The sequence below is a fragment of the Polypterus senegalus genome, chromosome 9 (genome assembly GCF_016835505.1).
Source record: "Polypterus senegalus isolate Bchr_013 chromosome 9, ASM1683550v1, whole genome shotgun sequence".
NCBI lineage: Eukaryota > Metazoa > Chordata > Cladistia > Polypteriformes > Polypteridae > Polypterus > Polypterus senegalus.
The window spans coordinates 14,080,823-14,152,911 of NC_053162.1; the positions used below are offsets into that span (position 1 = coordinate 14,080,823).

General features: G+C 40.5%; 1 protein-coding gene and 1 long non-coding RNA gene across 3 annotated transcripts; both read left to right on the forward strand.

Moving 5' to 3' along the window:
* Window positions 1–2,771: 2,771 nt before the first annotated feature.
* On the forward strand, window positions 2,772–28,443 carry edf1 (endothelial differentiation-related factor 1). The gene is made up of 5 exons (XM_039762716.1): window positions 2,772–3,000; window positions 17,258–17,309; window positions 22,855–23,015; window positions 26,795–26,888; window positions 28,235–28,443. Exons 1-5 carry the CDS (start codon window positions 2,923–2,925, stop codon window positions 28,294–28,296), a joined length of 447 nt encoding a protein of 148 aa, XP_039618650.1. The 5' UTR covers window positions 2,772–2,922; the 3' UTR covers window positions 28,297–28,443.
* Window positions 28,444–28,547: 104 nt separating this feature from the next.
* Window positions 28,548–55,465, forward strand: LOC120535119. 2 transcript variants are annotated; one of them, XR_005634855.1, is made up of 3 exons: window positions 28,548–28,998; window positions 39,193–39,285; window positions 55,377–55,465. It is a non-coding gene; the product is annotated as an uncharacterized LOC120535119 (long non-coding RNA). The 2 variants fall into 2 exon arrangements; XR_005634854.1 differs by having other exon boundaries at window positions 39,196–39,285.
* The last annotated feature ends 16,624 nt before the right edge of the window (window positions 55,466–72,089 follow it).

Below are 72,089 nucleotides of genomic sequence, written 5' to 3' on the forward strand. Positions count from 1 at the left end.
CAGTATATTTTAATGTAATATTGTGTTTTTATAAGTCACTACACAAATTACTGAAATACACTCAATGATAGTTTTGGTTGCCTCACACTTCAGTCCTTTACAAATACAGTAGTTTACAAACATCATATTTTCATTTCTCTTTCAGAAGCATGAAAGATAATTGTGGTGAATCTCAATTTACGATTACATTTTTGCTAGGTATGTACCTTTTTTTTTTAATCAGATGGTCACTTTATTTTTAACAAGCAATTTTAACACAGTGAGACACACAAACACACTCACTATGCATACATACTACAGGTGCCGTCATTGAATTCCCCTGTGGATTGGACTGTTGAATTTACACAGGCTGTGCATGCTGGGGTCTTTGGCACTTGTTGTCCCGGTAGTATGTGAGGTGTCACCAATGGTTTACCCTGCTCCTCAAAATGGCTCTGTCTCCTTCTCCCTGTTCCAGTCTCGGTTCAAGATTTTCAATATGTTGAAAAAATTGCCTGTGGCCAGCATTCAGCATAATGTTTTGTCTAAATTCTTCACTCCTCTTTTTGTAGCATTATTATCCATTATCATTTCTAGCCATGGAATCTCCTATCCCTGTGCAGGTCACATTGTGCACCAAGGATGTGTCATTTGTTTAGACAAACTTTCATTGTTTCACTGGCCTATTCTGTGTGGCCAGCAGTTGAGATGGGAGCTCTGGCTTATTTTTCCTTACTGTGCTAAGCATTGTTACCTTCCACTTGAAGAGCTACCGTCCCAGTTTGTGTAAAAGTTATTGCATATGGTGTTGTGGCCATGCCGCTTATGTCATGTCCAGGACAACCCTCATGCCCTTAATTTCTCACAGGGGTTCCTCCATCTGACTTTCTTTTGTTAATGAAATGACATCCTCTGCTCTTCTGTATCTCTACGCTTCCCCTTGAGCATGTTATTCATAGCTTTGGACTGGGTTATCATTTTTATGCAGATAATGCTTAGATCTATTTCAGCATTAAAAGTGACACTTCATCACAGCTTTCTCGGTTCACTTGCCTCAGTGAAATTAAATTAAAATTAAAACCTGAACAGAGCAAAACTTTTTAAAATTAAATTGCAACATAACTGAACGCCTGCAAAGTGGCACTAAAGTTAAAATAATAAAGTTATCTTAATTTTATAATAATATAATTGTATAGCACAGCTCCAGCTGATTGAAAACTCAACTGCAACAGTCCTGCCACAAACCAACAACAGTGAGCACATCACAGCCATCCTGCTGCACCTGCCCTGCTCCCTGTGTCTTACAGGATTGAATATCAAATTTTGTTATTAACCTGCCCACTAAGGTCCTCTCATTCTGTGCCCCTCACTAACCTGCACTCTGTGGGTGACAGCAGGGCCCTCAGCTGTATAGCGCCCAGACTTTGGAATGACCTCTCAAAATTAATGAGATCAGCTCACTCCAGTCATTTTTGGTTTATGTTATTTGTTCAAGATTTTTTTGTAGTATTATATGTTGTATTTTAGTCTGCATTGTCTTTTACTCTATTTGAACGTTTTGTATATCCTGTATTTATCTTTATTTAGTGAAGATATTAATTGTAGCCAATGTTATATAGGTTCTGTTGTTCTTTCTGAATTGTGGGCATAGGAAGGGTGCTATATAAATAAATTGTGCTCTTATTAGTATTTTTTTTCTTTTGATGGCCCATCGTTTATAATAATAAGTGACAAAAACTAGAGCAGTTCTATACAAGGCAATTAATATATAGCATAGTTCAGTGTAGAATAGGCATTTCCGTTTATTTCAAATACATGTTTAAAAATATTAAGACTGGTTTAAATGTTTATTCTAAATTGGTTTAGAACAATATTGCACTGTACAGTTTAAAAAATGTAATAACTTTTATTATTAACGTTTTACTAAACTCTAACGTGGTGTAAACATTGTAATTATATTGTATATTTCGTTTCATAAATGTAAACGAAAAACTGTTTTCAATTAACACATATCTTTATGATTTTAATTTTGTCGACATGCTAAATGCCTCCCACAGACCCGAACACAACGTAAATGTTAATAGTGTATTTCACTGAAACGATCCGCATTGTTTAGTTTGATGTATGACACGACATGATGGCAGAAACCCTCTAAGCTTCACAATGATGCGTATTATTTGGTTTGATGTACTGTTTTTCCCTTCTCATTTTTATCGCCTAATTTCTGAACGGGTCCTTGATCCGACGTTACTTTCCGGGCTGTGCCGAGACCTGCCGAAACCTTCCAAAAGTAATTTTACGAAGTCAGTCCTGAAACGAAGGTGACGCCTCTTCCGGGTGTGTAACTGCGGGTCTACGACTGCGGTGATGTATGGTGGCTCTGCAACTGGATACTACCATTGGGATACATTACTACTGTTTCTTGCACTCGTATCCGACGCACACACCTTTGCGCAGGCGCATGCAGATGTGCCACGGGATTCCCAAGTCAAGTAAAGCGTATACACCCCCTCTACGGAACGATTCACCAATCAAAAAACAGGACTAGTTTAGAGCGCATCCTCTCAACTTTGACGAGCGAAAGTAGCAGATTTCATTTCAGGGCTCAGTCAATCAAAATAAATAAGCAACTAGGTATACATATGTAGTTATTTATTGTCATGTTTCACAGTGTTTATGTGTGTATACCTGAAATATTCCTCCTTTGATGATGGCGCTGTTTCTTTAAGAGTGGGAGCCTCGAGACGCGCGCCCGTTTCTGGTAAATTCTGCGAGTCCGCTGTGCACGCGCACGTTGTCGCGGTGGTTGCGTCAGACACAAGTCTGTTTGGAAGAAGTCGACAGTAGACGTGTTGTTGTGGACAAGTTTTAAAGGGTTGGAATTGACGAGTTGAAGGGCTACGACCTTGATTGTCAGAAGTGACCTCAAAAATAAAGTTAATAATGGCAGAAAGCGATTGGGATACCGTAACCGTGCTAAGGAAGAAGGGCCCGACCTCGGCGCAGGCCAAATCGAGACAGGTAACATGAAAATAGTGAAAGAAACGGGAGAAGGTGGTGCTCTCTGCTTCTAGGCCAGGGGCTTCAGCAGCTGGACTCGCGCCTATGGAGGCCGGCAAGTCCACGTTGTGAACGAGTTTTCCGTCGTAGGTTACCGTCGTATTTTCTTTCAGATGGAACGACGGCGCGAGCTGTGGTTTAGTAAGACAAACGGGAAAGAGGCGACTTTTGTGGGGCGCGTGGAGAAGGCAAGCACGGCGTCTGGCCAAAGATCGGATTACAGAGCCGAGCGGTCCGCTTTCGGTTTGGTCGGGAGAGCAGTGCACGCTAACATTGCCCTTCCTGTTTCCATCGTAAGAAGGTGAATAGCGTTGAATGTTAATCCGCGTTTAAAAGTGGTTTGTTAGAAGCACAGTGCATGGGTAAAGGTTCTTCAGTGTTTTAACGTTCATCATTTAGCATGGCTCTAAAACGCACCCTTTTCCTGTTCAGATGGTGCTAAGAACGGTGACTTTTCGCCTTGCTGGAATCTAGTTTACGAGTTTGTGCAGGTATTAAAACTTTTTTCTTCTTCTTACTGTTAGCTTTTTTTATTTCTGCAGTTGAGTTGTCGGTAACGCTGCTTAACCTCGGAGGCGAAACGGGTGTAAACTCGTTGTCGTTAATTATATGCAGTGCGACTCAAGATGCCGGATCGATTAGGATATTCCAAGACGACGTATCTTGGGGGGGGGCGGTTAGAAACCAGCCCCAAAAATTACAATCCAAAACACGCGAAGTGCGTTTTATAAGTATTTAACGCCACCCGAGGCACATTTTTAAAAGTCTAGGGCCGGAATGGCCCCTCGGAATACGTAGAAAGCAACTGGATAACCACCCATCGAAGGAAACGCGTCCAGGCTGGTGAAATTGAGAGCCGCCAGTCGGAGTTTAGCCTTACATGAGCTCCACGTGTTCACAGAGAGGAGAAAGTCAATCCAGAGAGAATCGACCCAGTCTCATGGTCCTTGGCCTCACGAGATTTTATTTTTCTTTTGAGTATTGAGCAGGGGTTCTTAAACGTTTTAATCCGAGCACGTGTAAAAGAAAATCGTTAGCATACAGTCACCCATGAAGAGGATATTCCCTTAATGAGCGGAGCTCAGACAGCTATATATATATATATATATATATATATATATATATATATATATATATATATATATATATATTTACTGTCTAGAGAAAGAGGTGGATGGTTGTATAAACAGCTAACTTTTTTTTTTTTTTACATTCCAGTATGTTCTGACATGGATACTCATAAAAGAAGAAAGTGGAACACATTACAAAAAATGCAATGCATGTGTTTTGAAACAGGGAAAATTACTGATACACACTCACTGAGCAAATTAACAAAACCTGTTTGTCTGCTTATCCATATAGTTGCTTATTTGGCTAAGCAAGTGGCAAAAGCACAATGCATACAATTCTGCAGATGTAGGTCAGGACCTTCCGTTAATTGTCACATGATCTCCAGAATGGAGAAAGAATTGTGATTGCTGTATATTTGACTGTGTCATGATTATTGGTCCCAGTCAGACTTGTTTGGGTATTTCTCTTAACTGCTGATCTGCTGGGATTTTCACACATAACAGAACAGACGTTTACTCAATGTCCTGAAAGACAAAAAAAAAAACCATTGGTTGCAGACAGAAACGCCGGGTTAATGAGATGAGGCTGCTTTGGGCATAGGCTTGCTAAACTTGGACAGTTGAAGATTGGAAACCTGTATTCTGATCTGATGAATCTCGGTAGCACACAAAATGATAGGCTCAGACTTCGGTGTTAGCAGCCTGAAACTATGCCTCCAGCCTGCCCTGTGTCAGCGGTCCAGAGTAGTGGTGTGAATGGGTGGGAGGCAATGTTTTCTTGGCACACTTTGGGCCTTTTAATAGCAATCAATCAGCCGCAGCCTATCTCCGTAATGTTTCTAACCATGTACATCCCTTAATGGCCACAATGTACACTTCTTCTAGTGGCAACTTCTGTCATTATAATGCATCATGTCACAAAGCAAAATTGGTCTCAAACTGATTTCATGATGTTAAGTGTTCTTCAGTGGCCTTCCAGTAACCAGGGGCCTCATTTATAAAACTGTGTGGATTCGACTGTGAAAATATGCTCGTGCCAAATGTGTACAGAAAAAAAAAATCGGATCAATAAAACCTGGTGTATGCACATTTTTATGCAGTTTACCCTTTGTAAATCACAATTACACTGTAGAAATGTGCCACTGAAACCTCCATATATGGAGTATGCTAATCCACCACTTGTGTATGCAGTCACTATTCTGCAGCACTTCATTGGCTGTTAGAGCAGCTCCTTTCTGACACATCAAGACCCTGCATTTAGGAGTGTCTGGCTGTGCTCCCCATCTTGACATTGTATTACCTCTCCTGAAGTTTGTGGGTAGGGGAAGGTATAAGGTGCAAAAGTCTGAGTGGGTAGCTGCTAATACCTGGCACATGTAATGACGTGATTGCTGTTACAATGAATAGTACAGGCTGTTTAAATTACTGAGGGTTCAGCCAGTTACCTTACCTACAAAGTCAGCCACCATGTACAGCACCATTAAGTCTATCAAAGCTACTTTGCTTCAAGATAAATTTGACCCCAGCCACAGAGACGCAGCATTTCTCAGTCTCATCTTGGCATCACAGGTGATTCAAGCATTATTGGAATGTAACTTTTTTACAGTTAATAAAAGCAGCTTCAATCTTGCTAGGTTCCCCTATTGCAGTATGCATGTAGCATTACATTTGGGGAGCCAGGCACTGCTGAAAATCTGTCTTGTATTGTTAGCAAAAACACATTCTGTTTTACGTATGTGTACCCACACCATACCAAAACTGGATGCAGTGCCTTCCCAGTCAGTTAATGGCATCTAGAACAGTAGGCATGATGGAGCTTAAGGCTGCCCGAGATATTCCGTATGTGCTGGCCAGTTCCCTGAGAACTGACAACAAGTAGCTGATTTAGGTAAAAAATAAGTTCTTCAATGCAAATATGCAGAAAAGACCCCCTTTAAAAGGCATTTAAAATACAGTTTGTGCATCATATTTATCAATTCTGAGATGTTATATGTTTGTCATGTCAGCATACATAAAAATAGTGGTTTGGTCATATCAATTATGCATTTGAGATGGCATTTACCTGATCGGCTCCATTTCCCTTCTTGTTCATGGGTGTCACACTTTCTAGTTTCTTCAAAATGTTGCATACACATGGATCAGAATTGCTGTAAATAGCCGCATGTTTCCCAGTCAAGCTTTCTTTCATAAATTCATAAATTATAATGTTTACCTTGAAAGTTACATGAGCACATTTTGAGCCTCATTTTGCACATACACAAGTTTTATAAATGGGGACCCCCTAGGTATGAATTCAGTAGAACACCATTTGAAATTGGTAAAACGGGTGATACACGGCATGAATGTGCATCTTACAAATGAGTCAGTCGCACCAACATGGACCCTGATCTCAAAGGAATGTTTACAACATCGTATAATTTGCTTAGTGAGTGCATATCACTGCCAATGTAAAATCTTAATGACAGGCTGAGAAAAGTAATTTTATTCTTTATAACGAATGCGGTGTAAGGGAATGATGATTTTTGAAAGGCCCCAAGATAAGAAATGAAGTAGTCAAAAGAAAAAAAACGGTCGCCATAGTTTTATTTGCCTTGTCTTAAGTAATTATTTTCAAATGAACTCCACCATTAGCATTACATTATCCTAAATGTGTTCACCTATTGTTCAGCATATTCCACTTTTCATTTCTCAATTCCATGAACCGAGTAAAACAAGTTGTGTCATAGTTAAGATATTCCTTTAAAAATATATGCACTCTTTGTGTTTTAAATGGGTGAAAGTATAAAACGTGAAGAATTTGAGTAGTCAGTATGAAATATTTAATTGCACTATGTACTGAAAAAAGAAGGCTTTGCTGTACAGCTGGCCTTACCCTTTATGATAGTTTGTGGTGTCCTTGTGGTTCTCAATGGTTGAACAAAGGCTTGTTTCACACTTCCAGAGGATTTAAAAGTAGTTTGCTAAATTTGAAGTAGTGTGAAGAGAAGAAATGATTTAACCCTGATGTACTGTAGGAGTGTGCATTCTTGGCAAAAAGTTATCTCAACATTTTTTGGTACTTTGACGATAATTAGACAATATTTCGTATTCTTTAGAAATTTGTTTAGAATTGATATAGCTATCTTGTTAAAAAGATATTACTTGTAGCTTACTAATGAGATCAATGTAAACAACAAGTTAAGTAAAATGGGTCCTAGAAACATTCAAATCATCAGTCAAAGTATTACGGAGATCAAACAGTGCAAGTATGAGTAAACTATTTCAGAGTGACCTACAAGGTTTACACAAAAGAACAACAAAACTACTATAATGAGAACATTTTACAAGATATGAATCCAAAGGGAATAAAATACTAATTATAATTGACCTACAGGGCATGGACACTACAGTCTGGATAAACATAAACTGCTCTTCTGTAAGGTGAATTGTGCAGCATGCAAGGAATAATAAAAATCTAACATGCTGTACTATAGTGTAAAAATCCAAAGTTCTGTCAAATACTACACAGAAAAAAGTAAACTATAGCATTTGCAAAGTTCTGTCATGTATTGCACAAATATACAAAAAACCCAAACCTATAACGTTTTTAAACATACTACTAATTTCAAGTTCTGTCTAATATTGCACAAAGTAATAAAAAAAAATAGTAAAATTCTACTGAGGAAACGCCAAGTTGTACACTGTCTGTCTACAGTGTGTGTGTGTTTTAGCATCATGATATTCCCAAACCTGCATGCCTTTGGAAGGAAACCCACCAGGAAAACATGCAGAATGCAGGCCGGGAACACCAGGGAGGGGACTCCCTGCAGCGAGGCGACAGCGCTACTACTCCGCCACCATGCTGCCCCTCGTTTAATTATAAACCGTATCATTTAAATAAACTTAACAATTTATCTTTAAAATGTAACATACATACTTTAATGCATTTCATCATGAAAGTGATATCCAGTATAAATCTAAAGGTTCTAATTGTGTAGAGAGCTGGAATATCATAAATGTAATGTGTTTGTGTGGCAATTGCTGCTTGCCGCTGCTGTCTGTTCAGGGGGAGAGCACGTAGCGATTAAGGGCTCGTTTATACTTTACGCTCAGAACACATACGCGCGCGCATCATGGCTGCCATGTGTTCCTAGCGTTCATTTAATGTGTCTTCTGAGCAGGTCCTCAGAAATTAACGCAATGCGTGTGCGAGTTGCAGTCCCAGCAGAAAGTCAGGAGGGGGGGCAGTGTGATAAAATTTGGAATGTATCGTCAGAATCTCTGTTTACTATGTACATTTGACAGAAAGCTGCTTTGAGGATCCTACGGGATTAATGTGCCTGCTTCAATGTTTGAATGGTTTGATGTAGCGAAGCAAAATGCCGACATACAAATGCATTCATGGAGCTTTTATATACAGTGGGTATAGAAAAGAATCACTTCATTTGAAATATTCCCATTTGCTTTACAGCCTTAAATGAAAACACACACACACAAAATGTCTTCCCTGCTTTACTTACTCAGTGCAACCTATAATATCCAAGTGAAAGATATCACAGCTATAAGTTCAGAAAAATGATAAAAAATCAAAAACAAGAATAATAATAGATTAATAAAGGATCACCAGCCATTGTCAATATTTTGTTGAACTATCTTTTGCTTAAATGACAGCCTTGAGTCTGTTGGGATACGTCTCTCTCAGCTTTGCACATCTAGATTGAGCAATATTTGACCACTCTTCTTTACAGAACTGTTCAAGTTTGGTCAAATTGGATGGTGAGTGTTGGTGGTCTGCTGTCTTCAAATCTTTCCACAGATTTTCAATGGGATTTAAGTCTGGGCTCTGACTGGGCCACACAAGGACATTCACTTTTTTTCTCCTTCAGCCACTTTGTGGTCAATTTTACTGTGTGCTTCGGGTCGTTGTCGTGTTGAAAGGTGAACATTCTGCCCATCTTCAACTTTCTGGCAGAGGGTAGCAGGTTTTCCTCAATAATTTGACAGTATTTTGCCCCATCCATTTTTCCTTCTACCCTAACAAGAGCCCTAGGCCCTGCGGCAGAGAAACGCCTGCACAACAGGATGCTGCCTCCTCCATGCTTTACTGTAGGTGTGGTCCTGTTGTGGATGGTGAGATGCATTGGTTTTTCACCAGGTGTACCATTTTGTATTGAGGACAAATAATTGGATTTTGGTCTTATCTGACCATAAGACCTTTTTCCAGTTGGCATCAGAATCTTCAAGGTGCATTCTGGCAAAGCTCAAATGAGCCTTAATGTGGCCTTTCTTGAGAAGTGGCTTTTTCCTTGTAACCCTCCCGACCAAGTCATAATTGTGGAGTGCTTATGAAATTGTCACATGGCACACAGTGACCACTCTTTGCCGTAAAATCCTGTAACTCCTTCAAAGTGATCATTGGCCTCTTGTTAGCCTCTCTTACCAGTTTCCTCCTTGCTCTTCCATCCAGTTTGGAGGGACGGCCGGATCCAGGTAGGGTCCTGGTAGTACCAAACACTTGCCACTTCTTTATTATGACTTTACTGTGCTCTTTGGGATTGATAAAGCCTTTAAGATTTTTTTTTTTTTGTATCCAGCTCATTCCTTATGTCTGTCCACAACTCTATACCTGAGATCTTTTGAAAGTGGCTTGCCACCCATAGTCAGTTGTTTGTTGTCAGTTGCACTACAAAGCAAGGCAATGAATGCTCCAGGAACAGCTGGTTTTATGCTTCACTAATCACACTGATTACAGTTGATCACAGGTGGAAGGAAGCCAGTAGATATGGTCTGAAATGGAAATGGTGGTTACTTACACCTGATTGAGTTTAGGAGGGGGGTGATCCTTTATTAATCTCGGTATGTCTTTTTTTTTTTATAATTCTTTGGGACTGTAGCTGTGATATCTTTCACTTGGATGTTATAGATTGAATTGAGTAAGTAAAGCTGGAAAAATATTGGTTTGTGTGTTCTCAAGGCTGTAAAGCAACAAAAAATGGGAATGTTTCGAAGGGTGTGATTCTTTTCTATACCCATATTCCCCCATTGTAATGACACAATACATTTTAAAAGTCTCACGTACCATCTTCTGTGCTGTCTTATTTTTTATTTTTTTGCACCTTCACAATTGCAACAGAATGTACAGTGCTGTGTTTGTGAAAATGTATATTTTGTGATTAAAGTGGAAATTTTGGCTTTTTTTTTTAAAATGTATTGATTTTCTTGTAATCATTCCATACAAATAGATCAAGATTTACAAAAAATAGGATTTAAAACAAATCAACCCCCACCCCTGAGAAAGAGAGCATGGCCAGCTGAATAAAACATAAAGCTAGTAAAAATAAAAAAATTGATGAGATTAATAGGCGACAAAAGATAAATGAATATTAGAATAAGTAATGGTAAGAGAATCTACTTCCTCAGTGCTTTAAGAGCTTATTCTAAAATATTATTGATTAGATCCTGCCAGGTTTTGAAAAAGTTCTGCACAGATCATCTAACTGAGAATTTGATTTTTTCCAATTTCAAATAATATAAAATATCAGTTACCCGAGCTCGAGTGAATTTTCTACATTGCTACCTTCCACTCCTTTTCTGATATGTTGAATGAGAGATCCTTTTCCCATTGTCCTTGGATATTTGAAAGGGAGGGACTGTAAAATAATTTTATACATTGCAGAAATGGTGTCTAAGTTTGAGAAACTGAGCAATATTTTTTCCAGCATTGAGGAAGGTGCGAGATGAGGAAAATTTGGCAGGTTCTGTTTAACAAAGTTTGTAATTTGAAGATAGTGAAAAAAATGTATTGCTGGAAAATTAAATTTGGAATGTAATTGTTCATAGGGTGCAAAGATGTTGCCTATATAAAGATCCCTAAGTAATTTAAGTCCAAATGTTTTCCAGATATTAAAGACTGCATATGTTTGTGAGTGTTGAAAAAGATGGTTCTCATGCAGAGGTGCAACAGATAAAAGCTTCTCCATCTTAAAATGCTTTCTACATTGGTTCCATATTCTGAGTGAGTGGAGCACAATTGGTTTATTAGTATATTGGCGATAACTTGCATTTATTGGGGCACAAAGCAGGGAATATAAAGAAGTACTGCAGGATTTTATTTCTGTTGCGGACCAAGACTGTGTATGTTCATCTATTTGTGTCCAGGTTTTTATAGCTTGTACAGTATGTTTGCTGCCCAGTAATAAAACTGAAAGTTAGGTTGAGCCATGCCACCTTCTGCCTTAGGTCCTTATCGAGTCGCTCTTTGGGTACGTGGATGGTTTAAATTCCAAATAAATGAGGTTATGGTTGAATCTAATTGCTTAAAGAATGATTTATTCATGTATATTGGAATGTTTTGAAATAAAGAGAAGCTTAGGAAGGATATTCATCTTAACAGAGTTAATTCTTCCAGCTAGAGTGAGTTGAAGGGTTGACCATCTATGCAAGTCTCGCTTAATTTTTTCCATACAGACGGCAAAATTTTGTTCATAAAGAGTTTTATGTTTACTTGTGATATTTACCTCTAGGTATTTAAACTGATCTGCAGTAATAAAAGGGAAGGTTTCCAATCTAATATTGTATGCTTGAGAATTCACTGGAAAGAACACCCTTTTATTCAAATTAATTCTGAGACCAGAGATCTTTTGAAATTCTATAAGTGCTGTTAAGACTGCAGGCACAGAATTTTGTGGGTCTGATATATACCAAACCATATCATCTGCATATAGAGAAATTTTCTGTTGAAGTCCTTCTCTGATAAGTGGTTCAATGGCGATTGCAAATAGCAGTGGTGACAAGGGACATCCGTCTGGATACCATGATTTAGTTTAAAGTAGTCTGAACAATTGTTGTTAATACAAACTGAAGCTTCTGGATTGATATACAGTAGTTTGATCCATGCACAAATGTTTGGGCCGAACCCAAATTTCTCTAATGTAGTGAAAAGGTATTTCCATTCAATCGTGTCCAATGTTTTTTCTGCATCCAGCGATAATATCTCCAGGGTGTTGACTTTGCAGGTGAATATACTGTATTACATTAAACGGGCGTCGGAGATTGGAAGCTAAGTGTTGGCCTTTAATAAATCCAGTTTGACCTTGTGATATTACTGAAGGCAGCACTTTCTCCATCCTTCTAGCTAGTACCTTGGAGAGTATCTTAATATCATTATTCACAAGTGAAATTGGTCTGTATGATGCACATTGTAATAAGTCCTTACTTTGTTTACAAAAGATGGTGATTAATGCTTGGCAAAAAGTTTGAGGTAGAATTTGATTATCTCTAGCTTCTGTAAATGTTGCTAATACTGTAAGAGGAGAGCTAGCTGAGTGGAGAATTTCTCATAAAATTCAAGAGTAGCCATCAGGGCCTGCTGCTTTCCCGCTCTGAAGTGACTTTATAGCATCTAGTGATTCTGATAGCGCCAGAGGTTTATCCCATTCCTCTGCAATAAAAGTATCTATTTGTATCCAGTAATGTGCAGTATCTGTAATGTAAAGTACTTTACATGTAAAGTATCTGTAATGTATCCAGAAATGCATTTGATTGTATGTTGTCTTCTTTGAACTCAGTAGAATATAAGGATTTATAGTAGTCTCTAAATGTGTGCATTTTTATGGTCAATGATTTGATCTGCATTCGTGTTGGTGAGTGGTGGGATTGCATTGTGAACTTCTTGCTTGTGGATTTGTTGGGCTAAGAGCTTATTAGCTTTCTCTCCGTGTTCATAATAATGATGTTTTGATTTAAAAATGAGTAGTTCAGTTTCTTTGGTTGTTAAGAGGGTGAGCTCTGAATGCAGAGCCTGTCTCTTCCTATGAAGAGCCTCACTTGGACACCTGGCATGTTCTTCATCTATTCTAGTAATTTCGCTGGTTAGCTCTGATACCTTCTTGGTTTCTAATTTATTTCTGTGGGAAAGATATGGAATAATCTGACCTCTTAAGAAGGCCTTTAGAGTTTCCCAGAGTATTCCTGCAGAGACCTGTAAGGATGTATTTGTCTCTAGGAAGAAACTGATTTTTTTGGGTATAAATTCTGTACGATTCTCGTCTGCTAATAGAAGTGGGTTAAGACGCCATCTGTGAGATGAGTATGTGGGGCATAATGATTTTAGCTCCAAGATCAGAGTGGCATGGTTGGAAATAACAATAGTGTTATACTTGCAAAATTTAATCGTAGGCAAGAAATTATCTATAAAGAAATAATCAGTTCTTAAGTAGCAATGATGTACTGGTGAGTAGAAGGAATATGTTCTTGAATTTGGGTTTAGAAACCTCCTAGGGTCTGATAAGTTGTGATCAGTTAAAAACTTTGTAATTGTCTTTGCAGTGTTAGATGTCATCCCCCGTGACAGGAGACCTATCTAAATCACTTTACTGTTAAATAAGTTGCCAATGACAATAACATCTCCCTTCAGGATCAGATACTACATCTGATGCTACAAATGAGACTGTTCTATGTATAAGAATTCCCACACCTCTAGTTTTCTTTATAAAGCTGGAATGGAACATTTGGCCAGTCCAGTCTTTTTGCAGCTGTAACTGATCCTTGCTTAGTGGGTCTCTTGTAAAAATACTATGTGTATTTTAACGCTTGGGCCTGTTAGGTGAGAGAATACTTTCTTTCTCTTTAGTTCATGATTCAGGCCTTTAGCATTCCAGCTCACAAAGTTAACTGTCCCATCATGGAGACATTGATTCTGAATTTTTAATGTTTTGTAGTCTTAACTGGAAGTGAGACAGCTTTAACCTTAATTTCCAATTTTCCCACGAGTTATTGCCATGCAGCCTATTGTTACATTGGAAGTTATAATTAAAAGGATAAATTAGCTATAGCTTGCTCTCTTTCTCCCCTATCCCCACACCCCCCCCTATTTTGCCTCCCAACGTGAGACTGGACCCCACTTCACAAAGTCCCAGTCCTCTGATATACCTAGCGACAGAGCATGTCCAAAACAAAACAAGCCCCCCAGCAGTGGCATTTGAGGATTAAAAAGTAAGAGATATCTATTGCAGATAAAGTGTAAATACTATAAGCATAAAATATAATCTTCAACAGTCTTGAAATATTAAGACAGTAAACCCAGGGAATGGTGTTAAAAAGTGGCCCAGAATAAGCATAGTAAACCCTAATGCAATAATAACAATAAACCAAGGGTATGATGTTAAACAGTCTCCTTTAGAATAATTTAAAGTAGATTTTTTTTTTTAATTTCTACCACACATACATGTGTAATTGCAATTAAAACATAAGCAAAAAGTGGCAGAGAAGAGAAAAGGATGTATAATTATGGTACCCGTATCGCTGCAAGCGGATCAGACAGCAGATAATATCTTCTTTCTTGCCATGACTGGATGCGACTCACTATCATATTTCAAAAAAAGTGTCGGGATCAGCTTTTTTAATTCGTTTACTTCTTCCTCCGTGGATGAGAAGATGTAATATTTGTCTTGAATATCCACTTTCAGTTTGATCAGGATACAAGAGGCTGTATCTGATATCGGCTTTCTGTAACCACCGTTTAATGTTGTAAAAAGCTGAACGTTTAGCAGCTGTTGAGGGTGAGAAAGCAGGGAAAATACAAATGTGGTTATTTTCAAATATAATCTCTTGTTTCTGTCTGAGAAGTGCCATTACATAAGCTTAAATTGTAATCTATCGAAGCAGACAATTAAAAGACCTAGGTTTAGAGGTATTTGATCCACGTATGTGATAACCTGCCGCTATCTCGATATCTGATTTATAGTTCAGCTACGAGTTTCACTGGATTTGGACTTTCACGATTCTCAGATAGACCTTCGATTCTAATATTCCTTTTGCTTCCAGAGCCACAAGTCTGTCTCCGAGTTTTTTGCATTCGGAATCCACAGCTGTAGCTTTTCCATCGGCAGTAGATGCCAGATGTGGCTCAGATACGCTGCCATACATTCTGATGCTGCTGTGATGGTGCAAAAAAAAAATTGATGGCACAGAAGATGGTATATGAGACCTTTAAAATGTATCACGTCATTATTATGGGAAACATACGACACTTGAATATAAAAGCACCACAAATGCATTTGTATTGTCCACATTTTGCTTCATTACATCAAACATGGAAGCAGGATCTGCAAAGTGGCTTTCTGTCACATGTTGATAGTAAACAGACACCAAGGTCATCTTCCATCTTGAACACACTGCACCACCCAATTTTTTGCTAGCACTGCAGCTTGTGCATGCGTCATGCTCAGAGGACACGTCAAATGAATGCTGCGAACGTGTGGCAGCCATGGTGAATGTGCATATGCATTCTGAGTGGGAAGTTTAAACTGCCCCTGTTATTCTGTTTTATCCTATGTTCACCACATGAGCTGTACTAGTGCGCTCTGGCTTTGAATCCTGATAACTTCTACATTGTGACTCGCGTGCCGCCTCGTGTGAACTGCAACAAAGGGGTAATGAAACCACACTGAACTCCTTTATCTTTTAAACCGTAACGGTGCACTGCACGATAACGTGCAGTGAATCCACTTGACTTGAGCATTCATAGTTTTGATACTCTTACTCTTTACGTTTAGCATTCGTTTGCTCAGAGGTTGATGCGCTTGCTGCTTGCTGCTTCTTGAACAGCTCTTCTTTTCTCCACCCTAGCAGCCCGCTTCTTCTCTTCTTTCGTTGGCATCTTTTCACGTTAAAACCAATTAAGTCAGTGTTTGTGTTGCAATTACTTAGTACGTTTTACTTAATTTTTCACTTAAGCTGGCACTTAATTCTTCAATCTACCTCAAAAATGATTTAAGATATGAAGAGGAAGGGGAAGTGACGGCGAAGGTGGTAGGGAATGAGAACGGCGCCCTTACACATGCGCCGCACAGCCGCCCTGCTGGCCGCTGCTGAGAGTTGATTCTACAAAAAAATAAAAAGAGGAATAATCTTGGAGGTCAATCATCCTTTAAGTGTACAGTAGACATCACGTAGTACATGTGTACCAAATTTCAGGTCAATAGGTCAAACAGTTTGCGAGCTACAGGGGATTTAAAATCCTGGACAGACAAACGGACAGCCATGATAGCGTATTATATAAGAAGATGTTTAATATTAACAGGCTGAAACAGAAAACATTTGAGTGCTCAAACTCTGCAAGTACAATTCCTCTTCTCACAGTGAACACTGGGAGAAGCTCACACTGATGATGTAACATGACACAAATGGCTTGTTCTTGATTGTTTTTTTTTTTGCAAAGTGACTGACATACTCAATTTCAGCTCGCACATTCTTAAAACAATTAAGATATTACCGTAGATGATGCATATCGTACACTCCTACCCTAGGTATGTTACGGGTTTAGAGTCCATACACCCCATAATGGCTAGCATGCAATTAAAACCTATGGGGGTATCTAGGACTGAGTTTGAGAACAACTACTCTTGAGTTAACAGTTGAATGTATTATCCTAGAATAGCATTTATTTATTTATTTATTTATTTATTTCACCCTTGCAGTAAATAGTATTGTGTTGGGCAGAAGGAACTCCTTGATAATGTTGTGCTGTAGGTAGCAGTGCCAATAGTGGCAGCAGGTCAGACCAGGCTTCTCTTTTTAGAGCACTAGTTTTTGATCTTCCAAGGGAATAATAACTCATCTGTTCCACTTCCTCTAGCCACAAACAGATCTATCCATTATACCCCCAGCCAGTTTGAGAAAATAGAAGCCAGTTATTGGAGGCTTATTTAATTTGGGAACAGCCCTGGGTACATTCAAATGTGGCTTTGGTAATCACGTTTGTCTGCTTGATTTAAATAAATCTAATTGAGGTTATGCAATGATTGTCCTGATGCTGCCAAAGGTGGATTCGAAAATTGAAAAGCCCTGCATGAGTGTTGTAGCAAATCTTCTTTTTATCTGTTTGTACCTTGCCGTGATGCACCTTTATAGAATGTGCCTTTGCGCGGTCAGCACACTGTAACCTTGTTGTTTATATACTCCTACTGGCAGCATAAGTGACTTTCTCAGGGAGGCACAATGAATCAGAGGTGGAGACTAAAGCAGCAGTCTTTGTGATTTTAAAGTTCAATGTCGTATTAACCTATCTAGAAAGGATTAAGAAATTATCATTAAACCAGGTGTTTATAATGGGCAGTATTCATGAATGGTTAATCATTGTTTTTTTTTTTTGCTTTGTTGTTTGCCAGGCAGTTGCAGCAGCCCAGAGAAGAGGGGAGGAGGTTGAAACAACAAAGAAATGTAAGCTTCTTGCATTGACAGAGGAACCACCAAGAAAAGTAATAATTTTATGAAATGCAGAGTCTGCTGCTGTCTATTGAGATTAATATAGTTGTTCACCATTTTTGACTTCCCCCCAATAAAGTAGTTTGAAAATTTTAAATATGACAAGGGGAGTCAAACGCTGGTCCTGCAGGGCCTTGATCTCTATTGGATTTTATTAATCCAAGACTAATTCTTATTATAAACATTTTGCTTAATCATTTTGCTTGCACACTATTTCAAAGTTATGTTTAGTGTAGCTGCTGGTAGGTAAGGCAGGATGAAGCACAGGCCAAATGAAAAATCTCTCAGTCCAAAGGTTCCTTTTAAAAGGTTTAGTGAAAATTCAAAGCAAACTGTCCACACAAGAATAAAGGTTGTTACACACGTAGAATAAAAAGCAAAACAAAATGTCTCTTCTCTAAACTTAGCCTTTTTTTGTTAAACTTTAGTTATTTTCTATGGTAAAGGATGCTTTACTTCGCCTTCTGTATGTTCTATATGAATGCCGCTGCACATACATTATAGCACATTGCATTACATCAGGGGTGTCCATACTTTTTTCATTGGGGCCCACATTCAGAGAAATATACAAAGGGCTGGCCCACCCACTAGAGGTGAGGTATATTGCCTCACTCCTGTGTATTAAGCTAGCAGAATAAATCAAATATTGGTAATTATTTTCATTTATTGTATTACAAGGTGCTCTCATCACATTCAATCGAGTAAAAATCAAAAGCACAAGCTTTTATCTGACACTTGTTGTTTCGAGTTAGCTGACAAATCTTCAATTCGCTGCACAACTGCATTTCTGGACAAGCGAATGTTGTTGAATTCCTTCATTTTCTCCAGGCACATTATTCCTGCAACTTTAGTGAGGCACTGTTCTATGAAGTCACTGAGTATCTGAGTAAGGTTTCCCGTGATGGGCAGTGAGTTGCGCTACCTCGTAACTGGCTAATGTGGCATTTTTTTGTGTTTTTGTTAGCACGGAAAAAAATCCTGTTGTTGAGCTAGCAGACTAGCTGCCATCTGCTTAACTTTCTGTTCTCGCTCGGCAGGATGTGTAGGTCGGATGTTTGGTTTTGTAGTGTTGACACTAGGGAATCCAATCCCGGGCTCCCGGGGATGACACAGTGCACGGGCATCTCACATGTGAACGGTTTTAGAATGACCGACACTTATTTTTAATAAAACTACTGCAATATGTTGACACCAATAAAAGACTAACCTTATCTACAAGCAGTTCATGCTGTCATATAAGTACATGTATCTAGTTCAGGGGTGCCCAAACTTTTTCGGCTTGCGAGCTACTTTTAAAATGAACAGGTCGAAATGATCTACCTACATTAAAAATGCTGTATATATATTGCATAGTTTTACTGTCAAATAATGCAAAGAGTACGCGACACCTGTTTTGCCCTTTAAGTTGCGCCACGGTGTGTGGTTCGTTTATTTGGCAGCATGTTGATCGGGGTAATTACATTCATGGCATTCGTAGTCTGAATCGCAATCTGATTGTATGGGTGGTTACCTACCAGGTAACGCTTGTGTCGGCAAACATCCGCCACGGTGCCCTCTTCAGTTGCAAGAAGCAGATCATAGAATGTTGCAAAGTCGTGTTTCGCCCTGATTCTGGGCTCATCAGGCGTACACACTCACTGCACATCAGCGTCAGAGGCGAAGCCACGGCGTGTGGTTCGTTTATTTGACAGCATGTAGATCGGTGTAATTACATTCATGGCATTCGTAGTCTGAATCACAATCTGATTGTATGGGTGCATATGGTATGACCAGTGTGTTATTAGAAAAGAGATCTCAGACTGGCCGCCCTGTATGTCAATCAAGTGGCAAATGCCTTAGGGAGGATATATGATAGACTAACGTTTAAAAAAAAAAATATATATATATTTTTGAATGCAACGCGATCTACCTGATCAAATACTGATACACTTGTTCTAAAAAATGCCTGCGCTTGCCGTTGCTCTGAAACACTGCCATTTCAGCTTTTACTGATGCATCCAGTTTTTTGTCATCATTCTGTGATGACAAGTTTCTTGGCACAGATAATGCGGATGCAACAGACTGACGCATTGCAATTTCAAGTTGCTGTTCAAAGCTGTTGTCTGACAGACGTCAATGAAGTCTGCCCTGTTCTGGCATTCGTGAGTTGCTGAGTGCAGACTCCTCCCAGTCCACTGTACTCGGTCTTAGTCGGAGCTGGGAGACTGACGACTTCTACTGGTTGACTAAATTAATCTGTAAAACACTACACCGTGGGCCAAAAAACTGTGCCACTTGTAGTCATTATTTTCAACTATAACTCTTGTTATTTCTTGATTGATTTTTACACCTTTACACACTATATATGTGAGCTTGGCCGTTCCCGGTTTCCCAGGAATTACAGCAGTTTCATTCCCGGGAATGAAAAATGTCCGGGAATCCGCCTGGGAATATATTCCCTAGTCGACACACACATTATACTCTTTCACCACTGCAATAGTATTAATTTTCCCAACGTGTTTGAAATTTTCTGCATTCACTTGCTGTTGTGTGTTTATTTGGTTCTGCCATTTTTGGTCACCCGTAGCAAAACTGTTCGTTGGTTGCACTTATTTGTGAAGATGCTGCCTTGATCAAGACAGTAGCCCCGCCTTGTGTTAAACCTAAGAAGTACAATACAGTTAAGAATTAGTTTTGGGTGTGGGCCACATTTCATTGTATTTTTAGAAATTGCTGTGGGCCAATTATAAATGGACCATGGGCAGTAGTTTGGACACCCCACGTGTCACATACTATTGGGCACGTTAAGACACGGTTTGAAACCGCGTGGCCTCCATGCCATACCCACAGCAAGGCAGGTCACTAACTGAGACTAATCTGCCTGTGAAATAGTTAGAATGTACCAGTTCAGTTCAGCTTGTCGGGGTTATAAGAACCTCCCATAGACTGCACTAATGTATAGGCAAACATTTAATATAACTTAAATAACTAGCAAATGACTCTTACATTAACCAACAATATCCTTTTTGTTTATGGCACCCATTTTAATTACAGATCTATTGTAATAAAAATATCAGCCTCATAATTCCTCATTTACTCTCTATAGGATAAACTGAATTATTTTAAAATTCTGCTTTTTTTTTTTTTTAATGAACAAAAGTATGTAAATGGTAGGTTCACACCTAAATATTAGAAAGTGCATGCCATGTGATTACGTTTTTATGTGCCAATATTAGAAGTCCAGATGCTAGAAGAAGAAATAAGCCATCATTTGGTGTTATAATATTTTTTTTCTCAAATAGGATCTGTTCTGCATCAGATGCTAATTTTGGGAAAAACCTGTAGCTTTCTAGATTCTGTGTTTTATTCAGCTGCCCCATGATATTGATAGATACACAAAGTAATGTTCCATGTCCCATAAATTATGTGGTGTGATTTAACAGTACATTTCTTTAACAAAGAATGACTAAACTGAAAGATGGTGTTAACGCATGTTTTATTGGAATGCCTTTTGGTGGACAAATTAAAAAAAAAAAAAAAGATTGAGTATATGAAAAATATTTCTTCAGCAACTTGTCCTGAGGTGAATTTGTGCTGAAATATGTCATAAGTGTCTTGTTCTTAAAGTCTGTTGATGTTGTTCTGTTTTAATTTAACTTATCAATGTAATTTACAAACACTGCTAAGATGTCTGCACTGCATCATTTCTTATTTTTCTCATTTTGTTTGCATTTAAGTCAGAATGTCTTAGATTCTGGTACAGATGCATGACAAGCCTAACCCGGTATTAGTTTGTTTCTTTTTCTTTTTGGCTTCATGTTGTTTTTCTACAAATTGCACCCAAGTGTATGTATAAACTGGTGACTTGCAGTAAATGAGCACAGGCTGAATCTAGATGAGATGGCAATGAACTTTCATCAAAGTGTACATATAGGCACATTTTAAAAATCGCTACTAAAGACCTTGCATGAAATAGCAGCTCTTTTAAATTTGGTGTGTTTGTAGAAGTCATTTTCTGTAACTTTGAAGCTCTTAGGTATGTAAGCTGCTCCTTCCTCTCATTTTCCTGTTAGGCCTCACGTCCTCTTATTGCTGCTCCTCATGCGTTTCTGCCTGTTGCTAAGTGCAGGCCTATATATCTTCCCTGAAGCAGTCCATCCATCTTTTCTTTGGTTTTTTTGATCCTCTGTCTTTCTCTTGTTCTGGCTGTTTTACTAAACTGCCCTGCTTATACCACCTAAGGCTTGATGACTGAATTTTGTCTCTAATGCTCTCTACTTTTACCTCCTGTTTGATTTCTGTCTTGAATAGGTTAGCACCCCAGCTCTGCACTGCAATCTTTATGCTCTTGTGCTGTTTATGTACATAAACCTTTTTCTGATCTGTTAACACTTTTGCAACTCTTGGTTCTGTACCGTACTTTACAGCGAGTCTTAACCATTGTTTTGTAAAGGTGTGTTTTTTTTACATTTCTTCTTATTCTTGATGCTGCAGTATAATTTCCTAATCTGACTACAATTGTACTTTTTTGTGGTAATTGTTAGGTTAATAGAATTGAGGAAGCATTGTTTATGTAAAAAAAAAAAAACTTTAGGCAATGTCTTCAGTTTATACATATAATTGCTAAGTTCCTTAAGTACTAGCAAAGGTGTTATCTGAATCCTGGCCATTTAGTCAGTTTTGATCTTTACTCATAGTAGTACTAGGGAGGTGCTTTTGATGAGCTATGAGAGTTTATCAGTTATGTGAAAACAAAAAAAATTAAAGCCCACACTGATCTTATTTGCATGACTCCATCAAATTATCCTGAATTTCACAATCATCTCCTTTGTTCTACTGATGTTGTGGAATAAACTGTTTGCTTGCACTTGTAGGTGATAAATTTAACCTCACCCAATAGGCTTTACTTGTCCGCTTTGGTAACTGAAACCACTACCACTGTTACATCAATGAACTAAATGACAGATTTGATGTTTGTCATCACAGTCACAATGTGAACAGGGAAGCAGCAGTAGACTGGGCACACAACCTTGGCATGCTTTGGTATTTAAAGTGAGGCTGGCATCAGTTCACTCCCGAAGTTTGTGACCTACCAGTCAGTAAGTCCTGAATCCAGTAACATATGATGGCATTCAGTCCAAGGGCCCATAAGCTTTGCCTTTATCTTCATGGTGGTGGTTGATGTATGTAATGCCAAGAAAAGTTCAATGAATGGTGTTCAAGTGTATCATTTTTGTTACACTGTTTTAAGTGCTTACATTTAAATGAATTTAAACATTGTGTGACTTGTCACTTAAGGGTCTTTCATTAAGCACTGCCTGTGTTTAATTATCTTGTGGCAGTTTGCAGAGAATGTTTTTCATATTCTCTTGTGTTCTTTTAGTTTTTATTCATTGAAGTTCTTATTTGTACTCTTTTATTCCAATAGAAGTTAAATCTTTGACATTGTATTTTTTATTAATTTTTGTTTTTAAAGGTCAAATGCAAATGTATAATGTTTTCAATTTGTGTTGTTGCTAAGGGGCGGCAGGACAAAATAAACAGCATGTAGTGACCAAGAACACAGCCAAGCTTGACAGGGAGACTGAAGAACTTCACCATGAAAGAGTTACTTTGGAAGTGGGGAAAGTTATCCAGCAAGGAAGACAAAGTAAAGGAATGACACAGAAGGATCTTGCCACAGTGAGTAGAAAATCAATCTGTAAATGACACCAAGTGAATTGTACCTCACCAGTAGGAAGGAAAACTGCAGTGTAATCTTGAGGAAGAAATGTCGCACTACCTGCATTTAATAAGAGCAGACGATCCTCCATGTTTTGTAGCTGTATATTTTGAAATAGAGCAGCAATAGCCTTTTTGGTTTGTTATCGATAGAAAAGAAATTGCTATATCCCAGGTATGTTGTCATAATTTGTTGATGTTTGAAATTGCATTGTTTCAGTATTTGTAATATACACACATACAGGTAGTCCCCAGGTTATAGACTTACGAACGAGGTCACCGCTGCGATGCATGCGCCTCAGTGACTGCTGCTCTGTCATCTTTCGGCCCGGGGATGCTGCAAGCGGTGGCTGGAGGGAGGCGATTTCACTGCTCTCAGGCGGCTCCTGGCAGCAAGTGGTGACCCGTGGTCCATAATCGCCGGTGCCACAGCTATCGCTCATGTGGAGGACAATTGTTCGCTGCCTGCCCACTACACTGCCGCAGCTACTGCTCCTGACTGGACACGGGCCGGATGGAGTAGAGGGGGCGTTTCACTGCCTGCCCAGCACACATGGCTGGTAATGCTGCAAGCGCTGACCCGGTTGTGGATTAATGGAGGCCATTGAGGGTGAATGATTGTAGCATTGTAGTGTGCCTCGGTTGGCTGCCTGTTGAATTGGGGTTGGGCGAGTCACTACTTGCCTTTGGTTGCACCGTGTTCGTTCTCGGTGGGCAGACATTACAGGCAGCATAATGTAGTGGAGGTGACTGTGAGGTGGACTGGTGATGAACCCCCTCTCGCTCCCCCCAGTCATTTTAGATAGTAAGGCTGCTTGTAGTGTTATGCACATAGCAGGAAGTTGTCTCTTGTCAGTACATCAGACGTGTTGACGACTGGTGCCTTCCTGCTGTGATAGCGTGTACAGTGCTGTGCAGAAGAGCTCATCTTAATCTTTTGTCTTCACCCTTCAAGAATTTCTCTAAAACACAAATCTGATGCAAGTGCTGGTGATACAGTAAAGAAGAGAAAAACTATCACCATTGAAAATAAAGTAGAAATAAAAAGGTCGGGGAGAGGTGAAACTCCAGCATTCATTGGCAGAGCACTTGGTTACAGTCACTCAACAACAGCATTTATTAAAATAATGTACCTGTTCCGACTTGCGTACATACAAATTCAACTTAAGTACAAACCTCCAGTCCATATCTCGTATGTAATCTGGGGACTGCCTGTATATATGTCTGTGTGTGTGTGTGTGTATATATACACACACACACACACACACACGTGGACAAAATTGTTGGTACCCTTCAGTCAATGAAAGAAACTCAAAATGGTCACAGAAATAACTTTAATCTGACAAAAGTAATAATAAATAAAAATTCTATGAAATTTAACCAATGAAAGTCAGACATTGATTTTCAACCATGCTTCAACAGAATTATTTAAAAAAATAAACTCATGAAACAGGCCTGGTCAAAAATGTTGGTACCCCTAACTTAATATTTTGTTGCACAACCTTTTGAGGCAATCACTGCAATCAAACGATTCCTGTAACTGTCAATGAGACTTCTGCACTTCTCAGCAGGTATTTTGGCCCACTCCTCATGAGCAAACTGCTCCAGTTGTCTCAGGTTTGAAGGGTGCCTTTTCCAGACGGCATGTTTCAGCTCTTTCCAAAGATGCTCAATAGGATTGAGGTCAGGGCTCATAGAAGGCCACTTTAGAATAGTCCAATGTTTTCCTCTTAGCCATTCTTGGGTGTTTTTAGCTGTGTGTTTTGGGTCATTGTCCTGTTGCAAGACCCATGACCTGTGACTGAGACCAAGCTTTCTGACACTGGCCAGCACATTTCTCTCTAGAATCCCTTGATAGTCTTGAGATTTCATTGTACCCTGCACAGATTCAAGACACCCTGTGCCAGATGCAGCAAAGCAGCCCCAGAACATAACAGAGCCTCCTCCATGTTTCACAGAAGGGACAGTGTTCTTTTCTTGATATGCTTCATTTTTCCGTCTGTGAACATAGAGCTGATGTGCCTTGGCAAAAAGTTCAATTTTTGTCTCATCTGTCCATAGGACATTCTCCCAGAATCTTTGTGGCTTGTCCACATGTAGTTTGGCAAATTCCAGTCTGGCTTTTTTATGATTTGTTTTCAACAATGGTGTCCTCCTTGGTCGTCTCCCATGAAGTCCACTTTGGCTCAAACAACGACGGATGGTGCGATCTGACACTGATGTTCCTTGAGCTTGAAGTTCACCTTGGATCTCTTTAGAAGTTTTTCTGGGCTCTTTTGTTACCATTCATATTATCCGTCTCTTTGATTTGTCATCAATTTTCCTCCTGCGGCCACGTCCAGGGAGGTTGGCTACAGTCCGATGGATCTTAAATTTCTGAATAATATGTGCAACTGTAGTCACAGGAACATCAAGCTGCTTGAGATGGTCTTATAGCCTTTACCTTTGACATGCTTGTCTATAATTTTCTTTCTAATCTCCTGAGACAACTCTTTCCTTTGCTTCCTCTGGTCCATGTTGAGTGTGGTACACACCATGTCACCAAACAACACAGTGACTACCTGGAGCCCTATATATAGGTCCACTGACTGATTACAAGATTGTAGACACCTGTGATGCTAATTAGTGGACACACCTTGGATTAACATGTCCCTTTGGTCACATTATTTTCAGTCTTTTCTAGGGGTACCATCATTTTTGTCCAGGCCTGTTTCATGAGTTTATTTTTTTAAATAATTCTGTTGAAGCATGGTTGAAAATCAATGTCTGACTTTCATTGGTTAAATTTCATAGAATTTTTATTTTCTATTACTTTTGTCAGATTAAAGTTATTTCTGTGACCATTTTGAGTTTTTCTTTCATTGACTGAAGGGTACCAACAATTTTGTCCACATATATAAAATAAAGCCCAATACCACTGACTCGCTTATCATGAAATCTCCCGAACTTTTGGGACTTGAAATTTGAATTGTAAGTTACCCTTGGCCCATAGGTGCTCATTATGAAATGGTTTTAAAAATTTTCTGGTCCAAGCGCATCTGTTTGTATGTCTGTCTGCTTGTCCTAATTACTTAACAGATTTAGATGTGATTGTTTTCTAGAATTTGCTTCAACTTTCCGGTTGATTTTTCCGACTTCTCTCATCGTGCTAAGTACCATAGTTCGCTTGTGGTACCGATGTATTTACGCAAATCCAAGGGATTGGCTGTGGGGCTGAGAACAGGGGGGGCGGGGCCTTCCTTATTCACTTGTCAGCCTCCGTTCGAGTCGGTCTTCGTCTCACCGCGTGTTGGAGTGTACCTTGCCTCCACTTAGCTAGCGATGCCCGTTTTTTCAGCAGACATTATCATCTACAGATTGTTAAGGAGTAACATTTGACGTTTTTGAGAGGGAGAGATCAGAGTTACGTGTATTTTAGAGGGTAGCTGCAGATTGCCAGAGATATCACAGCCATGTGCTTTTCTCAGCAGAGCTGAACACGATCAGATACAGTGACAAAGTTTATTGATTTTTAAAGTTTGTCCTGCTTCATTACTATGTGGGCGCAGCCATGGGGTACAGCTAGTGGAATATAAAAAGGCTCCAGCAACAGAGGTGGATTATGGGGTATTATTCATTGCATATCTAGTTATACTGTATAATTTTTAGTGTAAATGTACTGTTACTAATGTGACTAGTAAAGTTGTATATTCCAAATCCTTTGTTTTGATACCTTTTTATTTTTGTTTTTCTTTTAACAGAAAATTAATGAAAAGCCACAGATCATTGCAGATTATGAAAGTGGTAAAGCAATTCCCAACAATCAGGTTCTGGGAAAGATCGAAAGGGCGCTTGGTAAGTTGAACAGTTCTTTTATATCAAATTATTGATGTAATACACCATATAATCCAGACTAAACACAAGGTTTATAAACGTTAACGTGTTTTTAAAAGAGACGAACATTGTGATAACATTTTTTAATATTGTAATAGTTTACCAGATATACAGATTTGAGTTTTCCTTTTTCCTCTCAGTTAGGAATCTTATTTTCACTAGTGTTTAATAATTGACTGACTGGGCCTACAGTTGTCTCTCTTTTTGTTGGACCAAGCCATCTGCGTTTTGAATGCAGTTGCTCTTTCTCTGTTTCCATCACATTTTAGAACATGGAGCCATTTTAGGGTTCTGTCTTCTTGATTAAAGCTGTGTAAGGCAGAGATTTATCCGTGTGAATGAGGCATTTCTTTTAAACCCTGCATTTGGGATACAGAGAGGCTTATGATGTGCTACATTTGAAGTTTGATTAGAGCTTTTATTTTCCTGTGTATTGCTTTCTTTTTTAATGTATGTGCACATTTACATCAATACACTGAATAAATAGTGCATCAACATTAGCTTGCATTGTTTCACATTTGTGCACATTTTTCTTTCCTTTGTCCGTCTTTAAATATTTCTAAAGCAGTAACAGTGCACTGAATACACTTGACTTGAGCTTTCATCGTTTTCCTCCTCTTTCTCTGTACGTTTAGCTTTCATTTGCTCAGAGGTTGATGCGCTTGCTGCTTCCTGAGCAGCTCTTCTTTTCTCCACCCTCGTGGCCCGCTTCTTCTCTTCTTTTGTCGGCATGTTTTTGCGTTAAAACTGATTAAGTCAGTGTTTGTGTTGCAATTACTTAATGTTTTCCTTAATTTTTCACTTAAGCTGGCACTTACATGTTCAATCTGCCTCAAGAATGATTTAAGATATGAAATGTTAGTGAGAGTGACGGCAGAGGTGGTAGGGGTGAGAACGGCGCCCGTACACATGCGCCACATGGCCTCCCTGCTGGCCGCTGCCGAGAGTTGATTCTCCAATAAAATAAAAAGAAGAATAACCTTGGGGGTCAATCACCCTGAAAGCGGATAGTAGATGCCATGTAGTACATGTGTACCGAATTTCAGGTCAATAAGTCACACTGTTTGCAAGCTACAGGTGATTTAAAATCCTGGACAGACAAACAGACAACCACGGTAGCATATTATATAAGAAGATGTGCTATTACAGTCATTGTGACAAAATATAATTAAAATATTTTTTTTTTTACTCTGTTCTAATTCTAGCCTGTAAACTGACATGTGAAACATGAGAATTAATCTGGACACTTTTACCTTTGAAAATTAAGTGTACCTTTTTATATATATGTTTTCTAATTTTACTTCTAGGCCTTAAACTGCGTGGAAAAGATATTGGAAAACCCCTCGAACCAACACTGAAAACCAAATGAACACAAAGCCTCGAAGTCAGTTCTGCTGCAGTGGGCTGATCTCACCTGGTTTTTCCTTCCTGGTCAAAACCAGAAACATCCTGTTATTGCCAAGCTGAATATTGGAGGGTTTCAGACATGTTTTGAATAACATTAATAATACCTGTTGCTCTCATAAAAAATAGACATTTTCAGTAAGGAATGGACTTTTTGGGAAGTATAATCTGCTGCTTTCAGGAATTTTACTGTTGCAGTTTAAGTGCAAGGTTTTTTTAAAGTAAGAATTCCATTTTATCTTTGCTGTGTAGTGTCTCATTTCTTTGATTTAAAAATTTGCTTTTCCTCAGCAGGGACACTTGAAAACACTTTGTGGAGAATTAACAAATAAAGTTGGAACCTGTTTGGCAGTAGTTTGTGTTCTGTTCCTCCTCTCATGTACAGTCTTGATTGTCTGCCTATCACTTGATTTGAGTGTTTCAGTGACTAAAGGGTATACTTGGAGTACGTCTATCTCTCACTTTACACCTGATTGCTTTTTTACTTTTTTATTAGGGCAATAGAAAAATTACACAACCATTCTTGGAATAGTACCCTTGATCATGGACTAACAATCTGCATGACTTTTATTGCCAGACAACTGTAGCGCAGCAGCAATCGCGTCATAATGCGAGGCAGCCTGCTGTTCAGTTAGCCAGTTCCTGTCCTGTGACTGCTGCTTGAGCGGTGAGTGACACCATCTTCTAAATGATGCTTTTACAGTGGCTCTCAAGTTCTGTCGGTGCCTGCAGGCTTTTATGTCAACCAGTATCGCAGTCAGTGAGTTTTACCTTTAATTGATATTACGGTCCAACCAGCTGTGCTTTTTTTCCTTTTTATTTTGCATTCAGGAGAAGTGCATTTGTGTTGGATTTAATAAATACTTTATTTTTTTCCCATATCTTTAGAAGCTTAACTCATTTTTGTAAATTTGCTTTTTCTGCAGCATATGCTGTCTTAATTTAAATCTGTATATTGACAATTGATGCTGAACGTAGACAGGTAGCAGAGTAAGTGACACCGACTGCTAAAGAGCAGCTAATTTTAGTGTTAACCACTTGTGTGGTTATTAGTAAGTAATGGCACAGATAACCAGAAAATTAAAAAGGAGAAAATAATACAAAAGACAGGATTTTTTTTTTTTTTCGATTTTATTGAAATCAAATAACATTCCATGTAATAAATCAAGTTTTACAAAAATAGCTTTGAAACAAATCAACCCTACCCCTAAAAGAGAGCTAGACCAGCAGAGTAAAACTTTAAGCTAATAAAAATAAGTAAATAGATAAATGAATAAAGATCATCATCATCTCCTCCTCCTTCTTTTGGCTCCTCACATTAGGAGATCATCTTTTTCCGTATCTTCCTGTCATCATCTTGTTCTGTCACACCCATCACCTGCATGTCCTCTCTCACCACATCCATAAACCTTCTCTTAGGCCTTCCTCTTTTCCTCTTGCCTGGCAGCTCTATCCTTAGTACCCTTCTCTCATTATACTCCGCATCTCTCTTCTGCACAGGTCCAAACCAACGTAATCTCACCTCTCTGTCTCCTGCTTTCTGGTCAGTGCCACCATCTGCAACCCATATAACAAAGCTGGTCTCACTACCGTGCTGTAGACCTTCCCTTTCACTCTCGCTGATACCCGTCTGTCACAAATCACTCCTGCCACTCTTCTCCACCCATTCCACCCTGCCTGCACTCTTCTTCACTTCTCTTCCACAATCCCCATTACTCTGTACTGTTGATCCCAAGTATTTAAACTCATCCACCTTCGCCAACTCTACTCCCTGCATCCTCTTCACTCCACTGACCTCCCTCTCATTTAACAACAACATTTATATAGCACATTTTCATACAAATGTAGCTCAAAGTGTGCAAGGTGATTTACACACGTCTTTTGTGTTGGTGGTCCTACTGACCTTCATTCCTCTCCTCTCTACAGCATATCACCACCTCTCAAGGGTCTCCTCAACCTGCTCCCTACTCTCACTACAGATCACAATGTCATCAGCAAACATCACAGTCCACGGGGACTCCTGTCTAATGTCGTCTGTTTGTCACCATTGCAAATAAAAGGGCTCAGATCCGATCCCTGATGTAATCCCACCTCCATGTTGAAAGTATCTGTCACTCCTACCACAGACCTCACCACTGTCACACTTCCCTCGTACGTGTCCTATACAACTGTTACGTACTTCTCTGCCACTCCCGACTTCCTCATACGACGCCGCAGCTCCTCTCTCCTCACCCTGTCATATGCTTTCTCCAGGTCCACAAAGATGCAATGCAAATCCTTCTGGCCTTCTCTATACTTCTCCAGCAAACATCACATCTGTGGTGCTCTTTCTTGGCATGAAACTATACTGCTGCTCACTAATCATCACCTCCCTTCTTAACTGAGCTCCCACTACTCTTTCCTATAACTTCATGCTGTGGCTCATCAATTTTATCCCCCTGTAGTTACTACAGTCCTGCACATCCCCCTTATTCTTAATTGTCAGCACCAGTACACTTCTATAAATGAATAAAGATAAGTGGAGTGAAAGAGGGGAGAGAACCTGCTTCCTCAATTTAAATGCTTATTCTAAAATGTTATTGATTACATCCTGCCAAGTTTTATACAGATCCTCTTAAGTGAGAATTTTTTTTCCCCCAATTTAAATATTATATAACATCAGTTACCTACTCACTTAACAGAGGTGGGTCAAGATTATTCCAGTTGAGCAAGATACGTCTACATGCTAATAGTGCAGTGAAGGCGATTTACAGTTTGGTTGGCCTTCTCCACTTTAAGCCCCTCTCTGATTCCCCCAGACTCGGCTATTAATGAGCCAGGAGGGATTGGGACACCAAGGCTGTCTGAAATTTGGGTCCAGACCCAGAAAATGTGACCCCGTGAGCCTGGAACTTGATTGCAGCATTCGTAGGTTGGATCTTGCCCTGGAAACATCTTGGACAGTTTTAAACTTCAGCAGCAGCATACTGATAGACAATACCTTTGTAAAAAGTAGTAAAAAGTGTCCAGGGAACGAGTCCACATAAAAGAAAGTGGTAGGAGTGATCAGTGAAACAGAGAAAAAGGTAGAACGATGCAATCGATATAGAATTTTGAGTTGAAAAAATTCTTACGCGTTTTAAATTTCAGCTTCATTCAGTAAAAATGTAGCATAACCAGTTTGTAATTTCAGAATTTGATGCAAAAAAAAAAAATGCAAACTGGGAAGTAACAGCTTGCTTACTGTTAAAGAAGACATTGGTTGGGATGAACGCCTGCAGTCACAGGACTGAACTTGAGAGCCACTGAAGTGTGTTTTGCTTTGTTTTTCCAATGAGGTCGACTGGAGCACCTCTCAAAATTCCTCAGTTAAGTTGTTGTGGTGCTTTGGTCATTAAACTGTGTATACAAAACCAACGTGTTATCTGTGGTGGGCTGTAGGTTTGTGTTTTGAGCACTTAATCCACATACAGTGTGTATTGTGAAGCAGGCTTCCCATGTTAGACTACTTTCTCAGAACAGCACACGATATATGAGGGATGTTCAAAAAGTTTCTGCTCTTTTATATTTTCGTTGGAAACGGTTGATTGAGGTGGGAGGTGTAGGGATTGGGCATTAAAAAGTTGGTATGACGTTGGGGAAAATTGCATTGCAAAGGAAGGTGACTATGTAGAGAAGTGATTTGTTTTTGAAATTCTTAATAAATAGAGTTAAAAAAATAAGTGCAGAAAGTTTTTTGGATGTCCCTCGTAATAAATGTGAGGAGAAAAAAAAAAGGATTAGCTTAGTTTTGCTAAAACAAACTGCTGTTTCTCACATCCCGTGGCTTCTTAGGTAGTTTCAAACTCCATCCTGAAAGCTAAAAGGCACCTATCTTCTCTTTTTAACAGACAGATATTGAACGGCCATTATACCCGTGACTGACAATAATATTCCAGAAATTGACACAATTTCATAGAATTGTAATATATAACAATGTGTGGAAAATTAGGAGAATGTTAAAACTGGCATAGCTTTGAAATGGGCATGCATGATTTTAATTGTAAAAAATCTGAGAAATCTGAAACTTGGAAATCGTTAAACATTTTTAAAGGCTGTATGTAAATTAGGCACTTGTTATTATTTACCTAAGAAAAAGCCACCTCTGAAACTGGCAAATTACAAGGAGAAAATTGGCAAAAGGACACAGCCGCTGGGTGGAAGAAACCTGGAAAGGTGTAGAAGTCTGCTGCTTGGAGTCGTCTTTTCTTTGTTGAAGATGACATTAGGATTTGGTTTGTATTTAGTGAAGACGCCAACTGACAGCCTGGAAGGTGTTTGTTTGTCACACTCTCACACGCTCTTATTCCCTATCTTCTTGTTCAGTTGTCCATCTTTGTCATCCTCTTCTGTTATCTCAAGACAGTACTAGATATATATTTGAATGAGAAGAAATCTCTAGTGTCTGGGCATTCGGCTGCATGGATAAAAGTTCATTCTGTTCAAAAAATAAAACTGAAATGTTTCTTGAGAAAGCAATTTCGTTTTTGGCCATTTTTGAACCCAGAACTGAATGTTTGCAGCCCGAGTGAGCACATAAAAATGCTTATTAGTAGTACTAATGCAATCGCAAAGGCTCCTCTAATAACCAATTGGCATTTTTACACGTCCGTAATTAAGGATAAGCTAAGGGAGTTGACTATTAGAACAGTGGAGGAATGGCTGCTGCCACTGGGCCTCTGCAGTCGTAAGTGAATAATACATTTAAAATCAGTCATTTCAAGCAGTAATAGCCATTAGAAATGCTATTAGAAACATTGACTGTGTTCTTTACGTCAATTTAATGGTATCTTGATACTCATTTCTTTTTCCTACTTTGATCATCAATTTCAATCAAAATGTACATTTCTGGGTGTGTCAACTTTTGACTGATAGTTTGTATGGTTAGTCCTTCACTCCTTTTTAGAAATCTTATTCTGTAGTGTTAACAACAGTAAACAAAGTATAAAAATGTCTCTTTTACTGAAGTGCCACCTGAGATGATCGCCTCGTCGCCTCCCATCATGGGCCATCCTGATTACTCAAATGACATTTTACTATTTAATACGGGTGACTTTTTCGCAAGTAAAAGAAATGTGTAAACAACTAGAAAACTGGTCGATCTCAAATACATTGTCTTAGCATTAAAGAAATGGTGTGTGCATATATTTGAATTCTGCACAGTAGTTTGGGTAAGTAAATACTGTACATCCTCAAAAAACCTGCAGGATTATGGGACCTGAAAACAGCTTATTGGGTTAACTCTCTTGATCTAACAAGAGGGAAGGAATATATCAGCCATATATAAAATGACATTGTCATGCCTGTCCATTGCAATTCAGGGTCATAGGCACAGGGATTGATGCATGTTTAGGATGCAAAGCTTACCAAACTGACCTATATATAAATACAGCAGTTGGAGTACTAATATATATATATATATATATATAATATAAATATACTCGCACACACAGAGTCAAATGAAAAAGTTTGAGATCCCCTCTTAATTCTTTAGATTTTTGTGTATCATTGGCTGAGCTTTCAAACTTCCTTTTTGCAACTTCCTTTTAATATCTGACATGCCTTATGGACACAGTAGGATTTCAGCAGTGACATTAAGTTTATTAGATTAACAGAAAATATGCATCATAACAAAATTAGACAGGTGCATAAATTTGGGCCCCCAACAGAGATATGACATCAATACTTAGTTGAGCCTCCTTTTCAAATCTAACAGCCTCCAGACGCTGTTCTCCTATAGCCTCTGATGAGTGTCTGGATTCTGGATGGAGGTATTTCTGATCATTCTTCATACAAAATCTCTCCAGTTCAGTTCAATGTGATGGCTGCCGAGCATGGACAGCCTGCTTCAAATCATCCCATAGATTTTCAATGATATTCAAGTCAAGGGACTGTGACGGCCATTCCAGCACATTGCACTTCTCCCTCTGCATGAATGCCTTTGTAGATTTCCAACTGTGTTTTGGGTCATTGTCTTGTTGGAAAATCCAACCCCTGCGTAACTTCAACTTTGTGACTGATGCTTGAACATTATCCTGAAGAATTTGTTGATATTGGGTTGAATTCATCCGACTCTCGACTTTAACAAGGGCCCCAGTCCCTGAACTAGCCACACAGCCCCACAGCATGATGGGACCTCCACCAGATTTGACAACATGTAGCAGGTGTTTTTCTAGGAATGTGGTGTTCTTCTTCCGCCATGCAAACCACTTTTTCTGATGATCAAATAACTCCATTTTTGTCTCATCAGTCCAAAGCACTTTGTTCCAAAATGAATCTGGCTTGTCTAAATAAGCATTTTCATACAACAAGTGACTCTGTTTGTGGCGTGAGTGCAGTAAGGGCTTCTTTCTCGTCACCCTGCCATACAGATGTTCTTGTGCAGATTGTGCTGAATTGTAGAACGATGTACAGATACACCATCTGCAGCGAGATGTTCTTGCAGGTCTTTGGAGGTGATCTGTGGGTTGTCTGTAACCATTCTCACAATCCTGCTCATATGCCGCTACTGTATTTTTCTTGGCCTGCCAGACCTGCTGGGTTTAATAGCAACTGTGCCTGTGGCCTTCCATTTCCTGATTCCATTCCTTACAGTTGAAGCTGACAGTTTAAACCTCTGAGATGGCTTTTTGTTGCCTTCCCCTAAACCAGGAGACTCAACAATCTTTGTTTTCAGATCTTTGGAGAGTTGCTTTGAGGATCCCATGCTGTCTGTCACTCTTCAGAGGAGAGTCAAAGGGAAGGAAGCACAACTTGCAGTTGACCACCTTAAATACCTTTGACCACTCATGACTGGACACACCTGTCTGTGAAGTTCAAGGCTTAACGAGCTCATCATACCAAGTAATCAGCATTGAGCAGTGACAGGCATTCAAATCGGCACAATGACAAGGGGACCCACATTTGTGCACAGCCAGTTTTTCACATTTGATTTAATTTCACACCACTAAATACTGCGTCACTAAAAGTCTTTGTTCGGAAAACACCTCAGTACTCGGATGTTCTAGGAAATGAAAGACATACCACTGTTATCTTTTTTGTTGAAAGTAAATTATTATGCAGGCTGAGAGGGGTTCCCAAACTTTTTCATATGACTATACAGTGGTGTGAAAAACTATTTTCCCCCTTCCTGATTTCTTATTCTTTTGCATGTTTGTCACACAAAATGTTTCTGATCATCAAACACATTTAACCATTAGTCAAATATAACACAAGTAAACACAAAATGCAGTTTTTAAATGATGTTTTTTATTATTTAGGGAGAAAAAAAATCCAAACCTACATGGCCCTGTGTGAAAAAGTAATTGCCCCCTTGTTAAAAAATAACCTACCTGTGGTGTATCACACCTGAGTTCAATTTCCATAGCCACCCCCAGGCCTGATTACTGCCACACCTGTTTCAATCAAGAAATCACTTAAATAGGAGCTGCCTGACACAGAGAAGTAGACCAAAAGCACCTCAAAAGCTAGACATCATGCCAAGATCCAAAGAAATTCAGGAACAAATGAGAACAGAAGTAATTGAGATCTATCAGTCTGGTAAAGGTTATAAAGCCATTTCTAAAGCTTTGGGACTCCAGTGAACCACAGTGAGAGGCATTATCCACAAATGGCAAAAACATGGAACAGTGGTGAACCTTCCCAGGAGTGGCCGGCCGACCAAAATTACCCCAAGAGCGCAGAGACGACTCATCCGAGAGGTCACAAAAGACCCCAGGACAACGTCTAAAGAACTGCAGGCCTCACTTGCCTCAATTAAGGTCAATGTTCACGACTCCACCATAAGAAAGAGACTGGGCAAAAACGGCCTGCATGGCAGATTTCCAAGACGCAAACCACTGTTAAGCAAAAGAACATTAGGGCTCGTCTCAATTTTGCTAAGAAACATCTCAATGATTGCCAAGACTTTTGGGAAAATACCTTGTGGACTGATGAGACAAAAGTTGAACTTTTTGGAAGGCAAATGTCCCGTTACATCTGGCGTAAAAGGAACACAGCATTTCAGAAAAAGAACATCATACCAACAGTAAAATATGGTGGTGGTAGTGTGATGGTCTGGGGTTGTTTTGCTGCTTCAGGACCTGGAAGGCTTGCTGTGATAGATGGAACCATGAATTCTACTGTCTACCAAAAATCCTGAAGGAGAATGTCCGGCCATCTGTTCGTCAACTCAAGCTGAAGCGATCTTGGGTGCTGCAACAGGACAATGACCCAAAACACACCAGCAAATCCACCTCTGAATGGCTGAAGAAAAACAAAATGAAGACTTTGGAGTGGCCTAGTCAAAGTCCTGACCTGAATCCAATTGACATGCTATGGCATGACCTTAAAAGGCGGTTCATGCTAGAAAACCCTCAAATAAAGTTGAATTACAACAATTCTGCAAAGATGAGTGGGCCAAAATTCCTCCAGAGCGCTGTAAAAGACTCATTGCAAGTTATCGCAAACGTTTGATTGCAGTTATTGCTGCTACGGGTGGCCCAACCAGTTATTAGGTTCAGGGGGCAATTACTTTTTCACACAGGGCCATGTAGGTTTGGATTTTTTTTCCTCCCTAAATAATAAAAACCATCATTTAAAAACTGCATTTTGTGTTTACTTGTGTTATATTTGACTAATGGTTAAATGTGTTTGATGATCAGAAACATTTTGTGTGACAAACATGCAAAAGAATAAGAAATCAGGAAGGGGGGAAATAGTTTTTCACACCACTGTATATATAATATACTGTATAATTACTCCATGTTGCAGTACCAACTTGGAGAGGCCAGTATATCCTGTTATTTGAAATATCAGACTATGGAGGCACCACCAGCCAAAGTTAGAATTTGGAGCAGTACTACTTAAAATGGACTACAATTCCCAGCAGCCCCATGAGTACTATGCCATTGGGCAGCTTCAGCAGTTGCTGCAGGCTTTGCTGAGAGGAAACCAGATATGGTGCAGACTTCAAAAGTGAGCAAGAAGAAGCCAGTGGGTGGCAATTGTCTTATCTTTTTTGTTATAATTCTTCATCCCACATCCGGATTATAAGTACAGTTGCACATTGGAGTACAATGTTCTCTGGATTTATTTATCTGGCCTTACTGTGAGGATTCTGTTTTTGATTTCTCAAGGGTCTTCAATACCATTCAGCCAGCCCCGTTAAGGGCTAAGTTCATAGATACGGTATGCAGATAGATGAGCCTGTGGGGTCCTGGATGATGGTCTGTCGGTCAGGAAGACTACAGTTTGTGGGACTCGAGGACTGTGTGAGCAACACTTGAGCACCACAAGGAACAGGCCTGTCTCCTTCACTCTCTTTAAAATTACAAACCAAACGTTTCAGACATGGCGATTCAAGTACACATTGCATGCTTTGATTTAAGGAGATTTGCAGACATTTCAGTCACAGCACTTTTTCTGCATGGTCCCTACTATTTCAGGGCACTGTAATGTTTGACACACAGCAAAGGCAGGTCTATTAAAGCCGTTGTCATATTTAGTACTTTGTCACGTTTCCCTCGCATGCAATGACTGCTTGAAGTCTGCGATTCACAGACATCATCAGATACTGAGGGTCTTCTCTGAAGATATTCTGCCAAGCCTCTCATGCAGCCATCTTCTGCTTTGGCTTGTTTCGGGGGGCTTGTCCCCCTCAAGATTTCTCTTCAGCATACGGAAGGCCTGCTCAGCTGGATTGAAATCAGGTGACTGAATTGGCCATTCCAGACTTTTCCATTTTTTTAGCTTTGATAATCTCCTGTGTGGCCTCAGCCGTGTGTTTGGATCATTATCTTGTTATAGGAAGAAGTGCCGTTCTGTCCAAGTCCGAGGTGGGAGCCATTTACCGAACTTGAGCAGATCAGATGTTTCTACACACCTCAGAATTCACTGTGTGTCTGCCGCCAGCTGTTCCATCGTCAATGAAGAGAAGTGTGCCAGGACCTGTGGCAGCATCCATGCTCAAGCTATAACACCCCTAGTACCGCCATGTTTAACAGATGAGGTACTCTGTTTTAGTTCCTTGTTATCTCCACACTTTGTTCTCACCATCACTCTGATGAGGTTCATCTTTGTTTCGTCTGTCCACCTTTTCCCAGAATTCTGCAGGCTGTTTGAAGTCCTTTTTCACAAGCTGTAATCTGGACATTCTGTTTTTGTGGTTTCCATCTTGCAGTGTGTCCTCTGTGTTCCTGTTCATGAAGTCTTCTGTTGATAGTCATCCCTGACACACACACAGACACCTCTGCCCCCTTAAGTCTGTTTCTGGTCTGTCAGACAGGCCTTTGGGGTTTTTCTTGACCATAGTAAGGATTCTTCTGTCATCAGCAGTGGAGGTCTTCCTTGGCCTACCAGTCTTTTGTGATTCCTGAGCCCACCAGTGTGTTCTTTCTTCTTCAAGATATTCCAGACAGTTGATTTCGCTCATCGCTCATGTTTCACTGATGTCTCCAATGGTTTTATTCTCGTTTTTCAGCCTCTTAATGTCTTCATTGACTTCCATTTGCACAACTCTTATCCTCATGTTGAACAATGGCAACTGTAGACTCCAAGTCAAGGTGTCCTGTGAAGCAATGAGAACCACCTGAGGAAACACAAACACTTGTGACGTCAATTGTCTCAAACATTATGGTGTCCTTAAATGGGGGGAACTTTGGTGAGATCAAAATGTCCCCTTAAATGAAAGTCTGCAATGTGCACTTTAATCTGAATTGTTTGATTTGTCATTTTAAACTGTGGCGCAGAGGGGGAAATTAAAGAAAAATGTGTCTTTGTCACTAACATTATGAGGGCAGGCGCTGTGTGTGATACGGTGAAAGCATAATACACTATGTTGAGTTGTGTTATTTTTTTTGTCCAGTAGGTGTCACTGTGCACCCACAGAACCAGTTGTGGTGTAATGAGAAGAAATGAATGCACCGAGATACCATGACACTCGCTCCCTGACGCTTCTGTAAGTAAGACTGAAGTTCATCCGTCTTGGTCTGCTTTTATTGTTTTATTACACAAGTGTATATCATGCATGTAGCAGTAGGCAGCAGAATTGACAATCTGATTCAAGGCTGTCCAGAGGACATCTGCCACCATTTTAAAGTAAATTTAGCTGTAAAAATCAGACATTGCAGGCAGTTAAAAAAAAAATAAAGTGGATTCAGAAAATATTCAGACCCCCTCATCTTCTGCACACTTTATCATGTTGTAGATTTAATTTTAAATGGATGCATTTGCCATTTTTGCCCATCAGCCTACACTCGATAACCCATAATGACAAAGTGAATGCATGTCTCCAGAATGGTTTGCAAATGTATTAAAAATCCAAAATTGAAATCTCTCATACCTTAGAAGTATTCAGATCCCTCTAAATTATGATCAGGTGCCCCGTTTGCTTTAATCCTCCGTGAGATGTTTCTAGAACTTGAGAGGGAGCCCACCTGTGGCCAAATGAACTGATTGGACGTCATTTAGAAAGGCCCACGCGTCCCTGGATAGAGAAGGTCCTACAATTCACACTGAATGTCAGGATGAAACCCAAACCTTTGGGAACTCTCTGTAGATCTCTGTGCTCAATGTGTGCTGAGACACACAGACCAGGACAAGGGAATAAGACCGCTCGTAAAGCGTCTGGAGTAATCCCAGGTGACCTCAAGAATTGTGGAAACAAGTATGGAAACACCAGTTCTCTTCGCAGTGTTCATATCTGGGATGTGCTACCTGTCGGAATGACAAATGCAATGCATTTTATTACTAGAAATGTTTATGATGCATCATCTGTCAAAATGAAAGATACGCAAACATTTCACAGACAGTTTCCCTTGTGGATGCTTGGGGGGCGATGTTGCCCCGTGAAATCCAACAGAGAGATACTCCGGACATAGGTTTAAAAGCACTAAGAAGATTTTTAATCCTTTTCTTCACTATAGTGCCTCATAAGCACCACATCTGCCAAACACAGAATGAATAAATACAATAATTCTCCTCCCTTCATCCCAGCAAGTTCTGTCACACTCCCTCCCAACTCCGGCTCGCTTGCTGGGTCTCCACCAGTCCTTTATATAGTCCTTGACCCGGAAGTACTTCCATCCATGTGACTCGTCAGCACTTCTGGGTCCGATGGAGAGTTGTATTTTCCTTCAACTCAGAAGCACTTTTATCCTTCCATCCCCGTCTGCTATATGGGAAGCAGAAATCCCCGTGTGTCCCTGCAGCGTCACCTGGCGGCACCCACGGTCCCTAGCAGGGCTGTGAAGCTGAACTCCATATCCCATAGTGCCCCGCTATGCTTCAGGGAAGTCGCAATATAGAGTCCTGGGTGTGCTGGCTGGGTTGAGCTGCTGGCCATCCATCACACCTTTTATTAAGGTGGATGTTTGAATTAGTAGTAAAAAAATAAATTAAAAAAACTGGGCATCCTCCAAGTGATCAGATCCTGCCAGCAGTCTTGTGACGTACAGGTTAGGTGAATTAGTGTTGCGAAATTGACCCGTGATCTGTGTATGTGTGTGTGTGAGAGTGAGTGAGTGTGTGTATGTGTGTTCACCCCACAATGGACCGCTATTGTTCCTGTCTTGCACCAGTTGCCCCGTGGCCCCACCCTAGATAAGCGGGCTAAGAAAATGAATGGCTGGGTGAATGGACAATCCACATTGTAACTCCCTGGGTCCTGACCTGAGAGGGAAAAGTTCCTCAGGTGGCCAATGACCAACAGAAAAGGGGCCGACACCTGAAGAAGCTGACCATAAAAGGAGCTCCTGAGTGCTTGGATGAGGAGACACAAACAGAGCACTTTCTTACGTGTCTCCCCGCTGTTAATGTTCATTGTTTTGGGTGCATGGCAGCCACTGAGCCCCTGGAATGATGAAGACATAGCAACCGGACGAGCACACAGACACTGACCCTTTTATTGAGGTGGATTTATTTGTATTGTAATGTTGACATCAAGGTTATTTTTATAGTTTTGCCTTTTTATATTAGCTTTTATTTCTATATTTTTCTGACCTTACATGGAAATTCAGTTTAGTTTTAGTTTTCCTTCATCGTGTATTTTTAGTTTTAATTTAGTTTTAATTTTACAAAGACATTTCTATTTTATTTTTATATCTATTAGTTTCAGTTTTAGTAATAATGTTACGGTTAAAGAGCTAATAGGGAGTTTAGTTTTGTGTCACAATGAGACAGTGGTGTACACTTAATGGGTTTGAATACAATATGAGTTTAATGTTAGTGGAAGCTTACTACACTACATGACACACTATCTGGTTTTGTTTGTCTGATAAAAACAAGCATAATCAAAACAGATATATGAATATGAAGAATTTTACACAATTTTATAATTTTTCAAATATTTTCTGTGTCATTTGTGCTGAACAAATTTGCTCCGATTGTTGGCACTTTTTATCTTTTCCTTTTATTGCCCAAAATGAGCCAATCTGTAATGATATTTAGGTGAACTGTAAGGTTTGAGGGTTTTTTCTTATTCTAAATGTCTATAGCACACAACATATCTCACTCCAAGACAATGTGCTTATAATGAATGCCTTCGATATTACATTCAAAAATCTCCCATACTGGGCTTTTAATTTTCTACCAGCCATATTGATCTCTGATTCCAGCTCAGGCACAAACAATTTATAGACAGAATTTTTCCACCTGCAGACCTGAAAAGATATCAAAAAACAGATTCTACTGTGTTCTGACAGGTATGATTATGAAAATCATGGGGGCTTAGGAAGAATAGGGGTCTTAGGCTTGAATCAGTGAACAGACCCCACCCGTGTGTGTTGAGGGAAACAAAGAAAACCAAACATGTAGTTTCAAGTTTAGGGGCAGTGAGACTTGAATAGCCCACCATAAGAACAGTAAACCCATAATGAGCAGAGCAAGAGCAGCTAATAGGTGCATGGACAGGCACAAAACAACAGAGACAGCATCTGAGATTAGGAGCAATATATACAACATTATCTAAAACTGTTTATCCAGAGCAGGATGGCAGGAAACCTGGAGCCTACCCCAGCAGGTTTGGATGCAAGGTTGGAAAAATACCTGGTATGCAATATGAATGATAAGGCTGATGTTAAGAACAACAAGAATATGATATTTCAACTATTTATTTTGAGAGAGAAATAGACAGAAACATTGAAAAAAGGGGGGCAAATATTTTAAAATATAATTCTGCTACTGGATTAATTTCACAATATCAGGTACTTTGAGCTGTGAATATAAATTAAAAATGATCAATTAATATAATATAAACACAAAAACACATCAGTATGTTTAGTTTTTCATCAGTTGGACGACTTTGTTTGCCTACCTACCTGTAGTTCAGTAGAGACATTGTCAGCTAAGGAATTTTACACGGTTTGTGTCGCTCTGTTGTTAAACGACGTTTTTAAAGCAAAAGCGACTGGTCAGCAACAATAAGCTGATCTTGTACGATGACCTACTCAGTCTCTGGATCAGTGTTGTTTTATTTTCAGAAATCAGAAGTGGTCTCCCCTTAGACTTTCTCATGTGCTTGGATATGGGGATGGATATTTGAGGAGCAAACCGCATGACAATGATTATATTATTGTATTATGTTCATTAAAAGACCATCAACAAGAAATCAAATTAATAAGATATTGAACAATTATTATAAAAGTAAAGTTGAATAAATTGAACTCTGTAGCTCCTTGAATAAAAAAAAATCGAGTATGTGTTCAGGTAAAGTACAACTTCCGGTTGATGGATTTGGCCCAAATGTTAATACAGATTTACAATTCTGGTGTAACAACCACATGCCAAATTTCATCCATCTGTCTAGTTGTGTTTCTGAGATAATGTGTTTACACACACACAGACATCATTCCAAAAAATGGTATTTTCGGACTCGGGTAGGTCTAAAACGTCAAGATTCAACAACATCTCAAGGTCGAAATTGTTTCATGATTACTGTACTTGCTTGATACTTCGTGTGTGAAGTGGCAGGTGAATTACTGTCAACACAAAGAAGGCACCTGAGAAATAAACTGAAACGTTACTCACTCGTGATTTTTCTATCCATACTGTAAAGGTTTTGTTGACCATCACATTCCGATTTCAGGTGTTTAAATTACAACTTGATATGCAACAAGTGAAAAGAAAGACGGTCCAGCAACTTGCTTTCTATTAACAAGCTTTATGCGCCCATATTCAGCTCGCTCTGTCAACACAAATGCTGTGTATACACCCGCCCTCCGTCACCTGCCGCCGTTTACTGGATGAATATGTGCGGGCGGCTCGTGGTGGATGACTTTCTGTTTTAGAATTAAAAGATCTAAGGATTAAAAACTAACAGCAAGAATATTCATTCAAAAATGAAAAGTAAAATTATTTTAGTAAATTATTATTTTATTTCAGTTAGTCATTCCAGCTACTTTAATAGTTTCATTTAGTTTTTCATTTCAGCTTTAATTATTTTATTTCAGTTTATGAAAATGTTTTTTTAATAGTTTCAGTTTTGATTTTAGTTTTCATTAACTATAATAACCTTGGTTGACATCACATTTAATTGCTAAAAGTCCTGCTCTGGCTGCCTTGTCTGGAACTTGTTCTTCCACTTATTGCCACTAGAGGGCAACCTGGCCTGCTGTCTCCAGTGGTTCACAAGCTGAGTTTTGGTGCCCCTGTGTAGCTGCAGGTTTTTGTGTTCCAGGGAGTTTCATTTTCATCTTCTTTCGGCTGCTTCCATTAGGGGTTGCCACAGCGGATCATCTTGTTCCATATATTCCTGTCCTCGTCATTTTGTTCTGTCACACCCATCACCTGCATGTCCCCTCTCACCACATCCATAAACCTTCTCTTAGGCCATCCTCTTCTCCTCTTCCCTCGCAGCTCTATCCTTATTACCCTTCTCTCAGTATATCCAGCATCTCTCCTCTGCACATGTCCAAACTAACACAAACTCTGCTTTCTGACTTTGTCTCCCAACCGTCCATCCTGAGCTGACCCTCTAATGTCCTCATTTCTAATCCTATCCATCCTCATCACGCCCAATGCCAATCTTAACATCTTTAACTGCCACCTCCAGCTTTGTCTCCTGCTTTCTGGTCAGTGCCACCGTCTCCAACCCATATAACATAGCTGGTCTCACTACCGTCCTGTAGACCTTCCCTTTCACTCTTGCTGATACCCGTCTGTCACACATCACTCCTGACACTCTTCTCCACCCATCCACCCTGCCTGCACTCTCTTTTTCACCTCTCTTCCACATTTCCCATTACTCTGTACTGTTGATCTCAAGTATTTAAACTCCTCCACCTTCGCTAACTCTACTCCCTTCATCCTCACCACTCCTCTGACCTCCCTCTCTTTCACATACATGTATTCTGTCTTGTTTCTGCTGACCTTCATTCCTCTCCTCTCCTCTCATATCTCCACCTCTCCAGAGTCTCCTCAACCTGCTCCCAACTATCGTTACAGATCACAATGTCATCAGCAAACATCATAGTCTATGGGGACTCCTGTCAGCGCACCATTTTACCTTTTGTCACTCTTGTTGTTTAATTTGCTGCTCTTTTAGATGATTACAAAAGTACAAATTAAAATTTTTGAGAACTTTTTGTATTGTTTGCTAAATGTTTTAATGCACTGCGACTCTTACCAGAAAGAGTGGTTTGAGGTGAGATCTTTCAGTGCTTACTTATGTTTTGTAACTTTTGTTTTTTAAGACTTCACTTTTTCTTTGCCGTTTGCTCTCAATTGTTTTTTTTTTTGACTACCGACATTTAATGACACTCTGAGCAGACACGGGTGAATGCTAATGGGGAGCTCATTCACTATTTGTCCATTAGTAAAAAAGAAATATATTAAAGAACAGAACATGAAAAAGTAAAAAGGATGAATTCTTACCTCCCTAACACACAAATTCTTGCTTTATTCTGCACTTTTCTTTCAGCATATCAGTGACAGGTCGTGTCAAATTGCTGTTAGATGTCATCATGTTTGTGTAGTTTGTACCTGGGGTGGGGTGAAGGTTGTGTTTGTGGCACCAGGGGGCGCATTTAGGCTTCCTGATGCTGGCCTGTCAAGTTATGGCCTGTGTAGAGAGTGAAAGTGACCTACTTGTGAGTGTGAATTACGTGTACACCAGGGGTCTCAAACTCCGGTCCTGGAGGGCCGCAGTGGCTGCAGGTTTTCATTTTAACCCTTTTCTTAATTAGTGACCTGTTTCTGCTGCTAATTAACTTCCTTTGAATTCATTTTAATTGACTTGCTCTTGAAGACTCAGACCTCTTCATTGTTTCTCTTTTTCCTTAACTAGCAGCCAGACAATAATGAGATACAAAATGAGTCAAAACATGACCAGCAAACTGTGTCCCTCATACAATATCTGAAAATAAAGAAAAATGAAGGACTCAGGAATGCTGATCAGCTCAGGTCCACTAAACAATCTACCGGTGCTCTTAGAAAAGAGAAAATCAACAATTTCAGAAATGTCTGCTACTGCACAATGAGAGCAGCAACACATCACGGAATTAAAGAACGGGTTTCATTAACAAGAAACGGCGCCTGATTAAGCAACTGGTTGGAATTTGCGGCCCTGACTTAGTTGGTGTTCTGTTGGCTCACTCACTTCACATCTCATTTCTGTTTGGGTGCCATTGAAGGAAAGAAAAGAAGCAATTCAGAGGAACGATGAAAAAAATTCAGGAGAACAAACCTTAAAAAACAAGTCAATTAAAATGAAAGGAAAAGGAGTTAATTAGCAGCAAAAACTGGTCACCAATTAAGAAAAGGGTTAGAATGAAAACCTGTAGCCACTGAGGCCCTCCAGGACTGGAGTTGGCGACCCCCTGGTGTACACACACACACACACACACACACACACACATACAGGAGTGATGGCCATACTAATGAGTACTGGTGGGGGAATCGGTGGTCAGTGAATCGAAAACCGGAGATCGAAATTTTTGAGGAACCTAAAGCCCTTTGCTCCTCCCCCATAGACGACAGGTTATGATGGGGGAGAGCAAAAAAAGCAAAAAAATCATAACCGGGCCTACACTGATATGGACTGGCTGATTAAGTGCATGAGCCAAAACTCTGTTGACTTTTTATGGCACCTAATTTGATCCATTGTCGTTTTGCAGTATAAAGAGCTCTGATTGGAGTGTTTGTGCGTCTCTCCTTCTCTCGCTAGTTGCCTCGGTCATGAACTACAAGATGTCCAGCGTTTGGAAAGTGCTGGGCTCTGATGACGTTTTTGGATTGATGCTGTCACACCCGTGTGAGAAGTGGGGGGGTCATGCTCAAGGTTGGTGTTTAAATTGTAATTCCATCCCGAGTTGGGAGGGGGTGCTGTCACTCACATCATCTCCTCTTTCGATTGCCAAGGCCCCCAGATATCACTTGTGCTCCTGGCTCCGCCTCTTCCATTCTGGATGCCATATAAAGACCACTATCTGTCCATGTCATAAAGACTCGCATCTGAGAAGGCGTGATACTCGTAATTTAAAATATTTGTTGTTTCTTATTTTATATGCGTATCACCGGCTGGTGCCCCAAATCTTTGTTTGTGTGCGCCTTCAATACAAAAAAAACTAAGAACTAACAGCTTGGTAAATTAATGCTGCAGCCCAATTAAAAGCAGGACTGGTTGGGATGAAAACCATCAACCAACATGGAAGAGACTGAAGTGGAGGACCCCAGTTCTATAGGTGTGGAATAGCAGGTCCGCGGCTGGGAAATTTGTGGGCCGTTTTTAAGTAAATATATAATTAAATGACCGGCTCGATCTTTGTGGGTGTGCACACTCACATTGCTGCGGGAGGTTGGTGAGGCAGTTGGGGCGAGACGCCCCTGTACGTGAGGGCGAGGTCTGTCTGTGTCAGTTTCTTCACTGGCCTTCTGCGGTGTGAGATTCAGGAGCTGTGCTAATGGGAGCACATAAAGGGGAGTTGGCATGAGAAAAAGGAAAGAAAGGAGAGAGAAAGGCAGCAGTGAGCGAGAGCCAGTGCATGACGGGAGGAAGCATGCAGACGGGAAGGTGAGCTCCAGGAAGGGGCATGTGGCCAGCACTTAGGCGGGTGCTAAAGGAGGAGCAAACCGTTCTGGCCAGTAGAAGCCAGGTATTGGCAGCAGTGCAAGCAGAGCAGGGCTCTATGGCCCCCCGTGGGATTGGTGGTGGGCATATGAGCCGGGCTAAAAGGTCGTCTGTGCTTGTTGGAGGGATGTCTCTCTGTACTGCGAGGACTGATCAGGGTAAGACGGCGAGATGTGTTTTAAATGAAAGGCACCAGGGCTCAGCATCATAAAGGTTCAAGGTTGCTGTATTTAGACACGTTTACACAAGACAACATGACATTTGCCTCCTCAGTTGCACCTAATAAGAAGAGAGAGGTTGGGAACATAAGCCGATAGCAGGTTGCCACACACACCACACAACAAACCACCCAGATTGGGCCCAAGTGCAGCATGTGACTCCTCAGCACCACACTGGAACAGTGTGAGTTTTTTTTATGGTGGCTGGAGTGCCAGTCCTGCCACCAACCCCCAAGTTTTTCCTGTAAGTTGGAGCACCCGCTTGCAGATTAACGTCATACCCAGGATGAAGCAGTTGCAGGTTAGGGGCCTTACTCAAGGGCTCGGCAGGGTAGAGGCACTTCTGGCGTTTATGGGATTTGAACCTAATTGAAGGGCGCAGATCCCTAACCTCAGAGCCACCACTCCGCCACTACCACTAATAACAAAACATAAAGAAATAAAACAACACAAACAGAGACGAGACAGGTTAAGGTATGGCAGTTTGATACGCACAAATGGTTGCGGGATACATATCAAACCTTAATCATTTTCTCTGATACTCCTTATTAAAAAGTCGTATGGCACTAGGACAAAAGGATATACAGGTGAGCTGCTCCTTCACAGGTCAGTCACCTCCTCCTCAAATGATGGACCGTGACATGATGGAGAAGCCAAGTCCTCTTGCAGATGAAGTCTCCTTGTTGAGACTGGCGTTCAACTACGTGTTGGTCATCCCAACACCTATCACAACTTGCTTCTTCCCTAGCCAGCAGGGTGTGAGGTGACCTGTTGGAGGCCCGACTCCTCAGCTGATTCAACCCTCCATGAACCCACCAATCTCCACTACCGTCTCCACTGTAGGCCATTCAGGTGAGCTTTCTCACACGATAGACTGTGACACAATGGAGAAACTGACTTCTCTTGAGAGATGAAGTCTACCTATTGAGGGCTCCAGTGAAACCCTCAAGAGTACTTCCATTTTAATGGTCTTGTCATTAACTGTCCCATGGTATGGACCACTAGAAGAAACATCTTTACAGATGAGTCAGCTTTCTTTGCCTTGGAATTTTTATATTATTCAGAGTTTATGTGAGTTATGTGACCTGAGATGGTTTGATGTCCTGTCCAGGTTGATGTTTACAGAGTGGGCTGCCACAATCCGCGCTCCCAAACTTGGATTCAAGGAATGGATCGTTGGATTTAAAGAAAGTAGCAGCCACTAGGTCCTATCATTCAGTCCCATGGTATCTCTTCTCAGACCACAACGTATCAACTGGAATCTCTGCATGTCTCCCTGATATTACAAACTGGATGAAGAAAAGCTCAACCTGGGAAAGACGGACCTTCTTCTTAACCCAGCTTGTCCATCTACTCAACTAGTTATTATCGCTAACACCCGCCATATCGGTACACATCCTTGGGGTGGTGAATGATGGCCAACTGGCCCTCATAGACCATGTAGCTACGGTTTCTTGGCCATTGCAGATTTACTCCATACAATAACCGCAAGGTCAGACCACATATGAAAGAATATACAGGTCCAGGCTCTGGTCTCATCACGTCTGGACTACTGCAACTCTCTGGTGGCAGGAGCACCAAGAGAAGTCTGACTCTCCACCAAAATGCGTCAGCACGTCTGGTGTTCAACCAGCCGAGGTGGGCACATGTCACTCCTCTCTTCAGAACACAACTCCAGCTTCCTGTAGTGCCACGTCTTAAATTCAAACTCTTGATTCTTACCCACAGAGTAGTCAGCAGGGTTAGGCTTAGGGTTAGTCTGTATGGAGACACTTGCAAGGTCTTCTGCTCCTCCTCGACCACTCCGCCACTACCACTAATAACAATGGTATAAAATATCAGTCCAGACTCTTTCTGGCTGGTGATGCCAGTTGCCCACCTTCATTTGAACTTCTGAGACCCTCAATATGATTAAGGAGCGTTTGGAGACTCTTGTGTTAAGTGAATTTCTGCTTTAAGTGTTAGGATTTGTAAATCTAGGAATCGTAACTCACTTGTATTTTATTCTGAGCTCTTCACTTGTGGACATCAATTTTGTCACATTTGTTGCCCAAACAGTCCCCCAGACTGATTATATTGAACTCATTTGTAAGTCACTTTGGGTAAAAGCATCCGCTAAGTTAATAAATGCCAATGTAAGTTGTTCCCAGTTTAATTAGGTATCCCATCCTCTCACTTCTCTCTTTATGCTTAGATCAAATTTGAACTACATTTTAAAATTTAGAAAGTATAATAAATGAGGGCTTATTTTTTAGAGAACAGTGCCAGTCTGGTGACGATGACTGGAGCGATTGAGAGCAGCCACTTTCAGTTTCTGGAAGTACAGAGTCCCAGAAAAAGCAGAACACAACAAATAATGAATGCCTGTAAAAACAAAATAGCGGTTAATTGACATTTATGTCACAGTTTACTTGAGCACTTCTCGCTGTTGTATGTCACTGTGACAGGAGAAGTGAGTGACCCAGCCAAAGCCCGCAAGTGACGTACCTCACGCAGCCTGTCAGGTGGCCGCATATTGGGACTTGTTCCAGCAGCTTAAGAAATGAATGCCGTCTTGGCAAAAACCACATAAAAGTCTGCCGTCATATGCAAGGTGGCTTTTCTCGTGTGTCAAACTCAGAGATTCAAAGCCACGGTGCCAGACAGAGAAATAGAGTCTGAAACAATTAAGGAAAACAAGCTAAACTGCGGAAATGCCAGGCTTTACATGACAAGCCTCCGTGTTTTCTCACGACACGGACTGTGACGTGCTGGGTGTGAAGGAACAACAGCCTACTGAAAAAAAGAGAAGCACGAGAGCACATCAGCAGAGAAACCTATGGGTCAAAATAGTGAGACGACTGGCAAGACAGGCACTTGTGTGTATGGTGCCAGGGAATCCATTCGGTGTACTGAATTAAATGTGGAAATGCTGAACAAAATATACGAAAGCGTCAGAAACATGACAACATACATTTACTCTTTTATTTCATGCAGCTGTGCTGTCCTAAAATGGGAGAAAATCTAATCAGATTAGACCTTAGTGTTAATGTTTGCAGTGCACCATCTGTTGAAATGTATTTTGTAATGCATGTAGTAATAAAATGCATTGCATTTGTCACTCCAACAGATGTTGCATTACAAACATTTATAGTAATAAAATGCATTACTACAAATGTTTGTGATGCGCCATCTGTTAGAATAACAAATGTAATGCATCTCTGTTAAATGCCATTTGGTTTGGAATGGTAAAAGCAGTGTTAATGTTTGTGATGCACCCTCTTTTGGAATGACAGATGCAATGCATTTTATTACTACAAATGTTTCTGATGCACCATCTGTTAGAATGTCAAATGCAATGTCTACAGTATGTCCTGTATTGGTATGGGATTTGTAAAAGCAGTTTTAATATTTGTGTTACACCATCTATTGGAATGGCGGATGCAATGCATTTTACTGATTCAAATATTTGTGATGCACCATCTGTTGGAACGTCAAATGCATTGCACATGTCTCTGTTATATGCCATTTGGTATGGGATCCATAAAAGCAGTGTTAATATTTACATTACTCCATCTTTTAGAATGACAGATGCAATGCATTTTTTTAGTGCATATCTTTGTGATGCACCCGGAGGAAACTCGTGGACACAAGAAGAACAAAACAACTCCACGCGAGGAACACCTGGGACATAAATCCTAATTTACATGTTGTGAGGCAGTACACTGCCGCGTACACACAACTGTACTATAAACAGAAGAGGGTGCACATCCTCAGTCTGCACCTCCTATCTATTATATAGTGCCTTCCATATCTATCTATCTATCTATCTCCTTTCATATCTATTATATTTCACCTTTCATATCTCTCTATTATATAGTGCCTCTCTATCTATCATATAATACCCTTCATATCTATCTATCTGCTATATAGTGCCTTTCATGTCTATCTATCATATAATACCCTTCATATCTATCTATCTATCTCTCTATCTATCTATATAGTGCCTTTCATGTCTATCTATCATATAATACCCTTCATATCTATCTATCTATCTATCTCTCTATCTATATAGTGCCTTTCATGTCTATCTATCATATAATACCCTTCATATCTATCTATCTCTCTATCTGCTATATAGTGCCTTTCATATCTATCTATGTATCTTTTTTATTTTTAATAAATTTGCAAAAACCTCAAGTAAACTTTGTTTCACGTTGTCATTATGGGGTGTTGTGTGTAGAATTCTGAGGAAAAAATGAATTTAATCCATTCTGGAATAAGGCTGTAACATAACAAAATGTGGAAAAAGTGATGCGCTGTGAATACTTTCCCGATGCACTGTACATGGAAAAAATAGAAGGACCTAAAATTCCTACTCTGTCGCAGGCTACTGTTCTCAGACAAGGAAAAAAAATGGAATAACCCAAAGTGGCAGAATGAAAGCAGGAACGAGCCTTCAAACTGAAATGGCTCCTGTTATCAGCAAGAACCAAAAAATGGTAGCTCCTGTGACCGACCCAGGACTAAACTCGAGGACTCCTGCTACTTGTTGTCTTTACAGTGTTGTGTGTGCTTGTTAAGACACGAGGAACAAAACTGGCATGTGCACATTTTTGGAATTCCTTGCATACATTTTGCCTCAATCATGGCAGCTGGTTATTACCCCGCAGCCCATCAGGTAACATATTATGGACTCTGAGAGAAGGCAGCAGGATTGTGTGTGTCCATTTTAAGTTAAGTGGGCCTGAAGCTTCCTGAACATTTTAAGGAATGTGGTAAAATGTGTTCAGTGGGGTGTTAATTGTTTCATTGATTTAATGCTTTTTATGGTTTTAGCACAACCCAGTGTTTTAAAACTCACGCGGGGACGAGATGACTTAATGTGATAATTACCAGTGGTGCTGCAGTGAATTAGCAAGCACCTGCTGGGAGCCAGACTGCATAAGAGAGGATTGTCTTTGTTAAGAAAAAAATGTGGCATTTGAAAGACAGTAATTGTGGGATCATAGAGCCAGGGAAGCAAAAGGAAGGAAAAAAGCGGGGCAGCATCGGCCAGGCCCTTTAGCTAAGAGCTGGAGTGAGGGCCGCGTAAAGGGTCCGCGAGGTGGCTGTGATCCTCTGTGTTGCTTCGCTACTCAGGGACAGACCACAGGAGCCAGGCGGAAGGTGGGAGACGCAAGACATAGTGGCATCTGTTTTTAAGAGTTGCAAGTGCTGGCACTTCGAGATGGTGTGGTGGGTCGGGTTGCATTTTTGTAGCCTTCCAATATCCTGACGAGGACTGAAGAGAGAATACTATTTGGGCTCTTTGAATTGTGTATATATTTATTTTCACCCTCATTTCACCTTTCAGCTTAAGGGTGAATCATGTAATTGAGGGCGGCAGTGGAAATTAAGAACAAATGCAGGTTAAGCCAGGAAGTACACAAAGAGTTGTGGGACACTGGAACAAACTACTGAGCCATGGAGTTGACACAGAAACCTTGACAACCTTGAAGAAGAATCTGGATGAGACATTGGGACAGCTGAGCTATTAGCTAAACAAACCGGCTCGACGGACTGAATGGGCTCCTCTTGTTTGTCCCATTTCTTGTGCTCTTATGTTCTCTTGGAAGATTTTACTTTTTTATTGTTATACAACTTTGAGTCACAGTGGCTATTTTGACACTTCTTCTTCTTTCGGCTGCTCCCGTTAGGGGTCGCCACAGCGGATCATCTAGTGGCTACTTTGATACTGATCATTTTAAATTCCATGCAAGTCTTTATTTAGGTTACCTTCAGGCCACCACAAAAACTGGAGAAGAGCAGGGACTTGCACTTTAACTTGGAAGCCTGAAGGACCGTCAGGTGTCTCTGGCTGTGCTTTGGACTGGTCCTCCTCTTATTTGTCGATTAGGAGTTTCTCTGTCGCTGTTGCTAGCTTTTCATCCGACTCTGCTCCATTGACATGTGGAGTGCCACAGGACTCGGTTCTTAGAGCGAGGGTTCTTGAGAAACCCTCAATACCATGAGGACTGATTGAGGTCATTAATGTTAGGTAGAATGCCTAGAGGGGGCTGGGTGGTCTCGTGGCCCCTGCAGATTTTGTTTTGTTTTTTTCTCCAGACGTCTGGAGTTTTTGTTTTTTTGTTTTTTTCTGTCCTCCCTGGCCGTTGGACCTTGCTTTTATTTTATGCTAATTAGTGTTCCCTTTTCTCTCTTTCTTCATCCTGAAAAGCACTTTGAGCTCCATCATTTGTATAAAAATGTGCTATAGAAATAAACTTTGTAGTTATTGTTGTACCTGTACTTTTCTCTTTATATATTCTTCCCCTATCACAGATTCTTAACTCTTTTAAGGATATCTCGTATCATCTCTATACAGTTGATTTACAGCTTTATTTTTCATTTAAACCTAACCAAATGAATACTTTGGTCACATTGGTTGATTGTCTGTCTCAGGTTAACGACTGGCTCAGTAGTAATTACCTGCGGTTGAATTCAGGAAAGACTGAGGTACTAATTGTTGCTCCTCCTATTCATTATTCTGAGATTAACTTAAAATTATCTTCTGTCTCTCCTGTTATTAAGTCGAGTTTACGTAACCTTGGGGTGATTTTTGACCAGGCCCTGACACTTGATGTATATTGTAAGATCAGTCAGCCACTCGTGTTTCTTTCATTTAAGAAATCTTTCTAAACTAAGAAATGCTGTTTCAAAGTCAAAATTGGAGATGCTTGTTCATTCTTTTATTTCCTCACGACTTGATTACTGTAATGCTCTCCATACGGGGTTGAGCAAGTTGTCTCTCTCACATCTTCAGTTAGTCCAAAATGCAGCTGCCAGGCTCCTACCTCGTGCTAGCTGGAATGATCAAATCACTCCCATTCAACGCACACTGCACTGGCTCCTAGTGTTTTATAGAAGTCATTTTAAAGTTTTGGTACTTACTTTCAGAGCTTTGCATGGACAAGCTCCTGAGTACCTAACCAGCCTGCTCCAACGCGATACAGCTTGTTGGACTCTTAGATCTGGGCAACAAGGCCATCTAGTTGTCCGATGCATTTGGTTAAAAACCCGTGGGGATTGTGCCTTTCAGTCCGTGGCACCAAGACTATGGAACCAAGCCAGAAGTCTACATGACCATCATCATCAAGTCCTTCCAAGAGAACCCTAAAGACAAAGAGGACTGTTTCATTTATGTTTGGTAGAATGCCCAGAGGGGGCTGGGTGGTCTCGTGGTCTGAACCCCTGCAGATTTTATATTTTCTCTCAAGCCGTCTGGAGTTTTTTTTTGTTTTTTCTGTCCCACCTGGCCATCGGACTTTACTCTTATTCTATGTTAATTAGTGTTGTCTTAATCTAATTCTTACTTTGTATTTTATTTCTCTTTTCTTCATCATTTAACTTTGAGCTACATTATTTGTATGAAAATGTGCTATAGAAATAGATGTTGTTGTTGAATAACCTGCTTTAGAGTCTGCGCGCAGCTGAGTTTGTTGATTATTTTAATAAAACTAGGGGGCTTTGCCCCCTGCTCGCTTCACTCACTAACCCAAAGGGCCTGTGCTACCCGCCAGCCACTTTGTGTCTCTGCCGCTCGCATTGTGAAGAGGGGGGCTGAATGCACCCCAAGGAGATGCGGTCCCCAGTGGTTTTTTTTTACCTCCTCTTTGCTCGATCAGCTGCTGCCTTGCTTCTGCTGCTGTGCCGCGTGATCTGCATCTCACACGGCGCTTCTAACATTTAAAAGCCTGTACAGCAGCTGTCCATTTCTCTCACTGCTTTGTCTCTCTTCTCCCCCAGACATTCTCTGCTCATGTTGGGGGTCCCTCTCCTGAGTCGCGTCCCTATGAAGAGGAAGATTTTTTATTCTTTTAATTGAGAGACCCTCCGACTACACACGGAGCTCGATTCACTCCTGAAAGAGACTTATGTTTGTGTGAAGTGTCTGAGTAATGTTTCTGTCTCTAAAATCTCCTGTGTATCCTTGCAACTCTGTTACCCAAGCGTGACAGCGTATGTGGATTTAATTTCACCAAACAACAAATCTTTTCATTCTCGCGGATACGCCTCTTCACTGGCAAGAAACACTATTTTTCCATGATGGCAACATGAATTAGACGATCTACAAGCCACCGACTTAAAGTTTAAATCCAAGCAATATATTCAGTCTCTTTTCACTGTTTACACATTATTTCACCGAGTAATAATTTCTGTTTGTTTGTGCTAATGCAATCTTTACTATCATTTTTTGTAGACTTTCGAATTTTTGTGCTTCCGTTATCTCTAACCTACTCTGCATGTGTAAGGTGCCAACGTTTTTGAATTCTTTATGGCGTTCTACTTTGTCATCTACTATTTGTCTCATTGAACTTGAAAGTGTCTCTCTGGGAAAGTCACATCTCGTCACTCTGAAAAAGCCTCATCTTGTCCCAAGGTTTTTTTGTATAATAGAGCAGGGGTGTCAAACCCCCAGTCCTGAGGGCTGTTCCACGAAGCGAGCTAACCTCAAAATCCAGGTTTATTTCGATAATCCCGGTTTAATTTCTCGAAATTCGGTTCCACGAACGAGGCTAACCTGAAGCTCCGCTCAATTACTATGTCAACATATGCTCTTGGACAAGCCTGCTCCGTGGCAGGTTAGTTGTGAAGCTTAGCTTAGCTTGATGAATATGATTGGACAAGCCATGTGATGTCACAGCACGACATTCTGCGTGGCTGGGATTATTCTGCTGCTGTTCTCTCCCTCTTTCGCACACATCGACCCTCCAATATAAAATTATTACAGATTACATGCAGGCGATTCTAATTACTTAGAAAGTATAAAATGACAAGGAGTGCATTGAAGGCTTTTACATGAATAACCATGGCGTGCCCATTTATTCATAATCCAGTTGATGAGGGAGCGAGGCTCATTCGTAGAGCTTTAAGGCAACAGGTTCCACAATTACTTCGCCCAGGATAGATCCGTTGCATTTTGGGATGATTATTTATACGAGCTATAGATTTAGTAGACACAGTATTGCATATTTGTGTCAGTTATTGGAACCTTACATTTCTAAAAACACACGTCGCTCTAAAGCCCTTACGGTTGCACAGTCTTTGTGTATCGCTTTGCGTTATTTTGCCAGTGGTTCATTTCTGTACAGTGTGGGGGATGCTGAACATTTAAGCAAAGCTACAGTGTGCCGTGAAATCAGGAAGGTTTGCGTTGCATTAAAGTCCTTTTAAATATATTCATTACCTTTCCTGGCCACCGAGGAATTCTTGCCATTAAGGAAACTTTCTTTGGAATTAATGGTGCTTAATCTTTAAACATCTACTCATTTACAGCACATAAATCATTACCTGATAAGTAACTGAATTTAATTTGTCAGGCTTTCCTAACGTCATTGGAGCCATTGACTGTACACACGTGAGGATAAAGGCTCCAGCAGGTCCAACAGAGCCTGATTACATAAACCGCAAATCATATCACAGTATTAATGTACAGGTAAGTACTGATAATATCTCACATTTATATACAAGAGGTGAAAGTGTAGTCGTCCAACATTAGCAATGTATGTCATTACCATTTCCTAAAATGTTTCAGATGGTATGCACTGCTGAACATCTAATTTCAAACATTGTGGCAAAATGGCCAGGATCAGTACATGATGCCAGAATTTTTCATGAGTCTTCACTGGCTCAAAGCCTCAGACAAGGCAAGTCAACTAAAATTCACAAATATACTATAGTTTATTATACTACAGTCTAATGTGTCTACTTTCCATTATAGGAATTTTTCCTGGTGTGCTGCTTGGTGACAGAGGATACCCATGTCTACCGTTTCTTCTCACACCATATACAGATCCTGCAACACAAGCAGAAAGACATTTCAACCATGCCCATTGTAAGACAAGGGCACACATTGAAATGACATTTGGACAGTTAAAATCTCAGAGTTACACCAGACAGAGCGTGTGACATTGTAGTAGCCTGTGCAGTTTTGCATAATGTGGCAATACTGCAGCAGGAGCGTATGCCAATAATGACGCATTCTTCACTTGCTGCCAGGACCTTTTCGTTCCACTCATGTTGCTCCTGAAACCAAGCATTATTAATAATTATATTAATAATTACAATTATATATCACTGTTTATCCAAGATGAACCCATATAATTAACATGCTGTCCTGTTTATCAATGTGTTAAAATAACCTTAAAGTACCTTACAACTGGTAACAAAATGCATATGTAAAAGGAAATTTTAATGACTATACATTTTGAAGGCTTGAAACTGTTCTCATTTAGTTGTTAAATAGTTTGACATCCTTAACACAAAAGTTACTAAAATCATGTTCTTACGCATTTAACTTGTCAGCTATTTTCTGCCATGCAGCCTCACGAGCTTTGATAATACAGCTCGTGTTCCCCTTTCTAGTTATTATAGCTTTGTAGTCCTCATAGGCTTGTAATAATAATTCTTGCTCCGCCTGCAAAAAAAACGCAGCTCTTTCCTTAGTTTCCATTCTTACTTATCCAGCATCGATTAACAAGGCTGCCTTTTATATCGCGTGGACGCGCACGAGCTTCGCTTATCAAGCTTGGCTTGAATTAGCGGAGATTAAATACACCTGAATTTTGTTCGTGGAACTCAATGAGCCTGAAGTGAACTGTTAGGCTAACTCAAGCGAGGCTATTACAAATAATCCTCGATTTTATAAGCTCGCTTCGTGGAACAGCCCCCTGGAGGGCCGCAGTGGCTGCAGGTTTTCATTCTTACCATCTTCTTAATTAGTGACCAGTTTCTGCTGCTAATTACTTCTTTTAATTAACTTGACTCAGGCCCTTTTGTTGTTTATTTTTCTTTAATTAGCAGCCAAACAATAATGAGACACAAAACAAGCCACCACATCACACAATATCTGAAAATAAAGAAAGGTGAAGGTCTCAGTAAGGTTGATCTCTCAACTCACCAAAACACTTTGACGATGTTCTTATGAAAAACAGAAAATCAACAGTTTTGGAAATGTCAGCTGTGGCAGAACGAGAGTAACAACAAGCCGTGGAATTAAACAACAGGTTTAATTAACAGCAAGAACTGGCTTCTCATTAAGAAACTGGTTGGAGTTTGAAGCCCCAGTTTAGTTGGCTCGTTTCACGTTTCATTTCTGTTTGGCTGCCATTTAATGAGGGAACAAATCAATTCCGAGGACTGAATCCTTCTAACAGGGCTATTAAAATGTAAATTAGCAGTGAAAACAGGTCACTGATTAAGAAAAGGGTTAGAATGAAAACCTGTAGCCGCTGTTTCCCTCCAGGCCTGGAGTTCGACACCTGTGTAATAGAGAGACAACTGAAAACATTTCTTTTTAAACAGGCATTTAATCAGTGCTGAGTAGTTCCTGTTTGTTTATTTACTATTTTTATTGTTGTACTTGTATTGTATTGCTGTTCAGCAATCTGTGAGCTTGTGTCTGTGAAGGGCGCTATATAAATAAACTACTACTACTACCACTGTGCCACAAAGTTTTTTTTAATAATATTAGCAATTATGTACAGTCATATGAAAAAGTTTAGGAACCCCTCTCAGCCCGCATAATAATTGACTCTACTGGTATGTCTTTCATTACCTAGGAACATCTCAGTAGTGGGATGTTTCTCGAACAAAGATTTTTAGTGACGTAGTATTTAGTTGTATGAAATTAAATCAAATGTAAAAAACTAGCTATGCACAAATGTGGGTCCCCTTGTCATTGTGTTGATTTGAATGCCTGTCACGGCTCAATGCTGATGACTTGCAACACCAAATTGGTTGGATGAGCTCGTTAGCCTTGAACTTTATAGGCAGGTGTCCATCATGAGTGGTCAAAGGTATTTAAGGAGGTCAATTGCAAATTGTGCTTCCCTTTGACTCTCCTCTGAAGAGTGACAGACAGCATGGGATCCTCAAAGCAACTCTCCAAAGATCTGAAAACAAAGATTGTTGAGTCTCATGGTTTAGAGGAAGGCTACAAAAAGCCATCTCAGAGGTTTAAACTGTCAGTTTCAACTGTAAGGAATGGAATCGGGAAATGGAAGGCCACAGGCACAGTTGCTGTTAAACCCAGCAGGTCTGGCAGGCCAAGAAATATGCAGGAGCGGCATATGAGCAGGATTGTGAGAATGTGACAGACAACCCATAGATCACCTCCAAAGACCTGCAAGAACATCTCACTGCAGATGGTGTGTCTGTACATCGTTCTACAATTAGGCGCAATTTGCACAAAGAACATCTATATGGCAGGGTGATGAGACAGAAGCCCTTACTGCACTCACTCCACAAACAGAGTCACTTGTTGTATCAAATGCTCATTTAGACAAGCCAGATTCATTCTGGAACAAAGTGCTTTGGACTGACGAGACACAAATTGAGTTATTTGGTCAAAACAAAAAGTGCTTTGCATGACGGAAGAAGAACACCGCATTACAAGAAAACCACCTGCTACCTCCTGTCAAATTTGGTGGAGGTCCCATCATGCTGTGGGGCTGTGTGGCTACTTCAGGGACTGTGGCCCTTGTTAAAGTCGAGGGTCAGATGAATTCAACCCAATATCAACAAATTCTTCAGGATAATGTTCAAGCATCAGTCACAAAGTTGAAGTTACGCAGGGGTTGGATATGCCAACAAGACAATGACCCAAAACACAGTTGGAAATCTACAAAGGGGAAGTGCAATGTTCTGGAATGGCCGTCACAGTCCCCTGACTTGAATATCATCAAAAGTCTATGGGATGATTTGAAGCAGGCTGTCCATGCTTGGCAGACATCAAACTGGAGAGATTTTGTATGAAGAATGGTCAGAAATACCTCCATCCAGAATCCAGACACTCATCACAGGCTATAGGAGGACAGCGTCTGGAGGCTGTTAGATTTGAAAAGGAGGCTCAACTAAGTATTGATGTCATATCTCTGTTGGGTGCCCAAATGTATGCACCTGTCTAATTTTCTTATGATGCATATTGCATATTTTCTGTTAATCCAATAAACTTAATGTCACTGCTGACATCCTACTGTCTCCATAAGGCATGTCAGATATTAAAAGGAAGTTGCTACTTTGAAAGCTCAGCCAATGATAAACAAAAATCCAAAGAATTAAGAGGGGTTCCCACACTTTTTCATATGACTGTACTTGATACTTGTACTCTTCCAAAATGGTCTAAACCAGTATGTACTGTAACTGAAAAACATAAGACCACAATAAAGAGTTGGGGTACCACCATGATAACCCCATATACTTAAATGGGATATAAACATAATAAAATACACAACAATTGCAGAGACATCTTCAGAGACACAAGTTCAGAGCAGAACTGCCTCGAGAAGGCAGATCTTCCAGTCTTTAAGTCCTTCCGGCAGGAAGAGGCGGAAGCAGGCAGATGGACACCAGAAGTGATGTCAGTGATTTTACAGCCGTTAATCTTCCAGTCTGCAGAGGGAGGACGGTACTAGTTATTGGGATTTAAAGCTCCTTAATCAGGTGAGATGAACAAACACTTGCTGGTACAAGGAAGGGATGGCAGACTACAGAGAGATAAAGGGGCAACTAATCTAAATAGGGAATGACAAACTCATGGATTATTGGCTCCCTTACAGAAAAGGTTTCAGGTTGGGTGGAACACATTCTTAAACCCTCGCCCGCAACACAACCAGCTACATCCAGGACACCACTGACTTCTTAAAAAAAACTGTCTGCTTTAGGCTCCTTACCTAAGGGAACCTTACTGGCCACAATGGATGTTGAGGCCCTATACACAAACATCCCCCATGATGATGGCATATTGGCATGTGAAACGTACCTCAGACAACATGATTTACCCACAAAGTCAGTAATAGAAATGATAAAATTCACTCTGCCACATAATCTATTCTCTTTTGGACAAGATTGCTACTTGCAACAAATGGGGACTGCAATGGGCTGTCGGTTTGCACCTCACTATGCAAACCTATTTATGGCAAAACTGGAGGAAGGTTTCATGTCAATGTGCATCTTAAAACCAATGTTATATCTCCGTTACATAGATGACATCTTCATAATCTGGACTGCCAGTGAGAAGGACCTCCTCCATTTTCATAATGAATATAATTCCTTTCACAACCAACATAAAGCTGAAGCTGAATTACTCCAAAACAGAAGTCAGCTTCCTCGACACCACCATTCAACTGAAAAACAACACCCTTGTAACTTCTCTTTTTTCACAAACCAACAGACAGACGGACCTACCTAAGAAGTGATAGCTTCCACCCCAAGCATATAAGGCGCTCCATTATTTTTAGCCAAGCAATACAGTCCAATCGTATTTGCTCAGACCCGACAGACCGGGATCAACAACTGCAGGAGCTCAGACAAGATTTCATCAGAAAAGGTTATACCCCCAAAACAACAGACACTCAAATAAGAAGAGCTACTGCCATACCCAGAGACAACCTTCTACAAAAAGAAAAACAAGAACCGCATCCCCCTTGTTGTCACCTACAACCTACATCTTGAAACACTTCGAAAAATCATAAAAGAACTTCAGCCAATTCTAAACAACGACCAAATACTGAAAAATGTATTTCCTGAACCTCCCCTCCTGGAATACAGACAACCACCAAACTTTCAGCAACTAATTGTCCGAAGCTCCCTAAGTGAATTGATAGAAAATGAAACACATCCCTGCCTACAGAAAAGATGTAAAACGTGTGTCCACATTTATAATACAGACCGTATAGTTATACCACACTGCCGACTAGAACATCACATAAAGGCTCATTTTCCTGCAGATCATCTAATGTGGTGTACCTAATTCTCTGCATGAAATGTCCTGACACTGCATTCTATGTGGGAGAAACTGGGCAAACACTCCACCAGAGAATGAATTTACACAGGTTCCACATTAAACATGTTCCTGTAGCGGCCCACTTCAACAGCCATGGACACTGTGAGAGGGACTTTAAAGTCACAGGGCTTATGGGCAACTTCAAAACACAGCAAGAGAGAAAAGAATGGGAAGTTAAGCTCATGCTAAAATTTAATACATTACAGCATGGCTTGAATAGAGACAAGAGTTTTATAGCCAGGGATGAGGACTGTTTGCATCTCTCAGACTGACACAGACCACCTGTCTACAGACCCATATTGTTTTGAAAAACTCATCACAGACTTCAAAGGACTTTGTTGGACAGTTATCTTATCTAAAGATTTTGACCATACATTGTTCTTCTCTGTCTTGTTAAATTAATCTTAGCCTGAATGAACCTATTAATTTTTTACATTTAAAGATTTACCAATGTTGTTTCTTGTACTAGTGTGGATATAAACACAGGGAACTCCAGTTTCTGTATTACATCTTGCCTGAAGAAAGGGCCTGAGTTTCCTTGAAAGCTTGCATACTGTAATCTTTTTAGTTAGCCAATAAAAGGTGTCATTTTGCTTGGCTTTCCTCCAAAGCCTACGAAAAAACTCGTAAACCCGGCCCACCTTAAATCCGTTCACACCTCTCCGTTGGCCTCTTCTGTCTTGTAAATGTGTCAATAAGAACAAACAGCAAGCAGCCTGCTATCCCATTCTCCCACCGCCACAGAAACAGCAAAAAGCTCTCCCAGCTCAAGCCTTGTTTATCTGGGAGTGAGGTTATGGGAGCTGTACAGTGTAAATAATACATCACTATTTGGAACACATGCATTTCATGTGTGTTCAGTGTCTACAAAGATCTGTGTAGGTGTAGCATAACAGAAATGTTAAACACATACCTAAAAGACAAACTTTTTTCATGTTTTAGTACTAACGACAAAATTTTGACATGAAGTGTATAATTTGTGAAGACTGAAGTCCAAATATCAAATAAGCACTTTCACAAAAGGTACAAATACAACAGAACAAGTGCGCTTTTATTAAAGACTATAACCAAAGAAAAAGAAATTGGGTTAGTGTACATCAAAATCTCAACTGCTTTGGTAGTACAGCGGTTAGAGCTGCCGACTCATAATCAAGAGGCTGCGGGTTTGAACCTTCCCATGTACCAAAATAAATGTTTTGAGTAGTGAGCTGCTCTTATTGTTACTATTATACAATAGAAACATACATTTGATTTGAGTCTGTAACAGCCGGTGGAAATGTATGGTACTTGTAAAGGTTAGTGTGTTTTTTTATTGTTCAGTTTTATTCTCTCGGTCGCGTTCATGCTCTCCCTGATCTGACACTGCTCATTTCAAATAAAGACGTGCTATAACAGAGGTGAATTCGGATGAGGACGAGGGTTCTACATTGGAGAAAGAGAACAGAAGCCCTCCCTGCAAGAAACGTCCACTCAAATATAAGAACAATGCAGCTGCACCAGGCGTAAAGGCGAAAGATAGTACTGTTCGGATTCAGCGAGTGGTCTGGCATCATCCTGCCAGTCAGTTTCCTCAAAGGAAAAGCAGGGTTTACAAAGCTCACCAAGGTATCATGCAAAGTCCAGTTTGTGATTATCTTTTGTGATGGTCTTTACATAAGAAACATTTATATATTACTTATATAAAAGCTAGATCAGATGTTATTTACCTTGATTTATTTACGTATCTTCCTACAGCGTAAAGTCACAAGTAGTCTGCAGAGTTTCCTCTGTTTGATCGACATGGGCATGCTGACAAAGTACAAGTGAAGCTCCATGCAACTATTGTTACGGTTCTGCCTTTGTCCAGAAACAGTTTCATTTTTTAAGCTTTATGACCTTAGTTTCAGAAAGTCTTTCTCCTGTGGGGTCGACTGGGATCTTTTCCTGAATAAGATCAAACACAGTTGCGTCACGCTGCCACCAGCCATCCAAAACTTTTCAAAGGCGTCCTTTGGTTATGAGTTTTGTAACTTGCTGTGGATTCTCCTCAATTGAAAAGGCAGTGTGGTGAAGTACTTAAGGCTCCAGACTTCAAACACTAAGGTCAAATTCTGGTACTGACACTGTGTGACCCTGGGCAAGTAACTTCACCTGCCTGTGACCCAAATGGGAAAATACAAGAAATGTAACCAACTGCATCTTAAATGTTGTAAGATAAACTTGTCAGTCAAACAATAAATAATAATAATAATAATTAAAAGAAAAACAGCATTCAGTCAGGCATTTGACTTCAACAATGTGCTCTCCTATTTCATCAGCACAACATCGCTGAAAATAATTACTTCCTCATCTCAGCTTCCTTATGTGTGAAGCCAAGGAATTTGGATTTTCCTGACATTTCAAGATGTACTGTGGCAACAATACAATACAATTTATTTTTATACAGCCCAAAATCACACATGAAGTGCCGCAATGGGCTTTAACAGGCCCTGCCTCTTGACAGCCCCCCAGCTTGACTCTGTAAGAAAACAAAGGAAAAACTCCCAAAAAAGCCCTTGTAGTGAAAAAATGGAAGAAACCTTGGGAAAGGCAGTTCAATGAGAGACCCCTTTCCAGGTAGGTTGGGTGTGCAGTGGGTGTCAAAAAGAAGGGGCTCAATACAACACAATACACAGAACAGAACAAATCCTCCATACAGAATAAAAATAAAAATTGTAGAAGTATAGAGCAGAATTTAACAGTAGATGATATCACAATGAAAACCAGCAATGACAGGAGCAGACGGCGATGCCATCACCTTAAAATGACGACTGTTGTTGCTATAAATAGATACATTACAGATCAAAAGCCAGTCAATGAGCACTTCTGTAATCACGTGAGTGAAAGGACAATCCTGTGTCTTGGGAGACTGGGTAGGGTGACAACAGTTCATCCCTGGCATGCTGGTACCAATGGCATAGTCGCAAACTTCATTCATTCATTCCTTCCTTTGCTAATGTACAGTGCCTAAAAAAATGATTGGTTAACTGGCAGGAGACAAAGAGCACAGACAAGAGGAGATACTGAAGCACCATGTGGAGTGAGTTCATCACTAGAGTCCTTCAGGGTCCTGTCCATAGACCGGCAAATTTTCTGATTTATATTAATGACATTGATTTTTGCGTAGTTACTAAACTTGTGACATTCTCAGATGACACTAACATTGGAGGGATGGCACACACTGATGAGGCAGCAGAAATAATCTAAAAAGACTTGAACAAGCTTCAGAACTGGGTGAACACTTGGGAAATGCAGTTTCATGTAGAAAAGTGCTACTCATGAGCAAAAGGAACATCGATTATAAATAGAAGATGCGAGGTGCTGAGCAGCAAGAAGCAACTTCTGAAAAGGGTTTAGGGCTTTATGTTAACAAGGTATTCTCACTGTCTAAGCAACATACAGAAACACTTACAAAGGCAAATAAAATGTCAGGTTATACCGTAAAAACTGCTGACTTTAAGTCAAGGGACGTTTAAAATTCTGCTTATGGTTTATAAAGCCTTAAATAATCTCGCCCGATCTTATATATCGGAATGTCTGACACCTTATATTCCAAATCGTAACCTCAGATCCTCAAATGAGTGTCTCCTTAGAATTCCAAGAACAAAACTTAAAAGAAGTGGTGAGGCGGCCTTCTGCTGTTATGCACCTAAAATCTGGAATAGCCTGCCAATAGGAATTCGCCAGGCTGATACAGTAGAGCACTTTAAAACACTGATAAAAACACATTACTTTAACATGGCCTTTTTATAACTTCATTTTAATCGTAATTTAACTTAATCCTGATACTCTGTATGTTCAATTCATCATAACAACTATTCATGGTGGCTCTAAAATCGGTACTGACTCCTACTCTCTTTTCTGTTTCTTTTTGGTTTCTTTGTGGTGGTGGCCTGCGCCACCACTACCTACTCAAAGCATCATGATGCTCCAACAATGATGGACGGATTAAAAGGAAGAAGTCTACGTGACCATCATCATCATCAAGCCCTTCCGTGAGAACCCTAAATCCAAAGAGGACTGTTTCATTTATGTTAGGTAGAATGCCCAGAGGGGACTGGGCGGTCTCATGGTCTGGAATCCCTACAGATTTTATTTTTTCTCCAGCCGTCTGGAGTTTTTTTGTTTTTCTGTCCCCCCTGGCCATTGAACCTTACTCTTATTCGATGTTAATGTTGATTTATTTTGTTTTATAATTATGTCTTTCATTTTTCTATTCTTTAATATGTAAAGCACTTTGAGCTACTGTTTGTATGAAAATGTGCTATATAAATAAATGTTGTTGTTGTTGTTATGCTATGACTATATAATGCACTAGTAAAACTGGAGTATTGTGTGCAGTTCTGGTCGCCACAATCCAAGAAAGACATAGCAGCAAGTGCATCCCAGGACTTGTGACAGACTCCGAGAATTCAACCTGTTCTGGAAGAATAATTTTAGGGTAACACAGCATTCATTTTAAAGAAATAGCATAAAGAGTTAATAAACTTGAGAAACCAAATAAAGGTCAAGTGAACAACAAAATGTACACTGAAATGTAACATTTGGTTTAGGAGAAACCAAAATATAATATAACAGACTTTTATTTGATATAAATCATTTGGGTGTAAACCAACGAACCAACCAGAGTAAAATGTATGCATTGATTGACACTGTATGTAAATTCAATAGTTTATAAAATGAACCTCTATTCTTGGCGGCATGGTGGCGCACTGGTAGTGCTGCTGCCTCGCAGTAAGGAGACCTGGGTGTGCTTGAGTTTGCATGTTCTCCCCATGTCTACGTGTCCTGCGGTGGGCTGGCATCCTACCTTGCGCCCTGTGCTGGCTGGGATTGGCTCCAGCAGACCCCCATGACCCTGTTTTTGGATATAGCGGGTTGGACAATGACTGACTGACTGACCTCTATTCTTTGTTTCTCGGATCATTCTGGTCAATCTGACTGCGTTTGAAGAATTCTTCCTACAAGGCATTTTGCCGAGGAGTGATTAAAAGATCAATGAACAGCTTTTCTCTACCCTGATAACTGATTTGTCCTGTTAGGGGACGTTTCTTTCTGTAATAATATGTTAAATTTATACCACACTGTTTAGTCTTGAGCAGAGGAGACTGCCTGGGCACCTAATCCAGGTCTTCAAAACTTTCAAAGGCATTGATCAAGGAGATTGAGCAGAATCCTTTTAGCTTAAGGGTGCTATCATGTACTTTAAGATTATCATTGGAAATTAACGCTTTGGAGGCTGGATGTCGACACCTAGATGTCAGAGGATGGTAATCCGGTGTAAACGCTGACAACACTCGATGTTACGTTACAGGCCGACTCTCTTTGCTAGAAGGGAAGTTAGCTTCAATGATTTAACCTCAAATTCCTGCATGCAAAGCACCGAGTAAACAACGTCTAAAATGGCATCTGGTGAGAGAGTGAAGCGAATACGGAAAGCAAAATACTCAGTACGATGTTTGGCATATTATTGCTAAATTGGACTCTGATTTTGATGCAAGTGATCTGGAAGTCAAAAATGAAAGTCAGGTACAGCTGATATTTCCACAGCTGATTGTAGGGCAGAATGCGTTTGTGTAGCTGACGCACCTACGGAGTGATATGAAGGGAGGCGTGGTGTGCGCTCGCTAACCCTCTGGCTTTTTGGCATACAGGAGAAGTGTTAGCTAATGGAATTAAGGTTATAACTGTGATTCCGGCAGTAACATTTCTATTGTTGCTCACCATCTGGTGTTACCGTGACAGTGGCTAAAGATTAAAACCCGCATTACCTGTATTCACGGGGATGTCCGGTATTATAGATCCACCAACTGTTATATATGTCAGGACGGCGTATTAAAAAAGTTGATGGTGGCAGTGATGAATAATCCTCCCTTCCCCATGATATTAGGCAGAGATTGGGTAGACATTAATAGCGTTAACACAGACGCTTCTTCCCCAAGATCGCTAGGTCTAGTCATGGACGCGGAATAAGCGCCCTCAACTTCTTCCACGCCGTGTATACAGCCAGCTGGGTAGTGGAGTTTGGCCTCTGGTGATGATGGGAAAACACCCGGGATGTCTCAGCCAGATACGTCATCTACAAGTGCTAAGTCGATTCGGGATGAAACCCTGCCCCTTCAGGTAGAATCCGACGACTCCCTTATGTTTGCAAAGAATACAGTCATTCTGATAGATGGCCAATGCACATTACATCCGATGCCACAAGGTCCTCACTTTGTGTTAAATAATGGCCTGTTGTACCGGGTGGCAGAACATGAGGGAGAGACAAGATCACTGTTGCTAGTGCTATGGACTTACTGGCGACAAGTCTGTGAACTAGCACATACCCATCTCCTGGGAGCCCATTTGGGACCCGAAAAAACACATGATCAGATTAAGCCCCGATTCTTTTGGCCCGGTATTAATGAGGAGGTCTGCCGCTTTTGTACATCCTGTCCGGAGTGTCAATTGAGGCAGATTCCTAGGAGGGACCAAGCTCCTCTAGTTCCATTACCCTTAATAGATGTCCCTTTTGAGCGTATAGGGGTCGATCTCGTAGGACCTCTAGAACCCTCATCCAGAGGTCATAAATATGTCATGGTCCTGGTAGATTATGCTTCCCGGTTTCCTGAAGCTGTTCCACTGCACTCAGCTACTTCAAAAGATATCGCACGGGAATTAGTAGCGGTCTTTGCGTGAGTCGGCATCTCTAAAGAAGTCCTGATGGATCAAGGGATGCCTTTTACCTCGCAAACGTTCAGGGAGACTGCCAATCTACTTCAAATAAAACATTTAAAAACCTTGGTATATCATCCTCAAACCAACGGTCTTGTAGAGAGGTTCAATCAAACTCTCCAACAAATGTTATGTAAGGTAGTCAACGAGGACGGAAGGAACTGGGATCAGCTCCTCCCCCTCGTCATTTTTGCATATCAGGAAGTTCCACAAGCCTCCATGAGTTTCTCACCTTTTGAATTACAATATGGACGACAACCCCGGGGCATAATAGACATTTTAAAAGAAGGCTGGGAGGAAGAGGCCCTCCCGTCAACAAATATATTGGAATATATTGTGCAATTACGCAATAGATTTGAGAAATTAGACCTATATTGAAAACGCACATGGAAAAGGCACAAGCAACCCAGGTCCGATGCTATAACCGTGGTACGTCTCTTCGGAAGTTCTGCCTGGGAGATCGAGTCATGGTTTTAGTTCCTACCTCACATTCCAAATTACTGACTCATTGGCAAGGCCCCTATGAAATTAAGGAGAGGAAGGGACTGGTCGATTATTTGGTGAAACAACCGAATCGTCGTCCCACTGAGCAGATTTATCATGTCAATTTGTGGAAACCATGGGAAGGACAGGGATTTCGAGCCCTCCTCTGGACAGCCCCACTCTCTCTTCGCTCATAAATTACACCTTAATTTTGGAAATAATCTGACTCACCAAAAACAACAGGAGCTCAAAGTAGTTATCTTGTCTGTCCCTGAGGTAGTAAGTGAAAATCCAGGGCAGACCTCCCTGGTTGCACATGACATTGTGATGAAACCTGGGATTATAGTCTGAGAACGTCCATACAGAATTCCCGAGGTAAAAAAGGCTGAAGTGGAGCTGGGCATCAGACGAATGCTGGACCTTGGTGTGATTGAGGAAAGTTATAGCCCCTGGTCCAGTCCTATTGTCATGGTCAGTAAGCCTGATGGAAGCTGGAGATTCTGCAATGACTTCCGTCAGCTTAACCAAGTCTCCCAATCCGATGCCTATCCGATGCCGTGAGTGGACGACCTCCTCGAACGGCTAGGTAACGCCAAATTCTTGAATACATTAGATATCACTATGGGGTACTGGCTGGTTCCCTTAACGGACTCCGCTAAGGAAAAGACAGCGTTTAGCACCCCCTAGCGGGCACTGGCAGTATCGTGTTCTCCCATTTGGATTGCATGGGGCACCTGCGACATTCCAACGTTTGGTGGACAAAGTACTCTGTCCTCATAATTCATCCAGTATAGTGCTGCCTACTTGGATGATGTTGTCATCTATTCCAGCACCTGGGTGGAACACTTACAGCAGGTTGGAGCTGTATTGCAATCACTAGCAAAAGTTAGCCTTCATATTAATCTGAAAAAATGCTACTTTGGGTTAGTTGAAGCCAAATATTTAGGCTATCTAGTGGGCCGAAGTATGGTGAGACCACAGTGTTCTAAAATAGATGCCATTTTAAATTGGCCCCGTCTGATAAACAAGAGGCAGGTTCAGGCCTTTCTCGGCTTAGTGGGTTACTATTGCCGGTTTGTAGCTCAATTTTCTGAGTGAGCAACGCCCTTGACAAACCTCACAAAGAAAGGGAGACCTAATCACGTGGTATGGGATGAGACATCAGAGGCTGCATTCAGTGACCTGAAAATGGCCCTTACGTCAGCTCCTATATTGTAAGCACCTGACTTTTCTATGCCTTTTATCCTCCAGACGGACGCTTCAGGCACAGGTCTTGGAGCCGTGCTGAGGCAAAGTGTCGATAGAGTTGAACACCCCATTATATACCTGAGCTGGAAACTGCTGGATCTTGAAACCAGGTGTGCGGCAGTCGAGCGAGAAGCTTTGGCTATTAAATGGGTGATTACTCATCTGAGATATTACCTCTTGGGGCTTCAGTTCATTCTTGTGACAGAAAATGTGCCATTACAGTGGATGGCCTTGCATTGGGAGTCCAATCCATGCGTCACAAAGTGGTTTTTAGATCTACAGCCTTATAAGTATTCAGTCATTTATCGCTGTGGTGTACTGCATGCCAATGCCGATGCCCTTTCTCGATGCCACGACTTCTCGGACAGGTATGCCAAACCCGATGGGTCTGGGCTGAGGAGGGGGCCATGTCACACACGTGCGACTAGGAGGACATTGTATGGACCAAGCAAAGGTAATTCCATGCCAGGCCAGGGGATGGCAGGGTGCACTAAACCTTCTCCTGTTATCTCTACAGATCAGCCGCGGGAAAACTTCTCTGATTCAGAGCAGGGGACGTCACTTCCTGTTCCGGTGCCCAGAAGAATTTCACATCGGGCACCCAATCTGACATCAGAAGAACATCACTTCCAGTTCCCTTATGTCACTTCCTGTCTGATCCCTTAAAGCTGCCATCTTTGCAAACCCTTGACAGTTCTGTTTTGGACTCTGGACTGAGAACATCTCTGTACTATTTAGAAACCTTTTGCAGCCAGGATTAATATACGGGTGGCTGCCCCAAACCTTTTTAAGTGTGTCGAGTCCATTCATTTTACACTACTAAGACATGTTGAAGTTACAACCTTGACAATCTTTAAAAAAGCATGTATGAGTGATTAGGATAGCTTAGCTATTGGTTATACAATAGGGCTTGATGGACTGAATGGTCTCCTCTCATTTGTCAAATTTATTATGTTGTATTTGCCTCCTTAGAAGTTTTCACACTTTATTGTTCTACTGCATTGAATGACAGTGGCTTTTTTGACACCAATCATTTTAAATTCTTGCAAGTCTTTATTTAGGCTACGATCAGGCCACCACAAAAAAGCAGAGAAGATCGGTGACTTGGACTTTAACTTAGAATCGACTTATTCCGACTATTTATTTATTGAGTTATTTATCTGAACTAGCTGTACTACCCATCTATTGATTATTTTAAATACTTGAAA

Coding starts and splice junctions, on each gene's coding strand:
- edf1 (XM_039762716.1), top strand. CDS start 2,923: ATGGCAGAAAGCGATTGGGATACCGTAACCGTGCTAAGGAAGAAGGGC. Junction 3,001..17,257: donor CGCAGGCCAAATCGAGACAG/GTAACATGAAAA, acceptor GTTGTTTGCCAG/GCAGTTGCAGCAGCCCAGAG. Junction 17,310..22,854: donor GGTTGAAACAACAAAGAAAT/GTAAGCTTCTTG, acceptor GTTGTTGCTAAG/GGGCGGCAGGACAAAATAAA.